Here is a 72,089-nt window from a genome sequence, read left to right as displayed (position 1 = left end):
ATCATGGTTACCGTCTATATACAGCAATAGTTTCTCCGGTAAAGTTTTCAGTTTACGTACGCTAAATAGTTTGAATAGTATGATAACTTTTTGAGAGCGGCAAAGATTATATGCAGCACTCTGTTATTAATTTGTATCGTTGCACTGCTAAAATGTTTCGCAAGCACGTAATATTATTTGGTTTGAAATAAATGTCAAACACGGTACATTCACATTATGCTGGGTGGAATTTGTTACGTAAATTTCAGTCAAAGTGTCTGCAATAAGATCCAGATTTCACCAGTTGCTTTAACGAAATCTAAATATTTTCCCACAATTCGATACTAATATTCACTTCCTTTTACGTTAAATTACTAACAGTCTATCACTTTGGGCCAAAGTTCAGTCTTCCATTGATAATAATCAATTTAAGTCAAATATCGGTTCTTTTCCTATCCTGGCTTTAAGCAATGATATGCTCAAAGTAGCTGATCTACCTATTTCAAGCTTAATAATTTCTAGCAGATCGCAAATCACCAAAATGTAAAAACAATCTTGTATCGCCTATGTACAAGAGCACACGTTAAGTTATGACACGATCAAGCAAGTGCTAGGAGCACATTAACAGTGTATAACTTTATCATCTGAATTCCATGGTGTCCTCAAAGAGTACTCACAATGAGTATTATTTGAAGTCACTTATTCTACTCCATGATCTATAAGTACACTACTTTGTGATGTACTTTTACTTTAATTTGATACAAGTTACTTCATACTGGATTTCATTTCTATTTCTTTTTACATTGTTTCTCTTCAGTATACTTGCTACTATTCAAGTGATGCTGTCGCAATGGGACTTTGTTTTCTTTTTTTATGAAATTTGGATCTTGGTTTTGGGACTTGTATTGGGTTTTGGGTACAATTTTCATATTTTCATCTTTGCGTTCAAAGGAATTGGTGTTACACCTGGGAGTCAAGTAGAGTCTTTGCGATGCAACACTGCCAGTTTATTGTAACAGCCGGTCGGTGTGGTCGAGCGGTTCTTGGCGCCTCAGTGTGGAACCGCGCGACCGCTACGGTCGCAGGTTCGAATCCTGCCTCAGGCATGGATGTGTGTGATGTCATTAGATTAGTTAGGTTTAAGTAGTGTTCTAAGTTCTAGGGGACTGATGACCTCAGTTGTTAACTCCCATAGCGCTCAGAGCCATTTGTACCACTTATTGTAACCCTCGCACCCTTACATTGACCATGCAACACAGAAATTGCTTCGCGATTGAATACTACATGCTCCATGGCGACTTCTCTCCAAGGGACTAACGCGGCTACTGTCTCCGTATGGAACATTCCCTGGGAGGCACGTAGCATACATGTCCACTTCTGTCGTGCTCAGCCAGCACACTGGTCACTTCACCAGCCCTCCCTGGCACAGGCAAGATTAGACAGGTAGGCGCAGCTATTGTAAACTTCAAAGGCTGAGGTAATCTGGTGCCTCCAGTCGCTGAATCCTCGTCATCACACTTGCTGGCAGCTGCAGTGCACTGCGAAACAAGCAGCTGCAGCTTGGTCGTATATGTAGTTCTGAACAATCCCACCCCCATATAGACCCGCCACTTTAAAACATCTACATTACCCAGCCAGAGGGCAGTGATGTTGATGACCAAACACCTCGAATTTCTTACGCAAAATGTAGATTCCTCTCGTTTATACGATAAATAGTTTGGACAAGAGGAGAATACAAGCTTTCGAAATGTGGTGCTACAGAAGAATACTGAAGATTAGATGGGTAGATCACATAACTAATGAGGAGGTATTGAACAGAATTGGGGAGAATAGGAGTTTCTGGCACAACTTGACTAGAAGAAGGGATCGGTTGGTAGGACATGTTCTGAGGCATCAAGGGATCACCAATTTAGTATTGGAGGGCAAGGTGGAGGGTAAAAGTCGTAGAGGGAGACCAAAAGATGAATACACTAAAAAGATTCAGAAGGATGTAGGTTGCAATAGGTACTAGGAGATGAAGAAGCTTGCACAGGATAGAGTAGCATGGAGAGGTGCATCAAACCAGTCTCAGGACTGAAGACCACAACAACAACAATATACGAGTTATGTTCGAAGACAGAAGCAATTGGACAATACACACGTTTTCACGTCGCTAAAGTATCGTTGTTTGTTGTGAAAATCCCGTACAGGACTCAAGAAATCTTTCATCGAGTAGAAATTTTTTTTATCTGTCACGTCATGCATCACAGAACTAGAATATTAAACTCATTTTTGGTTCATGAAGGAGTGCTAATGTGGTGTCACCGCCAGACACCACACTTGCTAGGTGGTAGCATTTAAATCGGCCGCGGTCCGTTAGTATACGTCGGACCCGCGTGTCGCCACTATCAGTGACTGTAGACCGAGCGCCGCCACACGGCAGGTCTAGAGAGACTCCCTAGCACTCGCCCAGTTGTACAGCCGACTTTGCTAGCGATGGTTCACTGTCTACATACGCTCTCATTTGCCGAGATGATAGTTAGCATAGCCTTCAGCTACGTCATTTGCTACGACCTAGCAAGGCGCCGTATTCAGCTACTATGAATGTATTCTGAACAGATAATATTGTGAATCATGTACCTTCAAGAGTGACGTTCATCATTAATGGATTAAAGTTAAGTATCAAACTAATTACGTCCGCTTTCTGAATTCTAATTCCTTGTCATGTTCCAGACCTCACGTCAGTATAGTCCTTCCCTCCTCACGCCAGCCTGCGTGAGCTAAAACGCGTGCATTTCGGCCTCCACTAGTAACACGGTGTTGGCTCTTCTGGCAACACAACAGCTAAGCTCTATCACTGTCACAGGACAACCCTCACCTGCAAGCTCTCTCTTTAGGTAACCAAATGTCTCGCCACATACGAAGTCTCTTAAGGTAACAGCATAGAGAAGTTGTAAATGTAAGTTTTATACTATGTATCACTTTATACGAGCACATCTGATTTCATTACGATGGTTGTCTCTCCCTATATAACTAGACGATTGAAATATCTTTAAAAGATATCGCCGCAACAAAAAAAACGCCAAGTGAAAAATCGTATCTGTGGTGCCCTAGCCATCGGCTACAGCCGGCAGAGGTCATGTCAGTAATATCAAATTGATAGGCTAATTAATTAAATTGATCATGAGAGTCACTTTGCCTTGCGAGCAATTTTTCTTTTCCAGTAATCGGATTACACTTACACGGTAGTTCAAATGGGAATATCTGGAGAGAAGACGATGTTCTTTTGGAGGAACACTACTGAGAACTGAAATTTGAAGCTGATCACAGAAGGATTCTACCGCCAGCAACACACGTTACGCGTAAGGACCGCACTATTAAAAACACGATAACAACGACTATGTTACCATCACCCTACATAAAGACTGGTCTTAGTTCTACATGCACACCCAAGCGTGGCTGACAGTGTAACACTTTTTGGCAGAAACGCTGCCCGCGATTTGGAATCAAGTTTCTCCATTGAACCAGACACTTGCGTTGGCTCCTTTGGAGACATCTTTAACGATTACAGCGACTGGTGAATAACGTTCATGCCACTCTGATATCCCGAAACGAGTAACCTTTCTCGAATCTATCTGCTACAGCAAAACTCCAAAGCGATCCTTATGTTTCTTGTAACTGTTCCTCAGTCTCTGCCCCAGCCTCCCTGCAGCTTCGTCCAGCTGATCATCCCAATTTTAGTCGGAACTGAACGGAAGTCAGAGAGTGCTATATCCACCACCTTCTGCAGGTTGAGCCGGGTTGATGCAACAGAACTGTCTTTTGACCACTCGGTGGAAATCGGAACATATTGTCGTAGCTCCACCAACAAAGCTGGCCACAAAAGGAAGCTACCGCCCGGAACATACTTATATGTAACGACAGCACTATGAAAAACGTGATCACAACGACTATGTTAACATCACCCAGCACGAAAAGCAGTCTTGGTTCTACAGGAACACACAAGAGTCAGTGATAGTGTTCCGCTTTCTGACGGTAATGATGTATGTGATTTGAAATCAAGTCTTTCCATTCAACCTTTGTTGGATGCTATGGAGATGTCTTTTAATGATTACAGCCGCTAGTGAAACATATTCGAAGCGCTTTCATATCTCGAAACGAGTCACTTTTCCGAACCTATCTGCTACAGTAAAAACTCCAACGCGGTTTTAGATAGTCCCTATGCATCTTGTAGCTGCTCTTTAGTCTCTCCCCGCCACCCCTGCAGCTTTGTGCTTGTGATCGTTCCAGTTTAAGTCGGAACTAAACGAAAGTCAAAGAGTGCTATATCTACTACCTTCTGCAAGCCGAGTAAACAGGGTAACCTCAGTTAGTGCCATAGGACTGTGTTTCGACCAATCGATGGAAACAGGAACATGTTGTCATATCTCCGCCAATGGTGTACAATGTGTAAGGTCAGCGCCAAAACGAAGCTTTCTCCTGCAACATGAGGTAGGATAAAAAACAGTATGAACAGTTACCGTGGTGTTCTGTATTGGGAAAATAAGTAAGACTCCACATCATACAGGTACTACAATCCAAAGGAGATCTGTGTCCCTCAGGATGCATTTATGTCTGTCACCCAAGCATTCTGTCATCATTATTTTGTACCAGTCAACAGAGAATAAGAAACTACGAACTATAAAAACTCCACTAACTTCATCTGAAAGAAAACTCGATAAGATTTTTATCACATCTCTCTCCTCTGATATATGAAAACAACTACCGTCTGCATTCCGGCATCGGGCATATGTGGTGATCCTGTTAAATATACAGGTATTGATCCATTGGAACAGGTAGCCATTGATCGAAGTCGCTTACACAGACTAGTGTAAAGTTTCATTGCCTATGCTGTAGGAGTATCGTATGATACAGACTATCAGATGCAAGAGAGGGTCCCAGTTTTGTTGTTTGATACATTTTTTTATGCTGTAACAGGCTTTGTACTTGCCATGCATTATGTTTCTACCTCCACAACTTCGACGTCTGTGTCGGGCTCTAAACTGACATTAACATGTTTCAATCCATTGGCTCTCACAAAAAACTGGACATCGCACAGTGTAAATGATGCTGCTGGTGCTCCCACCACACACACCCTGGATGCTTGAAATAAAGGACAGACACAACATAAGAAAACAGGGAGTTTTGTTGCGTTGTGGAACATTTCCAAACAGCTGTCAGAAGGTGGCTGATGGCCTCTACATTTAAATCATCTTTCACAGTGATGGGATAGCTGATGGCTTGGTGTTCCATTTCTATTGATTCATGATGTTGCTGTCATGTACGCAATCACCGTTTCGGTGCTAGCCATCCCTGGATGGTGTTGCCCCTCCAAGTCTCTTTCTCCATCTCAACCAAGCAATGTCAGTCAATCAACAGCATACTAGTGGACAGATGGGCCGGAAAAGACACCAGCGATGTACAGTAATAATAAGCATCACAGTTGATAGTGTGATAAATTTTAGCTATTTTACCAGCTTTTTACAACACTGATCAGTGACACGGCAGCTTGCTTCCCAATTTCTGTATCATCGCTAAATGGTCTCTCAACTACTTTGCAAGTAGCAATGCAAATATAGATAGATGGCTGTGCAGTGTGCCCATTCATTGTTAATTCTCGAACATATACATCAAAGTATACCAGACAGCGATCTACGGGCTGGGTAAAGTAGATGTTTTAAACTGGTGGATCTATATCAGGGCGGGAATGTTCAGAACTACATATGCTTCCAAGCTGCAGCTGCTTGTTTGACAGTGCATTGCAGCTGCCTGCAAGTGTGATGACGAGGATTCAGCAACTGGAGGTACTGGATTACCTCAGCCTTTGATGTTTACAAAAGCTGCACCTACCTGTCTAATCTTGCCTGTGCCAGGGCGGGCTGGTGAAATGACCAGCGTGCTGGCTGAGCATGACAGAAGTGGACATGTATTCTATGTAAGAGAGGATTCAAATGGTTCAAATGGCTCTAAGCGCTATGGGACTTAACATCTGAGGTCATCAGTCCCCTAGACTTAGAACTACTTAAACCTAACTAACCTAAGGACATCACACACATCCATGCCCAAGGCAGGTTTCGAACCTGCTACTGTAGCAGCAGCGCAGTTCCGGACAGAAGCGCCCAGAATCGCTCAGCCAAGAGAAGATTCAAAATAAAGGGCGTTTGTGCTGAATGTATTGATCATCTCCGAATTCCTACCACTTCAGTCATCCCCAGATGCCCTACATAGCTGAGGGTTGTGCAGTGTGGTATATGTATGCAGCTGCGGTGGAAAGTTTCACTGAACTCTTTTCATCAGCAATGACAGTGTACATCGGGACAGGGGGCGCCCCATGTGGACCTTGGGACAGGAGAATGCGGGCATGTGTGAGTGTCTCCAGCTCTCTCTGATATCTAGTCCTGAAAGCTTATTACTACAGACTGGATATCATGCAGTGGAACCTTCCTCCCTGCTTCCGAATGTAGTGGGAAGAATCAGATTAGGAAGTCTATAGTACTTCTAAACACCCAATCACGACATTAAATTCCCTATCAATTTATTGTTTCTGGTAGTTGTATTGCGTGCATGCATGCATTTGGCGCAGGTAGGCATGGGCGGTGACTGTGGAGTACAAGAGCAGTGACCGACACCAAGTGGTGTCTGCTTCGTGATCACAAGTTTGTGTGGTTGTCAGGACTTTTTTTCATGAGACAAGTTGTGGTGGAGGAGGGTACGTACTAGAGCTCGAATATATTTAGCGCTACGATCTATTTGTAACGGAAATTTCATTACTTGATTTATATAATATTTGCATGTGATACTCAAACATTGGAAATATGTTTTACTATGAAGAAGGGTCATTGTAAGATAGAAGTGACTGTCTTAAGCGATCTGTTTGACTAGTGTAAATTGTTGAACAATTAATTTGACAGGGTAGTGCAAATGGATTATTTCACTCTATTTTTGATATCGAAGTTGCGCCAGCTCTCCCTTTGTCTCCAGCATTAACTAATAGGTACACAGTGTTCTGGGGAGAGATGAAAACCTCCATCTTCGTGTTTGGAGATGTTGGTTCGCACAGACAAGCATGGAGTGACTTCTTGGGAGCGACAGAGAGAGGAAGTGAGTCTGGAATTTGCCGCTCAACAGAATGCTGCCACTTGATGCTTTGTTTGGGGGCCATGAGATCAAAGGTGCCTGATATCTGGTCCATGGTCGGTGATATTTAGTAACGTGATCTGTAATTAGGACATTAGGCTGTTTTGACTTCCGTGGCGGCGCCCCGACCATAGACACACACGCGGGAGAGCCCAAATGGTGACTACTATATCGCCCTGCATTCCATTCCCTAGTAATTACAGTTATTATGTCATGAGGATCAAGGGTGGGGGATGCAGTCACGATGTCTGCCCAAGTGGGGGAACCCTGTCTCCTGCAAAGTGATTAAATAAAGAACATGTATCAATATATTATCGATTTTGATTTGAATTTCGCGTCGTCAGATTCCTCTTCTCCAGCACAGAGTGAGTCGTTTTCCTACAATTTTTTTCTGGGAGGTGAGGAAAGGGACGGGGCGAGGGTAGAGAGGATGGAACGTCGTCTGGTGGTGTCACTGTACATTAGCTCAGTCGATCGCCACATGTCAAGGTGAGCGCACACCGGAAAATTTTCCAGTAAGACGACACCTTCAATCTGTTGCAGTGTAATTATGTAATTAGGACATGTAGTCGCTGGATGTGAGCTTTTCCCACCAAACAAAAGTGAGATCCAGACCCTGCAAATTGAATTTTATAAATGAACTGTATATCCTGTGCTATATAATTGAATTTCTTGTCATGAGATCCTTTCTCTCCAGCACAGACAACAGATTACAGCCTTGGCAGAATCCGTTATCAGTCAGGAATTTGCCTAGAAAGGAAGGCGTATAACTTGTGTCGGTATACTACAGGGGTTTACTGGGTAAACACTGCTTTGTTTGTGGTGGGGTCCAATCATGACCGATGGCACATACGGGCCCGGCGGGACACGGGGAGAAACAGAGAAAGAGCACGTGTTTTTACAGGAATTTCTCTGATGCTTTTGTTTAAGGATTAATGTGATATCCTGTCCGTCAGTCACGGAGCCCGAGCAGTCACTCCTGGACAGGTGTGTGACGTGGACACACTTTGTAGAAACCCCAGTGTGCTGCGTATACAGTGGTGTGAGCCAGCATTGGGTGTGGTCCAGTGGATTGGGAACAGAGGATGGTTTGTGCTTTGTGACTGAAAGACATCAGAATAAAAAGAAAAGCGATTGATGTAATTACAAGGCCTGCATCTTCCCTAACAGCAGAAAACGTTGAGAAAGAGAAATCCAACCACTGCTAACTGCATTTCTTATAAATAAGCAGTATACACTCTCCTTTGTAACTGAATTTCCGATCATGAGGTTCTTTCTCTCCAGGACAGAGCTGCCAGTTTCCATGTAGGGGAGGGGAAGGGGAGAAGGGAGGGGTGGTTGGGTTTAGCAGAGGGGGAGGGGTTGATCAATTTAGTTAAGTAGTCAATCAAACTGATAAGAGAGAAAGGGGGCTATTCGAATAACTCAGGCCTTTAAGAGTACCTGTATCAGTGAGAGGGAGGGAGTGGATTAGAGGTTTCCTGAGTTGTTCGGAGGAGGAGGGGTAGGTGGAGGGATGGGGGAACAATAGGTTAAGGACCTGGCAATCAAAAGGAAGGATCATCCCCAGGGGGTCATTACCTGTCAATCAAAAGAGAACAATAGGTTTGTCCCTTAGGGCATGCTGCCTCTGATGTAGGCAACCCGCACTAATAAACCCGCTGATACTCTCTATGTCCTACTACTAGTGGTACCATTGATTCGCAACTATTTATACTAATTACACATTATGATCTTTGTATGATTATCGATATATTATACAGAGGTATCTGGCATAGTTACACTACTTTGGGTAAATTTAGTGTAAAAGTTGGGGACGTTATGAAATGTTATATGGAAATAACAGTCGCAATTCACTGCCAGTTATTAAGGATTCAGCATCTGTATAGATGGAGCTACTGGAACTTCAAGACGACAAAGGACTATAGGGCATGAAATGCAGTAGTTGTTTAAGTGATGAATTTGGAAGAAGTTTTCAAAAGATAAATATCCATTAACAAAAACGTATGTCAAGAGACTGATCTCTAATTTTGGGACAATTTCTGTGTATGAACCATAGTTTGGTACACTGGTACCTAAATATATAATCGTGCTTTTGATTCAAGTTTCATTTCGGTAATAGTTCCAAATGATAGCTAATCACTTCCCTGATATGCCACACTTATTAATTACGCCTCAAAACACATAGTTTTGACAGTATTTTCACATTATATTGATCCATAAAACAGTAAAAATTTAAAACATACTGAAAGAAACTGGAACTGTTGAATACAGCGAAATCATACAAATCCACTATGGTGGACCAATTTATCTGCTTAAGCCAATAACAGTGCAGCTCGTTCAGTGGAATGTTACGGAGGGGGAATTTCCTGCAGCGCTAACATTTGCAGCTCAGGTCGATGGAAATGACACAAGCAAGTAACAAGGTTTCGTGAAAGTGCATTACAACTATATTCATGGTAACATCTGGTACTTATTTGTAGCTATGAATGTGAAATGAAATTAAATTAATGCCACAGCTCAAGGTCAAGCAGTTCACAATGTAAATGCTAGTATAGTACAACTTAGTGTCAGCTGCTTGTGTAGACTGACAACAACGGTGGCAACCGTCACGAAAACTTTCGAATTGTATCGACGAATTCTGAACAGTACCAGAGGGTACTGCCTTAAGAAAAGTTGGTCAAGCTATATAGTAGGGTAATATTATGCAAATGCAGTGTCCCCTAGAGTGCAATGTAAGAAACTGCAATGTTACTTGACGCAAACATACATGTATGATGTGGGCCCATTGCATGGTTCGCCGCTACAGGAGTCTGGAAGAAAAGGGAATGGTATGTTACACTACTGTCACTTAGATGCGGAGGCAATTCGATTAAAAAAAAAAGAAAAGAAAAGAAAAGAAAAACAGCAGGTAACATGTGGTCAGTAGTGAACAATCAGAATTTTTCGTACCCAAAAACTTCAAAATGGAGGTGTAAGGCATAGAAATATAACTCGTCACACTCCACTTACACTATCCAGGCAACGAAAAAATAATCTACTGAGTGCTATACTAACATCTTAAAAGTTAATAATTATGTTATTGTAATGAATGAAAAATTGTGATGTGTTTTTTTTTTATCTTCTGGTGTATTACCAGTCAGTCGGTGAAATTTTGAAATATTTCATTACATCTAATTTCTCATTTTTCAGATTATACATTAGAAAACCCATATTCTAGAAGTTCACCTTATTTACACTACTTACACTATTTTAAATATACAGTATTTATGATTATTTTAGCCCTGCAATGCCACAAAATTTCAACAGCGAGCATTGCCTCCTTTTAGGAACTATCGTGGAGCCAGTAACTCAAAAAAGACCTTCACAGCCATCAAATAAATAATTTTTTCAAAGTAGAAAACTGGAGTAACCCAATAAAGACTGAAAAAAAGTGGTGAAGATTTGTTAGGAATATAGGAAGCTGTATCTAGTTTCACTTCATGTTCTCAGTCCGATGTTGCCCGTTTAGAAGATAGATGCGATTGTATTAACGTTTCTCCATTTCTAACACCAACTGTAAGAAAATGCCATTTCTTTGTTCGTTGAAAGACGTATCGTTAGCGATGCTGATGGATCTGCAATATTCAGCAATGTATGGGTAACCATCGTGGGTAAGAACGCATTTGAAGTGGAGCCTTGCATAATCCGTAGTTTATAGGCGCTGAATGCTCGCGATTTACATCAAATTCTTCGCAATTTTTCTGTTACAGTGCTTTCACTTCTGTTCAGTTCTATCAAAATTTTAATAGATACGATTTGTGTTCCAATTCTAAATGTTGAAAAAGTTTATTAAGTTTAGCTGTTAATATTTTGGGATACTACTCTCAATGGCCATCTTGTAATTCAACAGAACTTGACTAAGAAAAATTGTCTACGCCTCTGCTCATAATCATACTTACATCGATCAGACATGGATTAAACGAAGAAACAATGGGTTGACATTCCGTCTGCTGTAAACCACAACATTTTTTGACAGTGAAATTCCTGCCGTTAAATTCCGACATCTTGACGTCTAGTGTGAACTGACCTTCAGACGTAATACGAAAGTACCCTGTGGTGTGCCGTCGTCAAGTTAATCACAAATGGAAATTTTAAGATCAATAGAAATGGAAGTCATATTTTTATGAAGCGCTATGGCCAAATGATACAAATATTAAACCGGCGATAGATGCCATTATTTTATTTGCCTGGGGAAAGCACAGGTGCTAGCTGCATGTCAAGTAAAAAGGGGAAGAACATCGGTTTTTTTTTTTTTTTTTTTACATTTCTTCGAGGTTAGCCAAAGATACTGCTTTCTTTTTTGTTTGGTAAAAATAAATTTATGACTCTCAGTTTCCAGTTGTGTACGGTGTCGAGTCTGATTACTGTATTCAGTGAACATATAAGTCATTTATAGTTACTGAAGTAATCAGAAGAACGAGCTTGGTGTTTTATGATACGTTGCGGTTATATAGAGTTATCTTTGTGTTCTTTACTTCGTTGTGGCAGCAATGCTCGTGTAACTCAGTCATCTTTGATCCATTGTGTGGAAAGAGGGGATTGGTGATTGCGGGAGTACTGAAAGAAAAGGTTTCGTAAAGTCGTAACAGGAAACCGACACGAAATGGCTGACGGCAGAAAGTAAGATTGTTATATTTTGATTGTGGCAGCTATATTTGATTTACTTCTTAATTGTTTTTGTGATTGTTTCCTTTAGTTTGTCTGTTTGGAGGAAGTATCACAGTCAAAACTACGTTGTCATCATGTCGTGAGTCATTTGTTTTCTAAACTTCGACAATATTTGTAGATTTACTCGATTTGTCTCGGCAGATTGTTTAAATACGGGCACTGATCAGTTTTGATAATCATCCAGTAGTAGAAATTGAATTCAGTACGTCAATATTTGGTATAATGGAATCTGTTGATGTAACGTCCACTTTAGCCATGAGAGTCACTTTTACTATTTTCGTTTATAAATGGGTCCGCTGCTGATGTAGGCTACTATCTGGTTTTTATAATTATTGTCGCCGCAGATTTTTCTTTCAAAGGCCAAAAACAGTTGGTATTTGCATACGGAGATTATTTCACAATGGGTATTGATTTGCTACATCATTCGGACGTCATGTTAGCACCAGTTTCGTGTGGATGAAGAATGCACAAAATTTTTACTTCCACTAATAGTACTGCTGTGACAATTGAACCAGATATGTTTTTTAAATTCTGGAGTAAAATCATGGGTGACGGGGGAAAAAAATAGCATGAATCATGGTTGCTTCGAAGAAGGCCTTTGATAATACTTTGATAATCAGTGTTATTTAGCCTTCTATTTATTACATATGTTAAACGTAAAGAACGAATTAGAGGCTCGTGTAAATGTTTTTTACTGTTATTAAAGGCTCCATTTTCCCCCTTAATCTTGTTCAATGAAAATTTAAAAAATAGGGATTGGCTTGTGTGTGATATGGCGAGAACATAGTTTTCACTTAGACTCATTACCTTTTTTGTTACCTTCATGTATTTTGGAGTTCTCACAGGGTTTGATAGTGTTGTGATTCTAGTGGTGTCATGGGGAAGTACGTAGTCAGCATTAATCATGGTGTTACCTCTGATGACCTGCTGCATCCAGCATAATTATACTTTGTGTTTTCTGGCAATTACTTATATTTATTAAGCTTTTTTGATGTTGGCTTTGCATAGTCTTGGACGTGGTTTTTAGTTGAACAAATTACAGTAGGGTGCTAGTTTGTAAAATGTTTTCATTTGTGCAGACTGAGATGGTATACATTCTTGGGTCTTTCTTCTCCCCCCCCCCCCCCCCCCCCCCCCCCCACCCTTTCAACTGTCCACTGGAAAGTGATCTTCAACTGTCCACTGGAAAGTGATCTACTCATGTTAATGACCTTGACAGTGAAAAGGATATAGAGGACCTTAGCCATAATACATTGTGTGACAAACTGCGAGATTTAATGTTGTTTGCTGCTTTGGATAATTGGTGTTATTCAATAATTATTTCAGTTATTTTCTGCTTGTTTGGGTGTGGCAAATTTCAACTGTTAAGTTGCCGTGGAGAGCAGATATATACGTATTCACAGCATTAACAGATTGTATGCTGCACTAACAAAGAACCAAACATAACACTCAATAAGCCCATTGGCAATTCAACATACCGTAAACCACACTAAATCATGCAGTAGCTATTAAGAGTAGGCATGTGTGCACTCACATTCATGGCATGGAGGTTTTGTGTTGGTTATGTTTGCAGAGGTGCGCGTTGTTATGTTTAAGAGTGCCCTCTGGTGGTGGATGTGAACATGCTGAGTTTAACATGTGGTATTGGGTTCGAGTTTTGGTCGTAATCGTGCTAACATGGTTTTAAGTAGTTGGTGTGGTAATGTGGCTTTTGGAAACATTTTCCTGAGTTATTAACCTTTTTTGTGTGTTTGGGGTGGGTTTTTTTATAGGTAGGATTAGTTTGGTGTCCGCTGTTTCGAAATAAGTCTAATTTTTTTATTGCTTTTTGTTAGGTATGGATGTGACAGTGAAGTTAAGTGTATCACTACGTTCCAAGAGGGGTGATTATATGTCGTCTGACATACAGTTTCTGCAGATGTTGTGTGTTATTGCTGAATGTTAGATGCATAGATGCAGCATTTGTGGCAACAACATGAGGTTGATGAGCGTTCTGGCAGCTCGGGCTGAGGACATGTATATGTGGCGTGTGTGCGTCTTGTTTGTGGGGGGGAGGGGGTGGACAACCTAGGTGGTATTGTTGGAGGCATTTGTTGGTTAGCGGTTTTTGTTTTGGTTGTAGTGTATATGGGATATTTGCGTTTTTGAGTTTTCGAGGTTTTGGTTCCACTTTTTTGGAGTTGTTGGTTCTGGTTTTGTGGTATAGATAGTTTCAGTTGGGTTATAAAGGCCAAGAGAAATATCATATTCCACTTTTCAGTTGTATAAGTTGATTTTTTGGTATCAATATCTGCGGTGGTGATGGGTATAGCAGAATGTTGGGATTAATATTTTTATATTATTTGTTTTGCGATGGTGTGGTGTTTTTTATTATTGCATATTTAGCTTGCCCCCACCCTAAACCCTGTATTTTCTGCAGTTGTCTTGTTAGTTCCATTTTATTTTTGGAGCGAGACGTTATTGTCATTTTTATTTTTCTTCGCATTTGTTGCCATGTGTATGTTGTGACATCATTGTCGTCGTTTTGTATACATACACTGGAAATAACTATTTCTGCCGTATTGATGACATCATGGGTCAAAGCAGATGGATGGAATTGGACTCTACTGTAATGCCACTTGGTGTGTTGTTTTAGATTTGTATGTGCAATAATTGACAGAAGGTCACATTTGATTTGAGTGCATATTTTGGTTTATTTCAGCTTGCCAGAAAGGAGATACATAGAAGTCAGCCAGTGTGTCCAATCACAAAATAGTCAAATAGTTTAATTCTTACTTCTGGCTAGGTGAAACTGCCTCCTACACTATTTTGTCACTTAAGCGAATGCCATTCTTTGTGATCAACAGCAGCTTGTAATGACCCATGTTGTCTCACGAAATTTCAAAACTTCTGTGGATCTTTGGGCTTAAATTCCTTTAGTAGTAGGGAATATGCACCACTGCCTTTGTCCCTTATGCCCACACAGGATTTGAACCTAACAACATGTGACATTTTGTCATCTTTGTCATGTCCTAATCCTAAGATTTACTGACACTGCCAGGGCAATAGCACCAAAAACAACTGCATCCTCAATGTGCAATCGTCTGTATAAACGTCAATTTAGATCAACAGCTTCTTCTTCCACCATGTTTCATAATATAAAACAAATAGTTCAGTCCAAAATTCAGAACAGTAATAATATAATTCTGTGGTAATAGTATAAGAGAATATTAATTAATAAATAACAATAACAGAAATAAAAACAATTACTCCATAAATAGAAACCTTGAGCTATCAGAAATTTTTAATTTGAATGGACAGCTTTATAAGAAATCAGTCCCATCAAGACTTTCTTGCACCAGGACTACCCCATGTGCTTTATGTAATTGGGCAGTTCCTGACATGTACGCTTGGTGCACTGTTGCATAGGTGTACACCTGTTATGTTAACAGGGGGTTAGGGTACTCACTCACAATGTGGCTCATTATGAGTATCACAAGTCACAGGCACTGTCAGTTCAAGAGGCCCCCTTCTGTAGTGCGGTATCTGTTGAGTTACACCCTTCAGCTTCCTAAAATGATTCTAACATTTACTGGTGAGTTGTCAAAAGTTTAAGGTTCCAAGTGTTCCTAGCTTGACTCTCGTTTCCTGTAAGCATCTCAGTTGAACCCAGTGGGGAGCATTTGGACTCTCTCTTTGTATGGTGGTCTTCTGGTTTGTTGTTTTTTTTTTCCAGCTGGTAAGAGTAAATTATTGTGGAGAGTAATTGATTCATTTTTAGAAACTTGATGTATTGGTGGCTGATGCATCGTACATGTAGGTCTGACTGTGCCCATAATTGCATTCAAATTTAAGTCAGCTCCCCCCCCCCCCCCCCCTCCAATGAAAGCAATGCTCTACAGAGAACTGATTATTTGTTCTCCATGTACTACCTGCTAGCTTCTCTGCCAGGTTTAATCGTGTTAGTACCTTCTTAGCTGTGGTGGAATGGGTAGGGGAAGGTTACCACAGAATGAGTGGAACTCGTGTGTAGGAGGTGGTAAATGACAAATTATGGTCAATGACAGGAGTTGCAAGAAGTATGCTCACAAAGTTAAGAATATTACACTATCCTTTTCCTCATATGTCTGCATTCTGTCTAACTACACCAGGGTATTTTGGTTCATTGACATGCTTGAATGTACCAAGAGGGCCAAAGTGTGGGCTGATCTTTGCTACTGAAGGTAATACATTAGAATGGTGGAATACACACACTTCTGTTTCAGAAGTATTAGGGATGAGTCATGTATTGAAAAATTAAGTGTTTAGTGAGCCTGTTAGGTGTTCTTTACATTCAGAGCAAGTGTCACTTTTAATGTTCAATTGCAATAACATGGAACTATACAGGCCTGCTGCATAAGGACCTACTGAACTGGACCTTGCTTTATCTAGAAATTTACATTTGTTCAAATTTATTATATGCAACATACAACATAGTGCAATTATGTATTTCAATAATATAAGTATTCTGCTTGAACAGAACTGCTGCCCATCAGAAAATGCTTTATAATAATCCATTACTTCCTTGTACTACTTTACACAGAAGAACAACAAAAATTACATGCGGGTAGTTGAAGTGATTTTTCTGAATTCTGTAAACTTGTTTATACCACTTAAGTCTTCGGCTGGCTGGGGTGGCCGAGCAGTTCTAGGCGCTACAAGCTGGAACTGTGCGACCGATACGGTCACAGGTTCGAATCCTGCCTCGGGCATGGGTGTGTGTGATGTCTTTAGGTTAGTTAGGTTTAAGTAGTTCTAAGTTCTAGGGGATTGATGGCCTCAGAAGTTAAGTCCCAGAAAGCTCAGATCTATTTGAACCATTTTGAACTTAAGTCTTCATGTCAATGAGACATTACTCTTTAATTTTGGTTTTGTTGTTTGAATGTTAATTAAATTATGTTCTCGCAGCAGTTTGTGTAAGAAGAGGTGGGGAGTGATTTGGTAGCTGGATGTGAGAAGGAAGGGGGTGCTTGACAATAAACCTGGTGGTAATGAAAGAAGATTGCGGAGTACGAACTGCGTGCAGTTAGCCTCAGAAAAATTTCATCCATAGTCACAGACTTCGTAAGTTATACTGTTACAGTTACAGGACCACCTGTGTCCATGACTGTAGCACAGCGGAGCTCTTCTGTGGGCAGCAGCCACATACTCTCCTCCATCTTCTCAAACCACAGCCCTTAGAACACCAAATTTGAAACACTGGACGATACCCCTGCACCAGGTTCAGTGGTATGGGCCTAGCAAAAGCTTTGTGGATAACAGTTACAGATGAGCAGTGCATTAAGATGGTTGATACTCCATTGTGTTTGGAATGTTGACACACCATCCAGTACCATCTGTGTATCGCTTGGAGTTTGGGTACCCACCCTTGCAAAACCCTCAACCACACAGGTAGAATTTGCACCCTGGGGTACCATCAGTGGTTCCTGTGGATGCAGGTTTGTAGGTTGAGACCTCACTGCAGCATCCCTCCCCCCAACAGTTGTATCCCACACCTCTGTTCCCTGATGCATCGCTAGGTGCCCCACGTTCCTTTTCCCAGCTGTGGGCTCCTCCACCAGGATACCAACTATGACATTGGTTCATCCTCTGAAACATCATCCAGGGTGTTTCAGGCCCTACACACCTTGTCCACCATCCTCACTGACAATGGCAACAGTGTAACACATTATAAAATCTTGTGAGTGTGGGGTCTTATACCTGCAGTTTTGGGGAAGAAGTGTCTGTAAGTTCTGAGCGGATGGTTGGGCCCCTATTGTTTTATTGAGTTGACAGCTATACACAAATGACAGGCAGTCTTAGCCGGACAAACCACATATTTGAGATGGCATAACTCAGTGCTTATCTGTGTTAACTGAGGTGTCATTGCTTTTGAGAACATTAAGCATTCAAATGTAGAGATGTATATTTTGAGATCCTGTAAGGCAGCGTCAGTGACCATAATGGAGAATGCCCTAAATCCGACAGCTACAACATCATAATCACAGTCATCAAGTATAAACACATACAGGATTTTAACAGTAAACCACACCATCATGAACAATACTCCTTTTGCGGCATATGCCACTAGAGTTGGATGCACATCTGTGATGCTTCCATGCTTAGTTAAATGAATCTGTGACAAAATGTGTTTTTCTTCTTAGGACCGTTTCTATTTCTGTTTTGAGCCTATTTGCTACAAGTCCCCGACTGGCCAGCAAGGTGAGAAGTACCATGTGTTTGTGTGTTGAACAATACTACATCTACACTGTGCAAACCACTGATAGGTGCAATACAGAGGGTACGTCCCATTGTACCAATTATTGGTGTTTCTTCTTAATCCACTCATGCATGGAGTGCGGGAAGAATGATTGATTGAATGCTTATGTGTGTGCAGTAACTATTCTGATCCTATTCTTAAAATCCCTATGTGAGCAATATGTAGGAGATCGTAGTATATTCCTAGAATCATCATTTGTAGCTGGTTCTTGAAGCTATGTTAATAGGCTTTCTGAGCATGGTTTACATCTATCTGCAAGAGTCTTCCAGTTCAGTTCCTTCAGTATCTCTGTGACACTCTCCTGTGGATTAAACAAACCTGTGACCATTCATGCTGCCCTTCTCTGTATACATTTAATATCCTCTGCTAGTTCTATTTGTCATGGGTCCCACACACTTCAGCAATATTGTAGCAGCAGTCACATGAGTGATTGCACATCCCCAGTATTCTCCCAATAAACTGAAGTCTACCATCTGCTTTACCCACGACTGAACCTAAGTTATCATTCCATTTCATGTCCCTACAAAGTGTTACCTCCTAGGTCTTTTTATGAGTTGGTAGATTCCAACAGTGACCCCATTGATATTATAGTCTTAGGGTACATTTTTTCATTTTGTGAAGTGCACAATTTTACATTTATGAAGATTTAAAGCAAGTTGCCAATCTTCTGGGGTAATTCATCAAGCCAAGCGAAAGTTTTCCGGGCACAAAAACGTGCAGTAAGAATTATATGTGGTGTGAACTCAAGAACATCCTGCAGAAGCCTGTTTAGGGAACTAGGGATACTAACTACAGCTTCCCAATATATTTATTCCTTAATGGAATTTGTCATTAAAAATATATCACTTTTTCAAACCAACAGCTCAATTCATGGAATCAATACTAGAAATAAGAATAATCTTCACAAGGATTTAAAGTCACTTAGTCTTGTACAAAAAGGTGTGCATTATTCAGGAACACACATTTTCAATAACTTGCCAGCAGCCATAAAAAGCTTAACAACCAATGAAATTCAGTTTAAGAGAAGCCTAAAGGATTTATTGGTGGCCAACTCCTTCTACTCCATTGATGAATTTCTGAGGAAAACCAACTGATTTGTATATAAGTACAACATAACTTCTGCACAATTTCAGTGCAGTAATGTGTTCACTGAAAATTTGTGTGTGTGTGTGTGTGTGTGTGTGTGTGTGTGTGTGTAAGTATAATCTAACTTCTGCACCATTTCAGTGCAGTAATGTGTTCATTGTAAATAAGTATTACAGTAGTTGTATTACATGTTTCTTACCTTATAAATAAATATAAAACTTTTTTATTTTAAATTCAGTGCAATAGTATTTGTAAAATGACTCTTAGTGTTCATTAAAAAATGACGATCATTCCACTTGGGACCTGTGGAATGGTACATTAGCTTATTTGTTTTAGTTTAAATATTTGTCATGTATTGTTGTTTTTCTGACATGTTCCACATCCTGGAGGACCTCCTCACTACGGATCAATTGGAATGAAAGTAAATCTAATCTAATCTAATCTTTGCACCACTTTGAAATCGTGTCAAGATCTGACTGAATATTTATGCAGCTTCTTTTAGACAGTACTTCATTATAGATGACTGCATCATCTGCAAAAGGACTGATGTTACTGCAAGGTCATTAATACACAACCTGAACAGCAAGGGTCCGAACACACTTCCCTGGGGCACACCTGACATTATTTCATCTGATGACAACTCTCCATCCAAGATAACATGCTGTGTGCTCCTTACCAAATAGTCCTCAATCAAGTCACAAATTTTACTTGATGCCCCCATATGATCATACTTTTGAAAATTAGCAATGGTGCGGTGCTGACTCAAATGCTTTTTGTAAATCAAGAAATACTGCTACTACCTGATCGCCTTCATCCAAAGATTTCAGTATGTCGTGTGAGGAAAGTGAGTGTTGAGTTTCATATGATCGAAGTTTTCAGAATCCATGCTGGGTGGCGTTGAGGAGTTCGTTCTGTTAGATACCTCATTATGTTTGAGCTCAGAATATGTTATAAGATTCTACAACAAATTGATGTCAAGGAAGTTGGATGGTAGTTTTGTGGATCACTTTTACTACCCTTCTTGTAGATCGTTGTGACCTGTGCCTTTTTCCAAGAACTGGGCTTGGTTTTTTGTTGGAGGGATCTATGATAGATTATAGTTAGGAGCTAGTGTTGATTTGGGTGGTTGAGCTCGCATTGTCAGCAATGTTAATTTTTTGAGTTCTTAAGTGCTCAGTAATAATGTCCAGAAGTGGAACATAACCCACAGTTTCTGTTTGCTGTGGGGAGAAAGGTTGCTGTGTAGTGTACAACAGACAGTGCTTCCATCTCCACAATAGTATTTTTTTGTGTGTCTGTGCAAAATATCTTGCACATACATTTTACCTTGCAAACCACTCCCCTTATCTGTTGTTTGGTGCTTACAAGAAGGCATTTCAGGCCTACATTGACCTCAGGAGCTAAAATTTTTTTCTGCTACATGTGCTCATATAACCCTGACATATCAAGATGAAATATTGGAAGAGTTAGACTTTCATTTCCATTGTAAGCGTCATATAATGAAATGAATGGGTTATGTTACAAATTGTTCTCGTAAAGGGTCATTCCATTCAAGTGGTCTAGGGGTTACTGCATGACCACATAGGATTTTGATAAAACTTTATTTGGGTCGCTACGGTCGCAGGTTCGAATCCTGCCTTGGGCATGGATGTGTGTGGTGTCCTTAGGTTAGTTAGGTTTAAGTAGTTCTAAGTTCTAGGGGACTTATGACCACAGCAGTTGAGTCCCATAGTGCTCAGAGCCATTTGAACCATTTATTTGGGTGTTCGCACATGTTCCCAGTAAAATTGGTTAAGTAATGCAATTGCCTATTCAATACTTCCAAAGATGTAGTCATTGGTTTGACCCCAAAGCACAGCTTTAAACAGTGCACCCATGAGTGTTCAACGACTTTGAGGCATAATAGTGCCAACAGTATTATCTTGAAAGAAACAAAACTAGGCAGTCATGGATAAATTGAAGCAAAGTTGGCTGAAAAACACACTTGAAAAAAATGTTAAGTTCACCTTTTTATATTGCTGGAAGTAATTGCGGGATAAACCTGAAACTTTGCCTGGAATAACCTGCCAACACAAGTTCTTAGAATATAAAATTTTGTACTGCTAGTGCTTTCCAGTTGTTTACAGATTGAGGGAAAAGTTGAAAATTTTTATAAAAATGACAGTAAATGGGATTTTTATCCAACTTTTATGAAATTCTTCTACATAGTCTTAAACAGTTTTCATGAGAAAGACCAAATTCTAAACCACCTAAAAAACTTTTAGTTTTGCAGTGTGAGTACATATTCCACTGGTATTCAAACATCACATCTTACTGTGTTCTACAGTTGTTTAGAACTCTCCAGAGGAGGTAATACAGAAGTTGTGACAACTAGCAAATGAAATTGAGTCAGAACTCAAAAAATTCAGGAAAGGGGGTGTCATTTGTCATGACTTCTCAAGGTGTTTCAGCCTTGTTTTCTGCTATAACAACTACAGAATCAATCGGTTTACAATCTTCGAATTTCACTGGACATTGAGGTAGTAAAATTGTTGCATACAGTTGCACATTGAATAAATTGCCTTTAAGTTTTACACCATCGCCACGTTGTGTAAATTTTGGTGAAGTTCATAGCAGTCTGCCATATTATTTTGTTTTAGAAAGGATTTGTTGAAGAGAATTTTTAGTATGCCCTTTCATTGTACAATACAGTTGACAAGATAATTTAATTCTGGTTTAAAGTGTAACATATATTGTGTTTCGAATAATGAATGCTAGACTGTGTTCCACCAGAAAGGAGGTCAGACAAAGAGCTAGACGGATGGACAATATTCTGGCTGACCTTGCCAAGAGAGGATCCGTGGATGGAAGAAATAAGTTGAGAACAGAGAGATATGGAGGAAGATTGTTTAGGAGGCAAAGGCCCACCAATGGCTGTAGTGCTGAAGAAGAAGATATATTGGATTTGCCTAGTTTGCAGTTAATGTAGAACATTAGTGTACTGATGAAAAATTCTGTAAATTTGTTGATATGGTCCATGCTGACTTGACCACGTCTGGTTTCTTTTCAAGTAAGAAATGGCCTGAGTAGCCATGCCCAATAGCCATGCAGTAACATCCTCCAGTGGGTTTCTTTACATAAGATCCCAAACATGATGATACACTTTGTTAGAGGCCAAAGCTAGAAGTTCTTTTAGGATCCTAACCTTCTGTTTACTTGAAACTACTTTTGTACAGCTTTCATTTATTTTTTGTAGACTGCCATCAGGAAAACTATTGGGTGGTAAAACAGTGTCACTGTTGGTGCTGGAATAACTGCAGTAAAGTGCTCTTGTGGACCCCAGCACTTCTTGCTTCTTGATGCCAATAAAATGAATTTGCTAGGTGATGCGAGGACATAAGGCTCATTAAAGCGTCCTTGCACTCAGCGGAAGTCTCAAATATTTCCAATCCAACATGCAGAGTATTTTCCTGGCTGTAGGTCCAATCTGTCACGCTGCTGCTCTGAGAGCATTAATGGCATTACATTTTCTTTCATTAGCAAAGAAGAGGGTCTATACAAGGGCAGTGTACTTGAGGACAATATTATGGAAATGGAAGAGGATGTAGATGAAGATGAAATGGGAGATACGATATTGCGTGAAGAGTTTGATAGAGCACTGAAAGACCCGAGTCGAAACAAGGCCCCGGGAGTAGACAACATTCCATTAGAACTACTGATGGCCTTGGGAAAGCCAGTCCTGACAAAACTCTACCATCTGGTGAGCAAGATGTACGAGACAGGCGATATTCCCTCAGACTTCAAGAAGAATATAATAATTCCAATCCCAAAGAAAGCAGGTGTTGACAGATGTGAGAATTACCGAACTATCAGTTTAATAAGTCACAGCTGCAAAATACTAACACGAATTCTTTACAGACGAATGGAAAAACTGGTAGAAGCCGACCTCGGGGAAGATCAGTTTGGATTCCGTAGAAATGTTGGAACACGTGAGGAAATACTGACCTTACGACTTATCTTAGAAGAAAGATTAAGGAAAGGCATACCTACGTTTCTAGCATTTGTAGACTTAGAGAAAGCTTTTGACAATGTTGACTGGAATACTCTTTTTCAAATTCTAAAGGTGACAGGGGTAAAATACAGGGAGCGAAAGGCTATTTACAATTTGTACAGAAACCAGATGGCAATTACAAAGAGTCGAGGGGCATGAAAAGGAAGCAGTGGTTGGGAAGGGAGTGAGACAGGGTTGTAGCCTCTCCCCGATGTTATTCAATCTGTATATTGAGCAAGCAGTAAAGGAAACAAAAGAAAAATTCGGAGTAGGTATTAAAATCCATGGAGAAGAAATAAAATCTTTGAGGTTTGCCAATGACATTGTAATTCTGACAGCAAAGGACTTGGAAGAGCAGTTGAACGGAATGGACAGTGTCTTGAAGGAGGATATAAGATGAACATCAACAAAAGCAAAACGAAGATAGTGGAATGTAGTCGAATTAAGTCGTGTGATGCTGAGGAATTAGATTAGGAAATGAGACACTTAAAGTAGTGAAGGAGTTTTGCTTTTTGGGGAGCAAAATAACTGATGATGGTCGAAGTAGAGAGGATATAAAATGTAGACTGGCAATGGCAAGGAAAGTGTTTCTGAAGAAGAGAAATTTGTTAACGTCGAGTATGGATTTAAGTGTCAGGAAGTCGTTTCTGAAAGTATTTGTATGGAGTGTAGCCATGTATGGAAGTGAAACATGGACAATAAATAGTTTGTACAAGAAGAGAATAGAAGCTTTCGAAATGTGGTGCTACAGAAGAATGTTGAAGATTAGGTGGGTAGATCACGTAACTAATGAGGAGGTATTGAATAGGATTGGGGAGAAGAGAAGTTTGTGGCACAACTTTACTAGAGGAAGGGATCGGTTTGTAGGACATGTCCTGAGGCATCAAGGGATTACAAATTTAGCATTGGAGGGCAGCGTGGAGGGTAAAAATCTTAGAGGGAGACCAAGAGATGAATACGCTAAGCAGATTCAGAAGGATATAGGTTGCAGTAGGTACTGGGAGATGAAGGAGCTTGCACGGGATAGATTGACGTGGAGAGCTGCGTCAAACCAGTCTCAGGACTGAAGACCACAACAACAACAACAACAACAAAAAACAGCAAAGAAGAAATTGAGCAAAATTTCAAGAAGAGAGACTCAAACATGGATATACTCTAACAGGAACTAGAGACAGTCATCACCTTAAGCCAACTGATGAATTAACAATTTAGCCCAACAGAGTTTCAAAGAAGATTGGTGGATTGGAAATATTTGTGAAATGTCTGCCAGGTAGAAAGCTGCATTTGTAAGCTTTATGTACCCAGTGGCCCAGCAAATGCGCTTTATTAGCTATAGGGGAGTGACAAGTGCTGAATTCCAGAACAGCACGTTATTGCCGTTATTCCAGTACTATCATGGGAAAGATCTAGATCCTCATGACATTCTATAGCAAATTAATGAAATCTATAACATAAATTCAATTAGTTTGAATTAAATATAAGCTGAGGCTTCTAAAAGACCTTCTACCTTTGGCTTCTGGCAGTTAAATAAGTGCATCATTATTCTTGGAATTCTATGGAAAGAAACCTTTATCAGGCTTGGGAACCTGTGGGAAAGAAACCCACTCGAGGCTGCTATTGCACTGTTATCGGGAGTGGTCACTATGGCCATGAGGTTGTTGGTTTTCTCATTTTAAAAGAAACAAGCAGTGGTTAAGCTGCTATGGAGCTTAGCAGCACTATTTTGTATCAGTACATTGTTACACAAAATTGCTTAACTTACGAACATAATTATTAACTAGTGCTTCAATAGCACTGTACAATAATGAACATACTCAAAATTCTCTTAACATACAAGGGCTATCCGCAAAGTACGTTACGTTTTGGAATTAAAAATAAATAAAGTATTGGAATTTTTTTTATTAAATACAGATGAAAGCCACACTTAAATACTACTTTTCTACATAGTTGCCATTTAAATTAAGGCACTTCTCGTAACGATGGACGAGCTTGGAAATTCTTTCGTCGTAAAATTCGGCCGCCTGCACCTTCATCCACGTGGTTACCTCTTCTTGAAGGTGTGCGTCGTCATCAAAACGCTGCATAGCCAACCGCTTCTTCATTGCTGGGAGTAAGTGGAAGTCGCTTGGTGCCAGGTCGGGACTGTAAGGCGGATGAGGAAACAACTCCCACTTAAAAGATTCGAGAACTTCTCGAGTGGCATTTGCCGTGTTGGCCCGGGCGTTCTCGTGAATCAGCAAGATCTTTGAGCCCAACTTTTCCCTGCGCTTGTTTTGTATTGCTCTTCTGAGGTTGTGCAGAGTTTGGCAATACCTTTGCGAGTTTATTGTAGTGCCTCTTTCCAGGAAATCCACAAAAATCACATTTTTTCTGTCCCAAAAGAAGAGGTAACCACGTGGTTGAAGGCGCAGGGGGCTGAATTTTACGACGAAGGAATTTCCGAGCTCGTCCATCGCTACGATAAGTGCCTTAATTTAAATGGCAACTATGTAGAAAAGTTGTATTTAAGTGTGGCTTTCATCTGTATATAATTAAAAAAAATTCCAGTACTTTATTTATTTTTAATTCCAAAATGTAATGTACTTTGTGGATAGCCCTTGTATGTTCTTTCCAGAAAAAAAAGTCAGTCAGTCTACTGTGATCTCCACCAAAATTTGCACAGTCGTGTAAAACTTAACGGTAATTTATACAATTTGCTGCAGCTGTCACGCAACAATTTTACGACCTTGTTATCCAGTACTTTCACAATGCACAGTTATTTTGAAGTTTATAACCTGTTTGATTCTATAGTTACTGTAGCAGGCTGAAATGTCCAGATGAGTCATGACAATTAAATCTCCCCTCCTCCCTCGCCCTGAAATTTCTTCTGACTCGGTCTCGCTTTATAGTCGTAGTACTTTCGATAACACCTTCCCCAGAAAGTATTTATCAAATGTAGATCATAGTAAGGAAAAGAAGTTAAATTTGAGTACCAGTGTTGTATTATGGCTGTATTTGCAGTGCACCTCCACCTTTTCATGGTTTTTTTTTTTTTTTTTTTTTTTTTTTTTTTTTTTTTTTTTTTTTTTTTTTTTGAGCCTTGTATGCTCGCATTGCAAAACTCAATACAGTGTTTTAGGTGGTTTAGAATGTGGTCTTTCTAAAGGAAATGGTTTTGAGTTTGGTGAGCAGAAAACTTGTTTTTGATTGGCAAAGAATACCTTTTTGGCATTTTTACAAAAATTGTCAACTTTGCACTCTGTTTGTAAACTGTTGGAAAGCAGTAAAAGTATGATATTTTATATTCTTAGACCTTGTGTTGGTAAGTTATGTGGAACATTTCTGAATTGTGCTGCAATTACTTTGGGAGATATAAAAAGCTAAACCTCAGTTTTTCTCGGTAATCTATGTTTTCATCCAATTTTGCTTCCAGTTATCAACGTGAAAGTTACTGAAGGAATCTCTTTTAATTATTTTGCTTAAGTGAACGCACAAAATTGTAAAAGTTCTAGTTTTGTTTTTATTTGTGTATTTATTTTTTAAAGAAAATGGGTGCACTGTTGATGCTGTGCGTTGGGGTCAAACAAATGACTGTATATCTGCAAGTATTATATTGATGAAAGTACAATCTTATCTGTGCTCACTGGGAACATGTGTGAATGTACATACATAATTTCAAAGAAATCTGTGATGTTCAGCTGAGATTAGACCACTTGTAAAGCAATGGTGCTAAGCTATGTCTGTAAATGCTGGGTGTCTGGGTTAAACATAGTGATATTAAAGGTAATAACTTGATGTAATTGAGATATTGATGGTATGTGTCCACAATAGTAACTAAATGTTTGTATACACATCTAATACATATTGATTTGCCGACAACTAATCTGTATTTCACTTCTCTCGAAGTGTTTCGCAGGTGTAATAATATGCTATTGCGCGAATGCGGTGGCTCGGATCTGGTAGATTGTACTGTGTGTACCAAAAACAATGTTCTACCAGTGTAACGGACTTCGCGGCAGAGTCCCCATGGCTACTGACACACATTTACATGAATAAAGCAGTTCCGTACATGAGGTACTAACTGCTGCAAGCAAGCACTGAAAACAATTTTAGTTACTGTACTTATAGAAGCAAACTACCAATAAATATCTCAATTACATCCTGAGTTATAAAATTTAATAGTATTTCATATTTAACCTAGGGATCCTTTGTAGATGACATAGGAATAGTTAATGATAACCATTGATAACTACTTACCTGTGTTATTGCTATTTTGTGTTTTAGTATGTTTGTGAGTGAAAACAATGATCTTACAGTGCATAAAAATTGTATTCTCAAGAGGTTGTCTTTTCATCCTTGTCTTGTCTGTAAACCATGGAAGAGAAATATGGTTAACACAAAATGTATTAGTGGGACAATGACCCATTTGTATTCCATACCTTCTCAAGAGTGATGGGGTGCCTGTTGATGAAGCTTTTACTTGCAGACGCAGAGATTACTGTGTTGTGTGTGGCTTGCCCAGCATCACAGCTAATAGAGCACAGATATTGACCTATAGCAATTGTGCATTTGGAGTCAGTCTTCTATGTTGATAGCCCTAATTCCTTTTATAAACATTGATTCTCAATATATGCACACACTTGAAGGGGGGGGGGGGGGGAGAGAGATGTATGTTACGACAGGTTTTTTTTTTGCTTTGGGGGGGGGGGGGGAGGTTTGACATCTCACATGGAAGATAAACTGTGTGTGGGGAAGCATAAAAGTTGGTTTACATGCTTCCGAATTGCAGGTAGCATTATTGTGCTGTGCACAGTCAGTTCAGTTTTATTTGTTAATCACAATTATAATTTTGAAGTCAATTTTGTACTTGGTGATGAGTCGCATGTGTGTTTGAGATATATATTTTTACATGTTGTATAAAAAAGGAAACAAGATTGTAATTGTGGAATATGATGGGTCACAAATATGTTCTTTATTTATTAAATCCCATCTCTTAATAGGCATGCCGTGAAGTATTGATATGCAAAATTACTCTTGTAGTTGTGTGTCATTGAATTATGCTAAATTAAGAAATATGGCTATCAGAGAAAACTGAATAGGGATTCATTTTCTGGTGTCAGCATTCATCCTCATATGAGTGCCATTCATTGTTCAAAATAAAAAGTTTAGAAATATATTTTTATCTGATGTGAAAGAATTAGGGTAATTTAATGTGCTTCTTCTTTGTCACTTGTAAATCACATGGAAAATGCTCTGTAAGTGATAATTAACGTTTTATTGTGTCAAAACCCAATAAAAGTATTTTGTTTGCAGTCCTGATGACTTGGCCACTGCAATTCTTCGTAAAAAGGATCGTCCAAACAGGCTAATTGTTGAAGAAGCTGTGAGTGATGACAACTCTGTTGTTGCATTGTCACAGGTTAGTACATGTGTGCCTTGAAGGCATAATCTGAAACAATTTAGTCAATATAAAATTTCAGTATTGCATATTTACCACTTTATCGAGGTTGGGAACATTGTTTCTGTGTCTTACATCCAAGTGTGTATGAATTTGTTGTTGTTGAGTGTGCCAGATTAGAATAGAAGAAAGCTTTTGTGTGTGTGTGTGTGTGTGTGTGTGTGTGTGTGTGTGTGTGTGTGTGTGTGTGTGTGTTTCATTTGTGCAGTATGTTAGAAGATTAATATATGCATTGAAAAAGCATCACCATCACTTAAACTTGAACGCCTTGATCAGTATAGCTAACGCCCCCCAGGGGGTCCACAACTCTTTTGTGGATACGTGCGTAGCGAGCACGGGACCCCGAGCTAATGTGGCCCTCCTTCCTTTCCGGGCTGCATACCTTCCTTTTCCGCATCCTTCCCTATCCCCCACATTCCCCCCCCCCCCCCCCCCCCCCCCCCCCACCTCACCTCTGGCTCTTTCCTTCCCTTTCTCCCCCTCTGGGAGTATGGTTTGTGCCTACGTCTGGAGACGGACACTCGTAAATGTAATGCATTCTTCGCCTTCTCTGCTTGTATGTCTTCACCCTTCCTTTGTCCTTCTCTTTTCCTTACCTCTTCTCTTTACCCTTTTCGCCGCTGCGGCGTTTGAGACCTCTCTTCTTTCCTTTCCCTTTCTTTGTTTTTCCCTTTCTCTTTCTTCCTTCCTGTGCGTTTCTGAAGGCCGACCCACACATTTTCATGCGTAGCCGGCGACGAGGTAACGCGTAATTCCCCGCCCCGGGTAGACAGGTAGGACACGTACGTACCCCCTGGTAACGGCCAGGCCCAGGTAGGGGTGATTACCCGTTCCGAAAGTGCCGACTGGTCCCTCCCTCCGTCCGTTTGTCGGGAGGTGTGATCTGAGGTGTGAACAATCACCTAAGGCGGGAGTGCCCTCAGAGAGGGCCCCCACAAGGGAGGAACGCGCCATCGGAGACGCCGGTAATCATGAGGGATTCTTCCGCAATGGTTTCCTCACCTTCCACTATGTCTGCTCACAAGCGTAAGTTCACTGAGTCTCAGCCACAGACAGTTCTTCCATCGTTGCCACAGTTCCTTGTTGTTCTCGGTCTGATGAAGGTCACGACTTCTCCACGGTCAACCCTTTCATTATTCAGAAAGGTGTTGACGCAATTGCAGGTCCTGCAAAGTCTTGTTCCAGATTACGGAATGGCACCTTGTTAGAAACAGTGAGTGCCCTCCAGGCACAAAAATTGCTGCGTACTTCACTTCTCCGCACCTTCCCTGTCTGGGTGGAACCGCACCGTACCTTAAATTCCTCACGTGGAGTCGTTTATACACGCTCCCTCGACGGATTGTCTGACGACGAAATTCAGCACTACCTGTCTGACCAGGGCGTAACGGCTGTTCATAGAGTTATGAAAAGGGTTGACACGAACATCATTCCAACCCGCACTGTCTTCTTGACATTTGACAAAGTTCAACTCCCATCCAAAATCAAAGCAGGCTATGAGATAATTTCCGTTCGCCCTTACGTCCCAAACCCTACGCGTTGCTATCGGTGTCAGCGGTTCAATCACACCAGCCAGTCCTGTTCCAATCTGGCCAAATGTGTTATGTGTGGCAAGGATGCCCATGAGGGTGCTTGTCCACCTCCATCCCCTCGCTGCATCAACTGTATGGGTGACTACGCTGCTTCCTCTCGAGATTGCCCCATTTTTAAAGACGAATAGCTCATCCAGGAAATCAGAGTGAAGGAAAAGGTGTCGACCTTTGCTGCTCGAAAATTATTCGCCAGTCGACAGCCCACCGTGCCTCAGACAGGAAAATACAGCACTGTCCTTGTTTCTCCTTGGCCGACAAAGGAGGCGGCCACGCAGACTTGCGACCTCACCTTTAGTGCCACGGTCGTCAGATCGGCCAGCGCAAAGATCGCCCGTTCAACCTCACCACTTTCGCCTGCCCACTCTACGGCTCACCCTTCATCGGGTTCTGCTAAATCTCGAGCCCAAAAGTCAGACACCAAGACTTCGAAAAAAGAGCATACTCGTGAAGATTTTGTACGTACCCCAACTTCACAACCATCAGTTCCTCCTTCATCTAAACATCATATTTCCAAGAAGGCTAATAAGAAACCCAGTTCATCTCCTCCTCCGCCAAGGCGTGTCTCATCTACAGCACCACCTGGCGGAAATCGCACTCGGCCGTCTTCTGTGTCGCCGAGGCGCACTGCTGGCGGCTGATCAACCGGCCGATTGCTGGTGGCAGGAGCTGCTCCTGAACAACCTATGGATCATGATCTTCTGCCTTCGGCTGAATGCCATTCCATGCTGTCGGTCGCAAGCTCTGAGCAGTCGTTGAGTTGACGGCAACCTTGGTCACATTCCTCCATTTTCTGTTCACCCTATGTCCATTATCCATTGGAATATCTGCGGCATTCGAGCCAATCGGGATGAATTGTCGATCCTCTTACGATCCTACTCGCCGGTCATCTTCTGTCTTCAGGAAGCAAAGCTGCGTCCCCATGACCGCTTTGTTCTCCCCCATTTTCAGTCCGTCCGATTTGATCTCCCCTCTGTAGAAGGCACTCCAGCCCATGGAGGACTCATGATTCTTCTCCATGATACTCTCCATTATCACCCAATCCACTTAAACACTTCCTTCCAAGCTGTCGCTGTCTGTCTTTCCCTTTCTGGATATACCTTTTCTCTTTGTACCGTATACATTCCATCGTCCACACCAATGGCACGAGCTGATCTCCTTCATCTTCTTGGTGAGCTTCCACCCCCCTATTTGCTGGTTGGGGACTTCAATGCCCACCACCCGCTTTGGGGATCTCCACATCGTTGTCACGTGGCTCACTATTGCTAGACGTCTTCCACCAAGCAGATCTAGTTTGCCTCAACACTGGGTCCCTACATTTTTGTCTGCCTCCACGACAAATTTCTCTCATTTGGACCTTTTGGTCGGTACTGTTCCGCTAGCTCGGCGCTTCGAATGGTTCGCCCTTGATGATACACACTCGAGTGATCACTTTCCATGTGTCCTTAGACTGCATCCTCAACTGCCCTATATGCGCCCGCGACGCTGGAAGTTTGCCCAAGCCGATTGGACACTTTTTTCGTCTCTAGCGACATTCGATGACCGTCACTTTCCTAGCGTCGACGATGAGGTCACACATATTACTGACGTTATTCTTACAGCTGCGGAACGTTCAATACCACGCACCTCCGAATTGCCCCGGTGCCCCCCAGTTCCTTGGTGGAACTCAATACGTGAGCGGCGACATGCTCTTCGCGTTTCCCGGCCACCGTCCTACTTTGGCCATCTGTATCCGCTATAAGCAGTTCTGTGCGCGATGCCGTCGCGTCATCCGTGATAGCAAGAAGGCAAGCTGGAAATTCTTTATTAGCTCATTTAACACCTTCACTCCCTCCTCGGAAGTTTGGAGTCGGATTTGACGGTTATCAGGTGCGCCTAGTTTCTCCCCGGTCTCTGGGCTCACTGTCGCGCGTGATACGTTAGTGGCCCCGTCGCAATTTCTAACTCCTTGGATAACACTTTGCTGAGATTTCGAGCTCTTCAAATTACCCGCCAGTGTTTCTCCCGAAGAAACGTGCAGCGGAAGTGCAACCTCTTGCTTTCTTCTCTCAAAATCGCGAAAGCTATAATACTGTTTTCTCCATGCGGGAACTCCAACATGCACTCTATTCTTCTCGCTTCTCCGCCCCAGGACCGGATGGTATCCACATCCAAATGTTGCTGCATTTATCAACCCATAGTCTGCGTTACCTCCTTCGCATTTATAATCGAATTTGGACCGACAGTACTTTTCCTAGACGATGGCGGGAAGCTATCGTCGTTCCTGTTCCGAAACCTGGAAAGGACATACATCTCCCTTCTAGCTATCGTCCCATTTCTCTCACGAGTAGTGTATGTAAGGTTTTGGAGCGTATGGTGAATTGCCGTTTAGCTTGGTGGCTGGAGTCCCGCAGTCTTTTAACACCAGCCCAATGCGGTTTCCGAAAGCATCGGTCTGCAGTTGACCATCTTGTTTTTCTCTCCACTTATATCATGAACAATTTTCTCCGGAAACGCCAAACAGTAGCAAAATTTTTTGATCTGGAGAGAGCATACGATACCTGTTGGAGGACAGGCATCCTCCGCACACTGGGGCTTTCGAGGTCGGCTGCCCCTTTTTCTTAGCGAATTTATGGCAGAGCGCACATTTAGAGTGTGGGTGAACACTACTCTCTCCTGTACTTTCTCCCAAGAAAACGGGGTACCCCAGGGTCCGTGCTAAGTGTTGTACTGTTTGCTATTGCCATAAATCCAATTATGGATTGTCTCCTTCCTGATGTCTCGGGCTCCCTCTTTGTGGACGATTTTGCGATCTTCTACAGCTCTCAACGGACCAGCCTTCTTGAACGACGTCTTCAACGATGTCTCGTTCGCCTCTACTCTTGGAGCACCGAAACCGGCTTCTGTTTTTCTCCCAGTAAGACCGTTTGTGTTAATTTTTGGCAACGTAAGGAGTTTCTTCCACCCTCCTTACATCTAGGACCTGTCAACCTTCCGTTTTCGGACGTCGCTAAATTCTTGGGTCTTATGTTTGACAGAAAACTGTGCTGGTCCTCCCACGTTTCCTATCTTTCGGCTCGCTGTCTGCGATCGCTGAACACCCTCCGTGTGCTGAATGGTACCTCCTGGGGAGCGGACCGAGTGGTCCTTCTCCGCCTCTATTGCGCCTTAGTGCGCTCGAAATTGGACTATGGAAGCATAGTTTACTCCTCCGCTCGGCCGTCCAGTCTTCGTCGTCTCGACTCTATCCACCACCGTGGATTACGTTTAGTGTCTGGAGCTTTTTACACCAGCCCTGTGGAAAGCCTTTATGCTGAGACTGCTGAACCTCCCATTGAAGTTGTGCGCCCTAATAAAAAAAAAAAAAACTGCTGAATCTCCGCTGTCCAATCGGCGAGCAGTCCTTCTGAGTTGTTATGCTAGCCATATGTCTTCCATGCCTGCTAATCCAGCCCATGACATTTTTTTCGACGCCTCGTTTGATGTAGGGTATGCAGGCCGCCCCTCCTCCCTGCTACCACCGGGAGTCCGCTTCCGTCAACTGCTCCATTCTCTTTCCTTCCGCTTTCCTAAAACCTTCTTGACAACTTGGGGTACAGCACTGCCTTGGTTCCGTCCCCGGATCTGCCTGCTCTGTGACCTTTGTCAATTTCCCAAGGATGGTACCCCTTCACTTGTTTATCATCGGGCATTTTCTGCTCTATGTGCACAAATAAAGGAAGCCACATTTATTTACACCGATGGCTCGAAAACATCGTTAGGTGTAGGGAGTGCCTATATTGTTGGCAACACCCCAAATCAATTTCGGCTTCCCGACCAGTGTTCGGTTTATACTGCGGAGCTTTATGCTGTTCTCCAGGCTGTCCACTACATCCACCGCCATCAGCGGATGCAGTATGTTATCTCCTCAGATGCTCTCAGCTCTCTCCTCAGTTTCCAAGCTCTTACCCTGTGCACCCTCTGGTCCACCGGATTCAGGACTGTCTGCGCTTGCTCCACCTGGAGGGCGTCTCGGTGGCGTTCCTATGGCTCCCGGGACACGTTGGTATCTGTGGAAATGAGGCGGCCGATATTGCGGCCAAGGCTGCAGTCTCTCTTGTTCGACCAGCTATTCAGTTGATTCCCTTCGCCGATCTACGGAGCATTTTAAGTCGCCGTGTTGTTCTTTTATGGCACGCACATTGGTCGACACTTCCCCATAATAAATTGCGGGACGTGAAAGCTCTTCCTTGTGCTTGGACCTCTTCCTCCCGAACGCGTCGTCAGGAGGAGGTAATTTTAACTAGACTCCGGATAGGGCACTGTCTTTTTAGCCATCGACATCTTTTAAGTGGCGATCCTCCCCCACTCTGTCCTCACTGCTCTCAGCTGTGGACGGTAAGACACCTTTTAATTGAGTGCCCCTATTTTACTCCGTTACGTGCCGGCCTACAGCTTTCGCCTGATATATCGTCAATTTTAGCAGATGACACGCGCTCGGCCGATCGCATTCTCGAGTTTATTAGTGCCAGTGAAATGACGTCAGTCATTTGAAGCTTTTAGTTTCTCCAATTTTTTGAGTTTCTTTTCCATAGCTGCTGGTTTCCATTTTCGGTTTTTACTGTTTCCTAAGTCACTGACCGAGCGCTAATGACCATAGCAGTTTTGCGCCTAAAAAGAGAGAGAGAGAGAGAGAGAGAGAGAGAGAGAGAGAGAGAGAGAGAGAGGAGGAGAAGAAGAAGAAGAAGATAGCTAACGCACACACTGCTCTGTATCACAGTGGGGAAGATATTCCATGATCAGGATGTGACTGGCAAGGGGTGAAAAGGTAGTGGCCTAAATTTTCTGTTCACCATTCCTTGTGCTACTGTTCTGTTGTTAATTTGAAACCAGTGCCTTGGAGTAAGAGTATGTGATATTGTTACTGGGTGATCTATTTGTCAGGTGGGTATGTGAAGTATGTTATTAAAAAGTATTAAGTTACATTCCATCACTGGATTTTATCCTTTTTCATAAATGACAGCTTAAAAGCCTTTCACACTACTCAGTTACTTGTATGAAACTTGTGCCATATTGTCTGCCACTCGAGTAAATAAAATCTGTGTGTGAGTGAACTTGTGTATGCTAAAGACAGAGTGGAAAAATTTTTCCATTTCCATGTATAATACACTATTAAGTGATGCTATTGCCTGTACATCCATGGCTAAAGCTAGTCACAGATTGTACACAAATGAGCCACGTCCATTATCAACATACTTTGCTTGGTCAACATGAAAATGTAATTACTGGATAATGTCCTCTATTGCAGCTCTGGCAATCGTTTTAAGATATGTAATAATTCAGATATTATGTGGAGAAGATATATTGGAAATTAACAGATAATGTTTATGGTGTGCTTTGCTCTTTCAGGCCAAAATGGATGAACTGCAACTGTTCAGGGGAGACTCTGTTCTTCTGAAAGGAAAACGGCGAAAAGAAACTGTATGCATTGTTCTGTCAGATGACAGCTGCCCAGATGAAAAAATACGGATGAACCGTGTTGTTAGGAATAATTTGAGAGTCCGATTATCAGATATTGTCTCAGTCCAGTCATGTCCTGATGTTAAATATGGCAAAAGGATACATGTTCTCCCAATTGATGACACAGTTGAAGGCTTAACTGGGTAAGAAAATGATAATTCAAATTTTCATGTTTAATGGCATTGTAGCTTCTAAATTTTGTCAGCTTCTGAAGAAATACACACAGAAATCTGATTTGGTTCATAATGTTTTTGCTTTCAGGGGTCTATTTTTTTGTGTATACTATTGCATGAACTTTGTGCCTTTCAAATACAGTAACTTAGTTTTTCATATGTATATGACTATTTTAGGAATTTGTTTGAGGTATATCTCAAACCATATTTCCTTGAAGCGTACCGACCCATACACAAGGATGATACTTTCATTGTACGAGGCGGCATGAGGGCTGTGGAATTCAAAGTAGTTGAAACTGATCCTTCGCCATATTGCATTGTTGCTCCAGACACAGTCATTCATTGTGAGGGAGATCCAATAAAACGTGAGGTATCAAATTTGTACTATTGTTTAATTTCACCTAATAAGCAATACTTTTCTATGCATATTTATACATTCAAACAATTGCAGACATTTGTAAAACAATTTTTGTGTGCTTAGGAAGAAGAAGAGGCATTGAATGCTGTCGGCTATGATGATATAGGTGGTTGCAGGAAACAGCTTGCACAAATAAAAGAGATGGTTGAATTGCCGTTACGTCACCCGAGTCTCTTCAAAGCCATAGGTGTCAAACCACCTCGAGGCATACTGCTTTATGGGCCTCCTGGTACAGGAAAGACACTAATTGCTCGTGCAGTAGCCAATGAAACAGGAGCATTTTTCTTTCTCATAAATGGTTGGTGACATATTTTGAGCTTATTGCATTAATAAAAATTGCTATATAAATTTTACACTTTTTTCTGTTTTGTGGATATCAACTGTATAAAGTTTTGCTGGTACACCAATGTTTCATGTTTCTTTTTTTTTTATCAAGTGAAATTGTAACTACTACTGATACACACATTTTTTAAAAAGCTGTCCCAGCTTTCTTAATTGTTAGTTTTTTCCTTGGGGAAGAGAAGAACGATAGATTAGGAAAGGTTGGAAAGAAGGGCAGGTTGCTTGGATCACAAATTGTGTGGGTCTCTCTTAATGTTTGGTCTAACTATTTGGATCCTACAATTTGATCTCGGTCATTAACTTTCCAACACAGGTGGATAAAGACAGTAAGACACTGATTGATAATGTTTCCTTTGGTGAAGCTCAAAGCAATAAAGTAACTGTTTACCAAGTAACAAATGCTTTCTCTGATTATGATGCACAGTTAGTTATGATGAATAAGATATTGCCTTACAACACGAATACTCCTTAGTGGAAATCAGTTTAAATGATTGACTCCATGACAAATGTTTTTAAGAATAGTTTACAGGAGATGACCTAGGGTGAAATTTGTATCGAACCAAATGACAACATAAAATTCAATCTGTTCCATGACAAAATTGTCATTATTTTAAAATAGCTCTCCACATAAGCTTATCAGAAACAGCAATGTTAAAAAACTGTGGGTCACTAGAGGGATTAAAGTATCTTGTGAAAGAATAAGGGAAATGTCGTTTGGCTAAAAGAAGTAGGGATCCTGCAGTACTCAAAATTGCTAAAGAGAGAGTTGTTAAAAATCAAGGAACATGCACATAATGTGAGAAATAAGTAATTTCAATAATAGACTTACGCCTATATGTAATGTTGTGAAACAAGAGGAAGACAACCAGCCTCATAAAGACATCACTATTGAACTGAATAGAAGGGTTATAAATAATGAGTAATGAGTAGCAAATGTATTTAATAACCAGTTCTTAAATATAATAGAAAGTGTAGGGACAAACAGTTACAGAAAAATCACGTAAGTGTGTTGAAAAAATTAATTCTAATAAAATCCAATCAAATGAATGTATAACCAATTTCTTCTTCTTCTGAAATTAGGAAAATTGTATGGTATCTGAAAAATAAAAAAAAATAAAAATAAAAGCTCATCTGGTTTTGATGGTGTTTCTAACAAGAGTACTAAAGATTTATTCCCGTATAATAAGCCTGGTCTAATCTGAAATACATAATGCATCACTAACTCAAAGCATTTTTCCAGAGGTACTGCCATTCTTAAATCCCTCTAAAAAGATAACTAGTGACCTGTTTCACTGCTGACACCACTTTTCAAAATTTTTGAGATGATGGTGTATTATAGAATATCTCATCTTATTAATAATATTATGAAAAGGAAAGTTGCCACTCACCATACAACTGAGACGCAGATAGGTACAACAAAAAGACTGTCATTATTATTAACAGTAATATCCTCAGCAAGTCGCAGTTAGTATTTCATTTACTAACAAGGGAACCTCCCCATCGCACCCCCCTCAGATTTAGTTATAATTTGGCGCAGTGGATAGGCCTTGAAAAACTGAACACAGATCAATCGAGAAAACAGGAAGAAGTTGTGTGGACCTATGAAAAAATAAGCAAAATATACAAACTGAGTAGCCCATGAGCAACATGGAGGATGACGTGAACATGGGCGCGACGTGGTCCCGTGGTTAGCGTGAGCAGCTGTGGAGCGAGAGGTCCTTGGTTAAAGTGTTCCCTCGAGTGGAAATTTTACTTACTTTATTTTTGCAAAGTTATGATCTTTCCTTTTGTTAATTGATGTCTCTGTTCACTGTAATAAGTTTAGTGTGTGTGTTGCGACCGCACCGCAAAACTGTGCGATTAGTAGACAAAAGGACGTGCCTCTCCAATGGGAACCGAAAATATTTGAATTCAAGGTCATAGGTCAACCAATTCCTCCACAGGAAAACACGTCTGTTATATTCTATACGACACTAGTGACGGCATGTGCGTCAAATGACAGGAATGTGTTGTTGACCCACCTAACTTGCACACTTGGCGAATGGGTAAAAAGATTCTTCTACCTTGCCCGATTTAGGTTTTCTTGTGGATGTGATAATCACTTCCAAAAAAGTGATGAAAACATAAGAGTGTCACATAAACTGTAACAAATGAATGCAACAGTTTCACAGTCGCACAGTTTTCTCTGTGCTCTGTCAAAACATATGTTTTTAACTTTTTCAAATTTTTCCGTGTGTAGACCGTCAAATCCTGCATATGTCCAAGCAAATCTGAACATGTCCTAGAATTTCGGAGAGCGAAGTTGATTATGTGCGAGTGCCTGAACTTTGATAATTGTCTGAAAATAAAAAATTAAAATTATCACTCGAAGGAAGACTTGAACCAAGGATCTCTCATTCCGCAGCTGCTCACGCTAACCACGGTACGACGACGCTCCTGTGCTCACATCACCCTTAATGTTGTCCATGGACTACTCAGTTTGTATATTTTGCTTATTTTTTCATACTTCCACACAACTTCTTCCTGTTTTCTCGATTGATCTGTGTTCAGTTTTTCAAGGCCTATCCACTATGCCAACTTATAACTAAATCTGAGGGGGGGTGCGATGGGGAGGTTCCCTTGTAAGAATGTTATTTACATGGTTATTCATCAGATATTAAGAGTGTTGGATAATAAAATAGTGTCAGTTGGTATTTTCTGTGACCTATCTAAGGTTTTTTGTGTTAATCACAGTATTCTCAGAGATAGATTGAAGTTTTATGGAATTGTTGGTATAGCCAACCAGTGAATAATGTTATATATAACCAAGATATTGCAGAAAGTTGTACTTAGTAATTCAAGGAGTGTATCTGGGGACAATGCTGAGCACAAAGAAATCACATGTGAGGTCCCCAAAGCTCAGTCTAGTACCTCTTTTATTCTTCAGTGTAAAAGATCTTCTGTCTACTGTACAGTTAGCAGAATTTTTTTTAAGATAACTCTAGAGCATTTTAGTCAATCCAAGCATATATACAGAAACAGAAGGGGCAAACAAAGTTCATAAGTGTCGTTGACTAGTTTTCTTGGAATGGTCTCGCCCTTAGTTTAAAAAAATGCAACATATTCAATTCTGCACATTTAGTAGTACTACACTAATTATATATCAGTGTAACACATGGCAAGGAAATAATAAATAAGGTGGCAACTTCAAAATTTGTAGGTGTCCATATTTATGAGAATTTAAATTGGGAAAAGCACATTTTGGAACTCGTAAAGCAGCTTAGTTCAGCCACATTTGCATTTAGAATCATTGCAAATCTTGGGAATGAGTAAGTTGACATATTTTTATTTAATGTCATATAGAACAATTTTGTGGGGTAACTTATCTTTAAACAAGATAAGCAGGGCAGTAGATAGTGTAGAACTGGTCATGTGATTTTCCACGGCTTAAGTAAGTCAAGAGTCATTTTGGTGCATACATACTAATTTGCTATATGGATTCAGTGCAGTGCAGTGCAGTGCAGTGCAGTAAGGCACATTGGCATGATGATGTGACAAAATGGCAGAAAGGAGTTATCGTCTTTGGCTATGCCCTTGACCAAATCATTAGTAAAGCCAGTATTACGTGATCCACCTGTCATATAAAAGTCTGCATCAACACCCCAAGCACACAAGTCTAAAACTGCCAGCTTCTTTTTGGTAGCTCTAGTACACAATATACCTAACTTGTAAGTCTGCACCAACACCCCAGGGATACACAGTTGTACCTGCAGGCTTGTTTATATAGTTGAATGTGTAATTTAATATTTTTATGAAGCTACTATTTACTCAATAGTGAAATTTTCTGTGTTGTATGTTCATATATATTAAGCACTTACTGTTGTGTTGTGCAGCTAGAAAGAAATTACATTACGGTTATACAGAATTATGAACTAAAGTGTTAGTTCATGCCGTTCAGGTACAAGCAAATGATTTAGTCTATCTTTCACATTATTTGTATGTGGAGGACACAATTATCCATGCAGCACTTGTGTGTCAGTGGCTGCTGTAGTCATTAGAAGGGTAGAATGACAGCTTAATGCCAGGAGTAGGAATTAGGTTGGCTGGGAAGTGTGTGTGAAGGCAGAGACACATACTCCCTCTTAATGAAAGATCCACAGAAATTTAGGAACTTCGTCAGAATGGATTTGTCTTGGTTTGACAAGCTGGTATTGATTTACATTAGGGGTTCTTGCAACTGACACAGTAATGAGGGAACCATCACATACTCTGTTTCCGTAATTTTATTTTGTGCGTGCGTGCGTGCGCGCTCGCGCCTGTCACTCTTCAGCTTGGCACAGTAGTGTGACCTCAATGATGGAAAAGGGCTTTTACAGTCCTCGATATTCGTGGTCAGCACAACCTTTCCAACTCTTGTGGCTATCCTCACAACATTTTGCTTCCTGGCATACTGAAATAACACAAAACATGCAATCAGAACCCATACATGTTGTGATATGTCCACACGTGTATTGTAAAATTATATGCACGTTTGTGTAAATGTATAAAGTCAACATTAAGCATTTGTTGCCATACCATATTATGGTACATTGTATCTTAAGGAATCGGACACCTTTCCTTGTTGTGTTAGATATACAGCTTTTCTCAACGAGAATACAAAAAAGAGAATTTTCATTTGTTTTATTACTGTATTTATAAAAAAAATTACTCGCCGAAAAATGTGTAGGATATCTTGTCTGCTGGCCACAGATGAAAACAGTAACAATCAGAAAGCCCGCCTGATATGCTGCATGTGCGTGTGTGCATCTCCTCTACTGTGCATGCATGGATCCATGACATACAGAAAGGCTCCTATTTCTCCATGGCAGATAAACAATTTGTTAAAATCATAGCTTCACCTTTTCTGCCATTAGGTGGCAGGCTGTCTACACAAGACTTGTTCACTTTAGATATGTTATGTAACACTGGCTTACAAAGTTGCCTAATGTGGTGGTGTACGTCTGTTGTGTCATCCAGCTCTGATGAGTTGCTATGTTTCCTCTCTTCAAATGATACAGTTGTTGAGTGTACAGACAGCATGATGAAGCACTTAACCCTCAGTGCATGGAGGGATCAGAAGGTGGTTCCCCCCCCCCCCCCCCCCTCCTCCCCCGTACTAAGACTTCGACCAACTCATTCCAGTTACTGTGAATATAGACGAGGTCAATTGATTTCACAGTTCTGTCACAGTGTTACGAAAAAAAGGTATGTTCATGACGAGTATACTATTTGTACACTCATGTCTTCAAAGATAACAGCATGTTAAAAGTGCAGCCCATGTGTTTCTGATTGGACAAACACTCTGGCACTCTGTAGCACCTCACCAGACCCACTAATTCATCCAATCTTAATTCCATAGAAATTGTCTGGTACTATTTGGCACAGCAGGTGAAATATGATGTTGTAGCTCTGGAGGGTCTAATCATCAGTGAGTAGTTTCTGTTGGATATGACACAATTGAAGCAGCTCTCTTTTTCTTGTCAAATTATGAATGAGGTCGTTATTGGCATGGTAGTGGTGTTGCACAGTACAAACAGTGTGATGTCTCCTGGGAATGAGTGACTTTTTTTTCTCTCTAATTTGGTCATAATAGTTGAACCCCTGATAATTAGGGATCAGATTTTAATTTCTGAGGAAATTGGTTCTGAGTGAGTGACTTTAGTATGAAAAGAAAAGTTATGACTTTGCCTTGGGTTGTTCTTTGGAGAAACCCACGCAATAATAACTGTTGAAAACTGATATATGAATTAAGCTTGCTAATGAATAAAATCCTTGGCTGCAGTAATTTATTGCTGAATCAGTTATCAGAATTACCTTTTGGAAATTAAAACATGTCTTGCTATGACATTTGTGTGTGGTTGAGAGGATTGCTGTAAATTTCTTCCATAATTATTTCAGATACGGTAGCAAGAGATTTGGGATTCAATCCCAAGTTACTTATTGCTTCTTTCACCTCTGGCAATGACTTATGTATGTCAGAAATGTCAGTGCTTCATCATGGTTTGCAGTTCGTATTAAACCTTAACCATTGCTGCCCCTATGCTATCCCCCTCCAGAACTGACTGGGGAAGTCTGTTCAAAGGTCTGAGGAAGGCGAGGACAAATAATTCCAGGACCATGCCTACTAGGAAAGCACCGACCTCTGGGTTGATTATTGTACTAAATGTGACAGTGATGATGATATAGCCATATCAGCTGTAGAATTTGACATAAGCATCTCGGCTACAACCTTGTCACGTATTTATGTTGAGTCTGCTGTGATACGCAGTTCATTGTCTAATGAGATTAACCTTTTGCTAAGGCATTTGGATTGATACAGTAGTCCATACCTGGCTAACAAGCATACTTCCCTCTGATGACTTCTGTGTTCATAGTTCTTCTAACCCTTGTAATGCTGAGTGTCATGGATTTGCATTGCACCACTTTATCGCTAGTAAATGGAAGTTACCTGTTTCTGTGTGCCAGTGCTTGTGGTAGGTGCAGATTATAGATGAGGCTAACAACACTTCTGACACGTACAGCCACACCTGGACTTCAGACTTGAAAATGTTTTTCTGTGTCCTATCTCACAACTTAATATATTGGAAATTGTTTTGTTACTGGTACAACCTTTGAAGAATATTTGTCGTTTTACCATTCCTGATGCCAAACCTGTACTCTAGTAGTAAGTAAAAGCCCTAGGTGCAAGATAATGTCAAGTGTGCTCCAATCACCTTTGTTTTAGTCTTGTCGTGAGCGCATAGTTTTGCATGGACACAGCCACATATGAAGGAACCAGCCGTGCCATATGGTGGTATAACTACCAACACATCTGTCTGAATGGACTTTGTCATACTGTGGTTTTTGGCAAGCCCAGTTGTAGAAAATTCTGTTTGTAGATTTTGATAAAGAGTTGCATTATGTCTTATGTCCAAAGGGTCATTTTAATCCCCTCCGTATTCTAACTTCTTTGTGTTTTGTATATCTGAATAGTTCTTAAAATATAACCATTAGTTCCACAAACATGTGCTAGCAATCACCAGTATTCCTTTTCCTCTACCTCCCTATGTGATTTTATGACAGAACTTGTTGAAATTGGGAAAAAACTTGACAGAAAAAATTATAACTATACAAGAAGCTGTGAAAGGTGAAAAACTGAATGCTAGCAAGACCAGCAGGAATCTATATTACTAAACATCTACCCTAGAACCCAGTTCCAGGTTGCCTGTATGACTGCTTTCAGAGGCAACACAAATTTGATTTTCAATATTTCATATAATTATTGACTGAATTTATAATGCTGCCATAATCTCCACATGAGGTACACTATGTGATCAAAAGTATCTGGGCGCCTGGCTGAAAAAACTTAAAAGTTTGTGGTGCCCTCCATTGGTAATGCTGGTATTTAGTGTGGTGTTGGTCCACCCTTAGCTTCTACTCTCACAGGCACACATTCAATCAGATGCTGCAGGGTTTCTTGGGGAATGGCAGGTCATTCTTCACAGAGTGCTGAACTGAAGAGGTGTGGATGTTTTTCGGTGAGGCCTGGCACGAAGTCGACATTCTAAACCCTCTCACAGGTATTCTAGAGGATTCAGGTCAGGACTCTGTGCAGGCCAATCCATTACAGGGATGTTATTGTTGTGTAACCAGTCCGCCACAAGCCATGCATTATGAACAGGTGTAGGATCGTGTTGAAAGGTGCAGTCGCCATCCCCAAATTGATCTTCAACCGTGGGAAGCAAGGTGGTTCTTAAAACATCAATGTAGGCCTGTGCTGTGATAGTGCCATGCAAAACAACAGGGGGGATGCAATCCCCCTCTGTGAAAAGCACGAGCACACCATAACACCACCGCCTCCGAATTTTACTGTTGGTACTACACACGCTGGTAGATGACGTTCACTGGGCATTCACCGTACCAACACCCTGCCATTGGATCGCCACATTGTGTACTGTGATTCATCACTCCACACAATGTTTTCCCAACGTTTACGCTCCTTATATCAGGCAAGGTGTCGTTTGGCATTTACTGGTGTGATGTGTAGCTTATGAGCAGCCACATGACCACGAAATCAGTTTTCTCACCTCCTGCCTATCTGTCATAATACTTGCAGTGGATCCTGATGCAGTTTGGAATTCCTGTCTGATGGTCTGTATAGATGTCTGCCTGTTACACATTATAACCCTCTTCAACTGTTGGCGGTTCTGTCAGTCAACAGACGAGGTTGGCCTCTACACTTTTGTGCTGTACGTGTCCCTTCACGTTTCCACTTCACTATCACATCGGAAACAGTGGACCTAGGGATGTTTAGGAGTGTGGAAATATAGCGTACAGACGTATGACACAAGTGACACCCAGTCACCTGACCGCGTTCGAAGTCTGTAAGTTCTGCGGAGCGCCCCACTCTGCTCTCACGATGTCTACTGTGGTCGCTGATATGGAGTACCTGGCAGTAGGTGGCAGCACACTGCACCTAATATGAAAACGTATGTTTTGGCGGTGTCTGGATACTTTTGATCGCATAGTATAACTAGACTTTTTCATCCTGTATTTGGAATGAGAGCACTTGGTAACCTGCAGCAAATTTGACATACACTTTCAGACCTTTATGAAACTTTTTCTTGTGGACATGCCCACAAAATGATAGAAAGGGAAAAGTTTATTGCTTATGACATTCTTGCTGTTTGTGCAGTAAAACTTCAGCATCAGATATGATTATTTTAATATATTACTTCTTTACTACCAACTCTACTCTCACCATGGTTTGAAAGGTGTATGTAAATGCAAAAAGAATATCGTACAACACACAGTTCAGGAGATATAATATCAAAGATTTAGATTTGTGAATGATAAACTTCTGCTTAAAAGGCACGCAGTAAAACTTGAGTATCAGGGCATGGCATTTTAATTTATTTCTTTACTACTAAGTATTCACAACTTGCTTGCAGACAGTCTCTTTACATATATCACTGAATATACCTGCAGAATTATGTCATTGTGTGACACGTAGTTCAGAATATATGATACCATAAACATTGAGGTACATGGAAACCATAATTTCACTGAAAGTGGAACGCAAATTGGGTGGACTATATAGAGTCAGTGTCTCCTAATGAGAGCACGCAGCAACTTCCAGCAAAACTTTAAGCATAATTTCAAACATAACTTTTTCTTGTTTACATGCTTAACATCAGATATTTAACACATAACTTATTTGTAAAGTAATCAGATGTCTGATGCCATTTTATAAGTGGTAATTATATTATTTACAGAATCAGGACTTTACTAGTACGAATATAAGTTCGAAAAACTGAAGAGAAATATGAAAACTAAAATACTTTGTAGTGGTGGTAACTACAGAAACATAATTCAATGAAAATTTATACAGAGATAGAAATAAGCCTGTCATAAGCTGTTGAATATATTTTCAGCAAAATTTTTGTTCCATTTAATGTGAAATCGATTACTGTACCATGAAACTGTTTACAGGGCCTGAGATTATGAGCAAACTTGCTGGGGAATCTGAAAGCAACCTGCGGAAAGCTTTTGAGGAAGCTGACAAGAATGCTCCTGCGATTATCTTTATTGATGAACTTGATGCAATTGCTCCAAAAAGAGAGAAGGTGCGTTAGAATCAGCACATGCTTTTGTGGTTGCTTATAATGTGTGTCTGAATTCTTTTTACATTCTTCTACTAGTGGAACTGTTACGAGAAAAACAATGTCAGTGTCATAACAAAGATAATCTTTGGAAAAAAGACACTATGGAAAAAAGTGATTTATGTGTATATTGCACATTTTTACCTACTCCATACATTATCACAGAGCACATTGTAAATTGTGACTGGATTTGACCATGTGACAATGCTTGTCGTAGATATGTTGATTTACATATGCCCCCTATGTGTTGATTCTTAAGACAGGCATAGTTGAAACCAATCACAATTTAAAATGTGTCTTGGGTATGAAGATACCTTTGGTTGATCTTTACTTCTGTTCTGCATATTGACAATTGGGAGGGACCATTATGCAGCTCTGTGAGACAACTCTTCCTCCTCCTCCACCACGCCCCCCCCCCCCCCTCCCCCCTTTCGTTTGTAGGAGCTGATGGTTTCTTGTAAGTTAATATCAGTGTTACTTAATGCTTTACTTTTAATGTAGCATCCTCCATTCCCTGCAATCTCACATGCCTCAGACAGTCACTTCTGTTGAACATTACTGCATTTCTTTTTGGCTGCATTTACTCCATATTATGTCTACTCCCCTTTCTTCTTCTTCGCCTTCTCTTCAAAAGTGTTTTATGAAAAAATTTATTGAAAATATAAATAATAAATGTTAACAATATTTGCGACAAAATAAAAAGCCCAGTTGTAAAAGCTCCAGAAATGGAAACTTGGAACAGGGCAGGCAGACACATTTAAAAACAAGCCTCTGAAAATTAGGTATTAAGTCATTGTATGTAAAGAGTACATGATTAAACCCTTCTTGTTTTCCTTAGACACACGGAGAAGTTGAGCGCCGCATAGTTTCACAGCTCCTGACCCTCATGGATGGCTTAAAACAGAGTTCACATGTTATTGTAATGGCTGCTACAAACCGACCAAATTCCATAGATGGTGCCCTGAGGCGCTTTGGTCGTTTTGATCGGGAAATAGATATTGGTATTCCTGATGCAACTGGTCGTCTTGAAATATTACGTATTCATACAAAGAATATGAAGCTTGCAGATGATGTAGATTTGGAACAGGTAAGTCAGATTCTTGGTCCTCTTTTACCTTCCTTTTATAAACATACTGCTTGAATCATATTTTTTATTTCCAGATTGCAGCAGAAACACACGGTCATGTTGGTGCTGATTTAGCTTCTCTGTGTTCAGAGGCAGCTTTGCAGCAGATTAGGGAGAAAATGGATCTTATTGATCTAGAGGATGATCAGATAGATGCTGAAGTGCTGAGCTCTCTGGCAGTTACTATGGAGGATTTCAGGGTAAATATGTCACTTTTTTTGTAGTTGGTACTTTGTTACTACAGTCTTCTCATGTGTTAATATTTCTTACATTTGCATCTGTAATGAATTTTAAGATATCTTAAATATTTTAATATGCATATCTTTTACTTGTCATATTCCAGTATGCCATGAGTAAGAGTAGCCCAAGTGCTCTAAGGGAAACAGTTGTTGAGGTGCCGAATGTCACTTGGGAAGACATAGGTGGTTTAGAAAACGTGAAGAGAGAGCTGCAAGAGCTTGTACAGGTTAGTTTTTGAAGACAAAACATTGTTTTTATTTTTGTTATAATAATAAAATTACTGAATGCAGCTTGGTGATAGCTGTTACATTGAAAATTGAAGTTTGTTTTCTCTCGTGTAGTATCCTGTAGAACACCCAGACAAGTTCTTGAAATTTGGTATGCAACCATCAAGAGGGGTGCTTTTCTATGGGCCACCAGGTTGTGGAAAGACACTACTTGCAAAAGCCATAGCAAATGAATGTCAAGCTAATTTTATTTCTGTGAAGGGACCTGAATTGCTAACAATGTGGTTTGGAGAGTCTGAAGCCAATGTTAGAGATGTGTTTGATAAGGTATGTGTTCTGACAGTTAGTAAAATATGTGGTTATTGGGTCTTATTGTGATTGCTAACTTCTGATTTTTGTTTCTTTGTATAGGCAAGAGCTGCAGCACCATGTGTGTTGTTTTTTGATGAACTTGATTCAATTGCAAAATCCAGAGGTGGTAATGTCGGTGATGCTGGTGGAGCTGCTGATAGAGTAATAAATCAGATCTTGACTGAAATGGATGGAATGGGTGCAAAGAAAAATGTATTTATAATTGGTGCCACAAATCGTCCTGACATTATTGATCCTGCTATACTAAGGCCTGGTAGGCTTGACCAGCTCATTTACATTCCTTTGCCAGATGAAAAGTCGAGGGAAGCTATTTTCAGAGCCAACTTACGCAAGTCGCCTGTTGCAAAGGTACGTATTGTAGAAGTGAACAGGCTTGTAAAATTTTTCGGTGTAAATGTCGTAGTGTAGCTATACAGTGTGAATAATTTTGTTTCAGGATGTCGATCTGACTTACATAGCTAAGGTCACCCACGGCTATTCAGGAGCAGACTTAACTGAGATATGTCAGCGAGCCTGTAAATTGGCAATTCGACAAAGTATCGAAGCTGAAGTGAGAAGAGAAAGAGAGCGAGCTAACAATCCAAATCTTGCAATGGATGTAAGTACTTAATTTTCGTATATTCTTCAGTGTGCATACAAAACTCTTCTTTACATTTGTGAGTTTTGTATGCATGTACAGAAACTGTTGTCAGTACAATCAGGATAGAACTCTGTTTTGTGGGCAGAACTGTACATCAGTCACACTACAAAATTATGACCGAAAAGGCGTGCATTTTCTAAGGTTGTACGAAAGTTCATACAATGAAGCCTGGCGAATTGGCTGTCTAATCAGGATCCTAACAAGGGAACCTCCCCATCGCACCCCCCTCAGATTTAGCTGTAAGTTGGCACAGAGGATAGGCCTTGAAAAAGTGAACACAGATCAGTCGAGAAAACAGGAAGAAGTTGTGTGGAACTACGAAAAAAATAAGCAAAATATACAAACTGAGTAATCCATGCGCAAGATAGACAACATCAAGGACAGTGTGAACTCAGAAGCGCCGTGGTCCCGTGGTTAGTGTGAGCAGCTGCGGAACGACAGGTCCTTGGTTCAAGTCTTCCGTGGAGTGAAAAGTTTAATTTCTTCATTTTTGCAAATTTATTATCTGTCCGTTCGTTCATTGACGTCTCTGTTCACTGTAGTAAGTTTAGTGTCTGTGTTTTGTGACCGCACCGCAAAACCGTGCGATTAGTAGATGAAAGGAATTGCCTCTCCAATGGGAACCAAAAACATTTGATCGCAAGGTCATAGGTCAACCGATTCCTCCACAGGAAAACACATCCGATATATTCTATACGACACTGGTGACGGCATGTACGTCACACGACAGGAGTATGTTGTCGGCCCACCTAACTTGTACACTTGGCGAATGGGTAAAAAGATTCTTCTACCTTGCCCGATTTAGGTTTTCGTGTGGATGTGATAGTCACTCCCAACGAAGTGTTTAGGTGTAGCTCCCCATACTACGACGCAGTTACCTCGCAACGGACGGACGGACGGACAGATAATAATTGTCTGAAAATAAAAAATTGAACTTTTTCACTCGAGGGAAGCCTTGAACCAAGAACCTGTCGTTCCGCAGCTGTTCATGCTAGCCACGGGACCACGGCGCTCCTGAGCTCACACTGTCCTTGATGTTGCATATCTTGCACATGAACTACTCAGATTTTATATTTTGCTTATTTTTTTCGTAGTCTCACACAACTTCTTCCTGTTTTCTCGATTGATCTGTGTTCAGTTTTTCAAGGCCTATCCACTGTGCCAACTTATATAACTAAATCTGAGGGGGCTGCGATGGGGAGGTTCCCTTGTAAGCAAATTCTTATGTATGAACTTTTCTATGTATCTTTACCACATCAACCATGGGGAAGGTATACAGGAATTTGTGGATTACCATTTTCAACATTGTTGTTGTTGTTGTTGTTGTTGTTGTTGTTGTTGTCTTCAGTCCTGAGACCGGTTTGATGCAGCCCTCCATGCTACTCTATCCTGCGCAAGCTTCTTCATCTCCCAGTACCTACTGCAACCTACATCCTTCTGAATCTGCTTAGTGTATTCATCTCTTGGTCTCCCTCTATGATTTTTACCCTCCACGCTGCCCTCCAATACTAAATTGGTGATCCCATGATGCCTCAGTTCTAGGGGACGGATGACGTTAGAAGTTAAGTCCCATAGTGCTCAGAGCCATTTGAACCATTTTTTTGATACCTTAGAACATGTCCTACCAACCTATCCCTTCTTCTAGTCAAGTTGTGCCACAAACTCCTCTTCTCCCCAATTCTATTCAATACCTCCTCATTAGTTATGTGATCTACCCATCTAATCTTCAGCATTCTTCTGTAGCCCCACATTTCGAAAGCTTCCATCCTCTTCTTGTCTAAACTATTTATCGTCCATGTTTCACTTCCATACATGGCTACACTCCGTACAAATACTTTCAGAAACGAATTCCTCATACTTAAATCCATGCTCAATGTTAACAAATTTCTCTCCTTCAGAAACGCTTTCCTTGCCATTGCCAGTCTACATTTTATATCCTCTCTACTTTGACCATCATCAGTTATTTTGCTCCCGAAATAGCAAAACTCCTTTACTACTTTAAGTGTCTCATTTCCTGGTCTAATACCCTCAGCGTCACCCGACTTAATTTGACTGCATTCTATTATCCTTGTTTTGCTTTTGTTGATGTTCATCTTATACCCTCCTTTCAAGACACTGTCCATTCCGTTCAACTGCTCTTCCAAGTCCTTTGCTGTCTCTGACAGAATTACAATGTCATCGGCGAACCTCAAAGTTTTTACTTCTTCTCCGGGAATTTTAATACCTACTCCGAATTTTTCTTTTGTTTCCTTTACTGCTTGCTCAATATAAATATTGAATAACATCGGGGATAGGCTACAACCCTGTCTCACTCCTTTTCAACATTTTCAACATTATCTTTCTCTTAAATGAAAATTTTCATAATTCATTATCAAAGTTAAGCTGTATTATTGGGATCACTTACCACACACTACTAAACATTCCACTTATGAATAATGTTGTTACTATGTGTTTGTTTTTCTCTTCAAAATAAAAAAGTCATTCTGATGTGAAAGTTTTTGAAGCGGTCAGTAATGCAATTGTTACATTGCCCAGAGTAGTACCTTGACTCTGTCGTTGCTGCCTTTCTGCCAGTTTTCCCTTGTTTCCAACAGTTCTAGGATCTTCAAGCAGGATTTATTGTCCCATATTAAGTATTTCAGTGGAAGGGATAACAGCAAGTAAAACAAAAATTACAGAATTTTTAAAAATAACATTTGAATTATGGCTTTCCACAGTTCCCACGTATAAACATTGTAAATCTGATGGTAGCAGCTTACTAATATTGTTAATTCATACTTATCTATTGTTGAAAATATGTCTAGATTTTCCCTCAAGTCTGGGGATGATTGTTCATTTCCCATGTGAAGAACTGTTATCCTAGATGTGACAAAAGATCAGTGGAAGGGGTTGGTGGGCTTTGTCCCTAAATAGAAAGATCATACTACTGTGAAAAACTCGTTATCTAATTGTGATGGTAATGAGGAACTGACATACATTTTGTCACTTTGGAGGTGGACAAATGTTAAGACCCTTTGAATATAAATGCAGACGCTAGTCAAGCCTGCAGTTTGTGCTGTGATGTTTGACCACGAATGGTGCCTGTGCAATATCCGTAATACATGTGATTAAATAGTACATGACAGTGTGTATCCTTCTCTTCATCCAGTTCTCGTGGGAAGTATGCACCTCTAGTCAAACTATCACTCTTTGATTCACTCAGTAGTAGTACATGCAGATGTGAAAATTTTGAAGTGTGCAGTTGCTGCCAACTACTGGGCATGAGAATTCTTAGTTGATTATTATATGCTCATTGATAAATCAGTGGTATGTTGGGATAATGAAACAGCAGAGTTTTTGGGGTGGAAACATACATGTGCAGAGAGACGAGCTGAAGGGAAATACATGGAAGCATGCTAATGTGGCAATGATCCAGCAGTCTGTGATTAATAGTGGTCTTGAAGTGGTAAAGAAAAAGAAAAACAGTGAATTTCATTCTTGAATTTTTCAATTTTGAAAGCAAACATTCCACTCCACAAACTAAGATATCGATAGTGGATATGTGAATTAATTGAAAGTGAGCTATAGCTTCCAACGAGACTGACAACTGTTATAACAAAGATCCATGAAAATCTGGCAGTGTTAAGTCCTAGGTTCTTGTTTCAGCTGTAGGATGATGGTGATGTCATCAATCCTGAGATTGCAGAAGTTCTGTCATGTGTATCTTGAAATGCAGGCCTCAGCACTATAAATGCATTGCCTGACTGAAAAAAGTAAAGTACACAGAAGACACGGTAGGATGTCAGTGTATCTTCGTACAGACAATTGGCCGATGCATAGATGATTGGAGTTGCAATTAACTGTGACAATCCAGATTCGTGGGACATTCGGACATGACAGTGGCTCGATGTTGGACTGCGTGATAATGTTAGGGCAAGCATACTTGTCTTCAAGGTTCTAGTTGAACATGTCTGAGCACCAAAAGGGATGACTGCTGTATTGTGCACCAGGTCACTGTAACCCTGTCACATCTGTTTCTGTCACCTAAGAAAAAGTTAGACTCCCGGCAATGTTCTGTTGTCCCACACCTTTGATCAGAGACTAACAGCAGCTGGACTAAGTGATTACCGTCACACGCATAGGCTGCCATTAACATAACACAGATGGCTGCACTTGGGAGTGGTGCCATGACTGCTACCATATTACAACAGGACAGTTCTTGTCTACGCATGACAGTTTTGTCCATGAACTGTGTGTCATGTTGCATTCCCACTAACAGTGAGAGCCCCCGGATCTGTCACCCATAGAAAATGTAACGGACCAACTGGTATATAAACTCTTGTCCTGGTACCAGTACCTGGGATATTAGGATATCAAGGTCCATTTGCAACAGTTTTGGGAGGTTGCCTCAGTAGAGGATACAACACCTTTGATATCCTTCCCAACTGAACCAGTGGATGCATCCAGGCAAGGGTTAGGGGAGTTGGTAATGTCATAGTGATAAGTGGGCTCATACTGTCAAATTCTTTGTAAATTTGACTTGACTTTGTAATCATTGCAGTAACATTACATACTCTCTCAAATTGTGAAGTTTTATTTTGTGCCATCTTCGCCATCTGGGTGTTTTGCTTTTTTTGCCAGGCAGTGTGTTATGAAGGGTTGCAGATCCCCCTTGAATTAGTGAAAAAGAAACTTTCATGCCCGAAGGAAACATAGACATTATCAGATGCTCACAGGCACTGAAACATTAGCATCCACAGTTTGCTGATGTCATGCTGAAGCAGTTTGGCTTCTCTGGTCCAGTAAAGGCTCAGAGTGGCTATTCTCACACTACAGTGAAGTGTGGAGAAAAACTCGCAAATTATAGCAATAGCTTTTTTACTTGTTAGTGTGGAGTTTATTTTATCTAATTGAGTGGATTTAATTTATTGGCATAAAGGTTTCTTTTTATTTCCAAATTCAAGAACAATTAACAGGAGCTGTTACTCCTGTAACCAATGGAGATTCATCTGGATATAATAATTTAATAGAAAAGGCTGATATTGCTTCTGCTGGGTACAGTATTAGACTCCATGATACAAATTTTCAGCCAAGTCTTCATGTAGGCATAAATCCTACTTATGCTTTAAGTACTAGTAGTTTAAATAGTGATGTTACAAAATATACAGATACACAAATGTTGTTTGAAGTTATAGCTGAATGTTCTGTATATTCAGATGGTTTAGAAACTTAGCCTCGAGCAAATGTACCAAATATATGTGATGTGTAATGTCCAATAAATACAATATAATTGAGAGATGTATTTTTACTGTTTACATAAGACAACAAATAGGAACACTCTTAATCATAAATGAATGCACCAATTTTGTGTCATTATTTATAGTGCACTGCCAACTTACAGAAATATGTTAGAGAAGAAAACGGCTTTTGGAGCAAAAATAATACGAAAATCAGTCATAAAATAACATAATTTTTTTGTGTCCCAAATAATACATTGGTAACTGGCTCATGTGTCAACACCTGTTTCAGTCTACACTGTCTAATACATCATCTGGGTTTACTGTTTCATTACATCTGTGTGTGGATTTCATACTAGCATATGAGACAATTGCATTAAGCCACATTATCACATGTATATCACTCCTAGCTTTGCTTTTCAGCCAGAGAACATGTCCTTTGTGCAAAAATGACGTTTCTCTTTTCATTAGTTACTGATTCACTAGGTCAAAACATAAAGTAGGACAGGATTAGGCAAAGATAAGGCAGGAAGGTGACCATGGCCTAATCATAGGAACTATCTTAGCATTCACCTTAACAACTTAGGAAAACTCCAGTCAGGATGGCTAGAGGTATATTGCATTGCATCCTGAACAGAGAAAACAGAAAACTAACAGCAAAAACATTATTTTGCAGAGGCAAACACTGCATAGATTGTACATCAGTTAGCAAATTAGCAAGTACTCAACAATAAATGGGGGACTGGTAACCCTATATGCTAACATATTCACTTACATTTTACAAATACTTCTCAACGAGAAATGACTTTAACTCTCCCCCAAAAGCCATTTCCTTGTCGAACATATTTGCATGTTGGCAGTGCATTAAAATGAATGACACAAAAGTGGCCCTGTTGTTGTTTTTGAGTAAGAGTTGTTCCTGTTTGTTCCACATCATAGCCTGCTGGTTCTTGAAGTATCCATGAGGTGGTTATGGTTACATGCCGCATCCTGAATGTGACAAATCTCTCAGTGCGTCAAGTGAAAAGCAAATAAAGATGCAAGTGCAGGAGTGTTCTCAATCCCCTCCTTTATTTCTGTAATGAATTAGGTTTGATTTTTTTTTTCTGCTGAAGTTCTGGAATAGTGTCATAGCACATCTGTTTTTCTGATTTTATTTTTAAGGGCGTACTTGGATCAAAAAACTTGCAGAGATAGAATTATCTATTAACAGGATCCTGAATTCCATTGGTTTCATCAAAGTACTCACTGTGTGTATTGAAATAACTGTTACAAAAGACAGGTTACTGAATTGAAAGATAAACCTGAACATTTGAAACTTGTAAAATTATGTTCTTGATGATCGTTTCAGCTTTCTTTAGCTGCAACTTAGTTTCCACCTTCCAACTCACATTTGTGTAATCAAGTTCTGAAAATGCATTCCCCCCTACCCCCCACCCCCGAAAGGTGATCTAGTTCCAAACTATTATTCAAAAATTTCATCATTTTTAAAATTTGGTAATTGATTTCTGTGAACCACACTGCGTGAATTGTACTGGTTATGATTTAACACACTTCATCAGAGACACTTCAACCTGGGTGTGAAACAAATGCTTTGAATAAAAATTTGTTGTTTTCCCAACCTATAAACATTGTAATTACTACAGGCTGTCAATAGGAACATGTCACTTGTTCTTAGGATTCAATGTTAAAATGTAACCCACACATCTAGTACATCCTTCACTGCCGGTGTGTTAAACAGTCTCCATTGTTTATGGATTCTCCTGTGAAAGTGATGGTATTCTAATTCTAATGTGATTGCTTCACCCAAAAAATTCTTTAGAGAGGTAGTTTAAGATGTTTGAGATGAAAAGAATTATTCCTGCCAGAGAAATTCAATATTCAATCAAAAATTGCCTATGTGAGTATATTTTATATTGGACTGATTCAGTAGTCTTGCACTAAAGTTTATTTAGTACATTTGTTCTGTAATTGTATTAACTTCGAAATTCCTCTGTATCTTCATCTTTAAATGTCTTATGTTTTACTTGTTAAATAGAATGTTACATATATAATTGACTTGTCGTATGTATAACTTTAAATAAAAATACATTAGCAAGAAGATGCATGATGAACTGAAATGAAGAGAGTAAAACAATCTGCACATAATTGTATACATAACTGAGCAATTTATTGCAAAAGCTATCCAGTCATTTCTCATATTACGTTCATGTTATGCAAATGTTTGTTGCTGCAGATGGATGAAGAAGATCCAGTTCCTGAAATTACACGTGCTCATTTTGAAGAAGCCATGAGATTTGCAAGAAGATCTGTATCAGACAATGATATCCGCAAGTATGAAATGTTTGCACAGACCTTGCAACAGTCCAGAGGATTTGGAACGAATTTCAGGTACGTAAAATATTTCCTGAGCTGCTCATGCTTGTGTAACAATGTACACAATCATTAGTACTTTGGATCTACACGGGACAATTAAAGTTCTGGAGAAAACGATAAACTAACCAAAATATTTGTAAGCAAGTGAAATTTGAAACTTGTCTGTGTGTCTCCTTCTGAAATCTTCTTTGTTATTGGAGCTTAGGAAGACTGAAATTACTGTCTGTCCAAATTTTGCATTGTTTGCAAAAGTTGTTCGATCCCTAGCAAAATCTCATCATTGGTAAAAGGATACTAAATTTGTGTGTAGTTTCTCCTTCCATCAAGGGGAAATTCATAAAGATGAGAACATTTTCTAGTGAAAATAGTATTAGTGAATTTACATTTGTTTAGTTCAAATCTCTGTCCATCTGTCCAGACTTAGCTTTCTAGGGTTTTCATAAATCATTTAAGACAATTACTGTCAGATGGTTCCTTTCAAAAAGGACCGGTAGGCTGTGTCACATACAGATTAATAACAGAGGACAAAAAGATCCTAACCAACAAGGGAGCAGAGACGGACAGGTGTGTCATTTCTCATTGATGACAATCTGTCTCAAACCTGACAGGAATTTTTGCTGTCAGTGCATGCAGGTCCATGTCCTCAAATTCCAAATGAACATTGTAAAGGACACTGTGTACTGTGAATATTTCAGTCGGGTACCTTGTAATAGGCCATTGCTCTCAGCACCACATAAAGCTACACACCTTCAATAGGCCAAAAATTACAGAAACTGCACAGCTGCTCTCTGGAAATGATGATTTGTGATTTTTGTCATTTTCCAAGTGATACAAGGCACTGATGTCCAGTGTGGTGTTAACCCATAGTGCAGTGTCATTCATGCCGGAGGCGAGCCAGTGATGTTCAGAGGTGTTTTTTGTGTGATGTCTTTGGGCTCTGCAGTGAGGTTACTATGAACATAACTGGGATATTTGTGTGAATATTCTCAGTGACAGGGTTGCCCTTTCTCTACATCTTCATGGTGGGTATGCTGTGGACATTCTGATACTTGTAGACAATATTTGTGTTCACAGGTGTGCACAAATGCTCATTTTATGAACATATTGGTACCTTGTCGCAACTGGACAGGCTCACTGAATCGCCAATCTTAATCCCATAGAAAGTGACTATTTGAAACAGCTGGTGAAACATATCAGTCAACATGGCTGCAACTTCTAGATCTTTGTAATGGTATCATCAATGAGTGGCTTCAGCTGGGTAGACATTACAGTATAACCCCCCTTTCACATTCCTGGAATTAACATTTTACCACCACTTACGAAATTTTTTTCGCTCCCATCAAATTTCTTATGTCCACAATCTCAACTCGCACCTAAATTTGCGTTAACATATTTATAATTTCCCTGCAGTTTATGCTTTATGAAAAAATGTTCATGGAGAAAAAACTTGATGTAAAATGACGTTGGCATGAAGTCGGCAGTCAAGTGGTGCTTACAAACATTACGTGGTTAAGTTTCTTTACACTAGGGCACTCCGCTGCTCGGACTTGGAGTGGAGAATGTGTAAAAGTTAAAGCAATTCGTGCAGTATCTCTTGCCGCTGCCAAGCTCCACTCGGTGTGGTGGCTGATGGGAGTAACTAGCTCACCGTTTACATGGTGCTCCCAAAATCGGATTTCAGAGTTCCAAATACCACTTCTGGGTGGTAAAGATTCATTGGAATAAATATATCCTGACCAATCACAACCATTTCCAAACCATCTGTACTCCACATATGCAAATTCGTATCTGTTGTGATCATCGCTACACCTTTGTTGAATCATATTTAGCGTGTTTTGTTGTTTAGCCACTTGTGCTACAAGTTTACATCTTTCTGGTTTAAACACAGCACCAATTATGTACTTTTTCATGCAGGACAAAACGTGTTTCGAGAAATTATTCTTGTTGTCAGATGCAGTATTTACATATTACATATGTATTTTTTGTGATGTTACTTAAACAATGTACGTGATTTTTGTGTGTGTGTGTGTGTGTGTGTGTGTGTTATTTATCTGCATAACTGAGGAGGCACAGTACCTGATAACCTCAAAAAGACGAATACACTGCAAGAGACGCAGAACAACAAACATGGAAGTGCCACAAAAATACTTAACGTAAATATTTCCATTTAACAAGGAGAAAAAATTCTCGAAACACATTGAGCTTAGTGTGAAAAAATACATAACTCGTGCAGTGTTTCATTATTTAACGAATAAATGGCAGCTGCATGCTTGCCAAAAACATCGATTATGACTTACGAAATTGAGTCAGACATTTCTACTTCCCAGACAGTTATCGGCCGTTACATCAGCAGTTTTCATTAGATAATAAACTTTTATCTGATAATAAAGTCTTTGACAAGTATTTTGATGCCTATTGTGCACATGCAGTGCTAAAATGCAAGGGGGAATCCTATACGAAACTTCTACGGCTTAAAACGTTATTTCCCACATTTTACATTTCCCACATTTTACACAATTTTTTTGAAGTCCCTTGAAAGTTGTAAAAGTGAGGTTTCACTCTACCTGAAGAAAGTTATGGAATTTCTTCTGCATCAAATTGACTCTTATAGGCAGAGTTACAAAATACTAGTGTGATGTATCCTGGGTAAGAATTTTTGGTCCAGTGTGATCATGTAGAAGAGTACATGACCTTTCTGCTGCCTTTTCCACTTGTTGCTTGTGGTCAACAGTGTAAGAAATACACTGTTGGTACTAGAGCTGCAAACTCGCCATACATGCCAAGACATATGTGCGTCTTGTGTCTGGGACACATCAGTTCTGAGCAACAGTATCGTGTGCCAGGCAGCCATTGTTGTGACAAGATGAGTTTGGTCAGAGTGAGTTGGCACCATGGTACACCAGATTTCGGTGGGCTGGTAATCACAAGGTCCCAGCAGCTTCACCAGGCAGAACAAGTCAGTTCAGTGCAGAAAGGTGCGCTCCAGTAGCTTTCCATCCACTTACCACGCCATAGGAAGAAAGTAAATGTAATAGAAATGTCAAGAAATACTTCTATCAACACCCAGCTAGCACCCGAGTTGGTGGTGAGCCTTTTTGAGTAAAAAGATTGTTCGTTGTTGAACATATTTAAGAAAAATTCTGGGAAGTAGCACTCATTAGCAAAATACTCAACGACTGAGTTCCTATTATAACAGCGGTACCTGCTCAGTCACAGATATTGCTCTCCTGCAAGACGCTCGGTGACATCTGTCACCGTCACCAACCAAACAGCCCCAACATGATCCTGGGCATTATTTTTCATTGAGATTTCACATATGCAGATGAAAAACAAAATGGTTTGTTTGCCATGTCTAGTGGGAGCAAACGAATAAAAGTGGGCACTGCAGCCTTCACTTAGGCTTTCAAAGGGATGGATTACCTGAAAAGATCAAAGTAATGGTCTACTTTGTGATTTAAAGCCTTACTTTCCACCACCCAAACAGTGTTTCAAATGTTTTTTGACACATCAGCGCACAATATCAGTACCTCTATATGTGGAGGACCTTGTTACTGTTCTGAGTTGAAGAAAGAATATGTATGCCTCCATCCAATTCAAATGACCACAAACTTCACAAACATGGTTACTAATCCTCCATCTATGATAAAGGAGAAGTCATCTGCTTTTTCCTCAATGTAAGACCCAGATGGATGTGCGTGTGAGGTGGTCGAGGACTCCCTGTACCTCTGTTCCCACTACGCCAACATGTAGAAAAAGTCTTGCTCATCTGGCATCCATGCCCGGCAGAGGGTTACCTTCCTCTGAACCTTGTCAACAGATCAATGTTGCCTCTTGGCTCGACATGGGCTCATTGGAGGCAAGAGTTACGGGCTGCAGGATAGCTTCTTGATACACGACCAAATAATCCCCAACCAGAGTTTAAAACTGTGCAAGAACATATACCTCTAATCTTAGTAATCGTCATGCCTGTTTCAAAAATATGGGTTGCTCTGCAATGGCATTAGCTAGTGTATGCTAATATATGGCTGTTTGGGTGTGGCATCTGTGGGTTTTCTTCAGTGTAATGCTGCTCTCTGTCCAGACAGTGCTGACATACCAGAAGATAGCTGACTTGATCCATCAGCTACCTTTCCCTATTTCTTGGGCGATTTCAAAATGCACAGTGCATTGTGGTGGTGTTAGAACAACTAACATAGGTACTCTGACGAAACAAGTAATCACAAAAACTCATTTTAGAGTGGCACTTGAAAAGTATACAGCCGTCAATCCCTCGATTGTAGCCCCAGCTTTCTCCCATAATTCCAGTGGACGGTACATGACTGCTCTCTTTGAGATCAGTCATTCTCCGATTGTCATGACCCTCCCACAGTTACCCAACTGAGCACTCTAGACGACGGAGCCAATTGGCATTCTTTCAACACATGAGAGACAACTACTTCAATACGAAGAGCAGCAGTATTGGCAAGTCCCCTTTCTTCAGCAACATATTGTCAGAAACCAGGCTCGTTTTGGACATAGGAAATCGCTAAGACAATTAAAGATAGCCTGTGGATGCTCCAACAATATAAACTTTGCCTCTTTAGTGGAAAACCTCATTGCCTGTAAAAGGCTCTCAACTTGCACACACTACTTTACAAAACACCAGAAGAAAGAACATAGGGAAACATGTTGCTACTGTAGGAACCCATACCTCTTGTTCACAATTATTGGCCAAGTTTCATTTTATCTGTAGTCAGTGACTAGCAATCAGTATTTCTGGGGTATCCTCGAATTTAGCAATATTGATTCTGAATGTAATATTACCACAGAAAGCTTTGTGGTGTACATTGCTCAAGCATCTGCATCCAATGACTACTACTCAGCTTTCTATCTAGAGTAGAAGATAAGAACCTGTCTTTCACTGCTCAATGTCTGGAACCATATAATGCTACTTTCAGTGAATGGGAGCTCCTCAGTGCTTTGGTCCTTGGTTACAATGGGGTGCTTTATCCTGGTGGAATCTGTGGATTACTGACACCACATACTTGAGACTTCAGTCATATCTGATGGATGGGTGTGTTTCCATCCTAGTGGAGGAAAAGCACAATTGTCCCAGTTTTTAAACTTTGTTTGTGAAATGGATGGCCATAGACCCAGCAACCTCATTAATGTTCTGTGTAAGTTGCTTGACTGTGTGGTGCACTGACAGTTATGTGTGACTCTTGAGATTAGGGGTTCTTTGTACAACATTCAGTGTAGATTTAGAGAGGCCAACTGACTTAAAAAGTTGACTGGAGTCTGCTGTAAGGACACAGCCTTTGCATGTTGCCAACACCTCACTTACTGTTTTCTTGACTTAAGGAAGTACTGCGAAATTTCGTGGCTTTACCTCACTGTGTGAGTGGAATTTTAAAGTCCCCTCCCCTCCAGATTATTTTTTGAGTTTTCTATCTCTCTACGTGGTTCTAGCCAGCGTTGTAATGCTCTTTAGTACTCTCCATATACAGGAGAATGGAGACCCACTGAGCCCATACTGAGTGTGGTCCTTTTTCTGATTGTAATTAGTGGCTTGCAGAGGCTGTGGGGCCTATGGTCTCACTGTCCCTATACGTAGACAACTTTTGTATTTATTACAATTCTTCATCCATGAATGTTGTTGAAAGCCAGCTGCAAAGTGCCATCAGGAAAGCACAGTCCTGGGCTGTCATCAGTTTCAGTTTTCCACTACAAAGATGTGGTATGCACTTCCGTTAACACACAACTGTTCATCTACTGTTTACCACACCTGTTCATCTACATACAGAATTTCACCTTTGTAATGGATGGCTCATTTTGGTAAGAGTCTGATTATTTTTCTTTTTTTTTACTTTCATTTGATGCTTAGTTGACATGGTTACCACATATTTGCCATATTAAAAAGAATTACCAGTTGAAACTGAATGCATTCTGCTTCCTCAGTCATTTCTCCAGGAATGCAGAAAACATAGACCCTCTCTAAGAAGCACTTGTCCTATCCAGACTGCATTACAGGTGTCTTGCTTATGGATCAGTGACTACTTCAGTGTTAAAACTACTGGATCCTGTTCACTACAGTGGGATCCATGTTGCGACTGGTGCCTTTGCCCACTTCCAGGTTTACTTCACGCCCCTCCAGCCCTCTGGTTCAAAACATCAGCCAAATACCTGGTCACACCTTTCTATTGGATCAAAGAAAATTTTAGACATCTCAGCATTTTGGATTTTGTTTCTTTTGGCACTGAGCAAATTTTATGGTTTCAGTTATCTGTTCTGCCTGTTTTGAAGGTCTAAAATGACATCGGTGGCTGTGTCTTCTCACCTTCTGCAGCCCCTGGGTAGCTCATAGTCCATTTAAAATTACTCGATAGTCGACGTCTGTCACTTGGTGCTGCAGTGTTGCCACGCCAGCTGCTGTTCTGTTAAAGATGACATGTAAAGACGGCAGATCACTCAACAAGTGCTGAAATGGTGTTCATGTTATGTGTAGTGATGTTGGAAGCTGCTGCTGTCAGGTATGGCGTGAATGCGAGATGCTCTGTCCGCAGCTGATTTAAAACAACCAATGACTGAACTGGTGCAGGCAATGCATTTTGTAGCCTTGAATTTATGCTCGTGTCCTAACATAACCTCTTCATGTGCAGTGTATCAGAGAAAAGCTTGGACAGCAATCTTCAGCAGAACTGTTAATCGTGCTCACTTTCCTTACAGCGACTACTCAGAAAAAATTCAGTTTCAGCACTAAAAATCTTGCTTGTGCTGTGCAAGCTGACGTGATACCAATTGATGAGCAGTTCTGGTTGGAATTCATTTACAGGTTGTGTGTGACACAAGCATATTCCAAATGTAAAAAGAATGATAGGAAGAAAAATAAGAGCAAATAAAAGATTAAAAATGAAACTACATTGGAACCAATTGAAAATAATAATAAGTCGTTTTGATGAAGATTTAAAAATGAAAAAATTCATCACTCGCCAGGATTTGAACCCACGACCTTGGATTTCTCAAACTTAAGGCTTAGCCCTGTTCTATGGAAGATCAAAAGTTACTAATGTTAAATTTATTGATCTGTACGACCAGTTGCAACGATCATTTGCTGGATTCGGAAGCTTTGTTTCCCATCAGGTTGTACGAAGTTTACCTTCTGCAAGCCAATCTCTGTGATGATAATATTTGAATATGTCAAGTCGAATCACATCTTGTACAAAAGAATCCAGTAGTCTTTGTTTAGTGGTGTGTACGAAATGTGTGTGATTTCGTTGCCATTGTTTTGTGTGTGGTGTTCTGAGTGTGTTTATCGTGTGTGATGAAATGCCAAATAAGAGCTGGATCCAGTATTTGGAATTCAAGCCCAAGAAGAAAAAATGCCAGACAAGGAATTGTAAGTGAACTGACTGTTTGTTGTGGCAGTTTGGCAATGGCAAACAGTTCAGGCACAGCATTGAGTGCTCTGTTTGGAGGAAGACACCTCCAACACATGAAGTGTCAGTTGTCAAGTAATTTAATCAGACAATACACTCTGGTTGTAGTTAATTTTTCAGCAGAATTAGTTGCTATAAGCCCTCCATTATACTTGCACTTGCATTCCTGAACATTTTCAAATCTGGAATGATACTCTAAGCAGCCAGTGTGAAGCCGATGCTCTCCTTGGACATAAGTCATGTAGTGATCCTTGGGAATGATCTTGTAGACCAGTACGTAAAGGAAGCTATGTTGATGGAAACTCAAAAGATAAGGATACCAGGTTCCTACTTACGGTCAACCCTACAGTTTCAGCTTCTGGAGACTTGGAACAAGGAATGGCTCACTGTGGCCAATATGAACCACCTACATATGTCGGCCACAATTACTGTGCAGTATCATATGTGAGCACGACAAGTACCAAACTTTCTATTTGCAACTGCAGTGTGTGCTGTCCACTTGTTCTAAGCCGAGCGGTTCTAGGCGCTTCAGTCTGGAACCGCGCGACCGCTACGGTCGCAGGTTCGCATCCTGCCTCGGGCATGGAGGTGTGTGATGTCCTTAGGTTAGTTAGGTTTAAGTAGTTCTAAGTTCTAGGGGACTGATGACCTCAGATGTTAAGTCCATAGTGCTCAGAGCCATTTGAACCATTTGAACTTGTTATAAATGCAGCACACCATGCCACAAATTACTTCAACAGCTACTTTAGTGTGAATGTCATTTGGATACTCCCTTCTAGCACAAGTTTCTCTGAACTACACAAGGGGGAATTGAGTCCCCAGCATGTACTGTACATTTGCAAACCCTCTGCCCTAAACCTCTGCTAACCTATTTCCCACTGCCTCCTGCCCCGAACAGATCGTCTACTGCCTTATCACAACTCTCTTCCTTCCCAGATTTTAATTCTTCTTATTCTTTTACATCTGTCATTGGCCGGCAGACACGTCGCCATTGTTCTCTTTCCTGATATTTTTCTTGTGGTGTATCTGATTGCATAACGTGTCCTGGGGGCCTCCAGCTGCTTTGTGGATGGGGCAGTTCTCCTTCCTTTACCATTTACCCCTCTCTCATGTCTACCTCTTCTGTCTTTGTTTTCCTGATTCTTAGAAACAATAGAATCCATTGGAATTTGTTTTTTTTTTTTTTTTTTTGCCCTTCCGCTCTTGGGGCTATTTCTGTATTGACACACAAGGGATCAGTCATCTCATAGTTCTGTCTGTTTCACTCCGTCTGTCCCTTCCTTCCTACTTCCCCCACACATCCCTTCATCCCTCTCTCTACACACACACACACACACACACACACACACACACACACACACACACACCTCCCTCTTGTCTTAAATCTCTCTTTGCAACATGTGCTTCACACTATCTTGCTTCCCCATCCTTTGTGAATGTGTACACTCCTGACAGATGATCTGGACCTTGAAAGCCAGTTAGTACTGTCTTACATTACATGTCTGTGTGCCATGTATCAGTCTGCTAAAGCTGAGGGCTTGCTTTTCCTATATATTACATATTATTCCATCAAGAAATTTCCATTATTGTCCTACTTACAATAAAGGTGTCCAGGACTGCATGGTGATCTTCCCTTAGCCTTTCTCTAAGGGAATCTAATATCCTTTGCCATCTATGTACCAGCCATACATGTTTGGTATGGTTGTATCTTCAGGTGAAAGGAATGCTCTGCTGTCATCATGATAGCTCCGTTAGTGGCCTACATCCTTTTTGTGTCCCAACTTTGCTTATTTGTGGTAAACACTGAAGCAGAGAGTGGTTCGTATATTTTCATTTGAAGCTCATCACCATGGTATTTTCAATAAACTATAATCTTTCCTTTAGTTTGAGTAACATAACTTTTCATTACTATTCTCCCATGCCTTAAACAAAACAAGACTTTGACACATTTTAATAGCAGAGATTGTGGAATGCAGCATATAACACACTCTTCAGTTGTTAGTGCCAATTCAGCTGCAGTATGTTACTACATTGGTGTCAGAACAGATACATGTGTTGTCATTGTATGTGAAACGTGAAAAACAAAAGAAGAAGAAGCATTTTATTAGGAGATCATGTAAATCCTCTCAAGGGCGTACATTTTATCAGCAAACATATGGGAACAGGCACTAGAATGAAGAGATTTTTACACTTACAAGGTGTACAACTTGGCTTCCGCCATTAGCCGATAGGTGGCATCAATGGTAAGTAACAGTCAAAAGAAACAGATCACAGACGTTGGGCAGTTAGTTGGACATCAGTCAGCATAACCTCATCAAAACATTACATAACCTCATCAAAACATTAGTCGATTTGTGTCTACACCATAAAGTTGTTCTTGGTTGAAAATGTCAGTTTATGACCCTAATTCTAGTCATTTACGGGAGGTGTTACTGTTTTGTTTCAATATGAAGAAAACAGCTGCGTCTCATCAAATGCTCACAAGTGCGTATGGTAAGGACGCTATTAGTGAAGGAACGTGTCGTGAGTGGTTTCAATGCTTAAAGAACGGTGATTTTAACGTCGTAGACAGCATAGTGGTGGAAGAGAAAATGTTTTCGAAGATGCAGAATTGGAGAGATTGCTGAGTGAAGACTCGCATAGACTCAAGAAGAATTGGCACGATTAATGGGAGCAACACAGCAAGCCATTTCAAAATATCACAAGGCTATGGGCATGATTCAGAAAGAAGGAACTTAGTCCCATGTGAGCTGAAACCAAGACACATTGAACAGTGTTTGTGTGTTTGTGAGCAGTTGCTTCAGAGGCAAAAACAGAAGGGATTCCTGCATCACATTGTGACCGGGGATGAAAAATGGGTTCTTTTACGATAACCGTAAACGCAAAAAATCATGGGGATATCCCACTCATGCTTCCACGTCGACGGCCAAACCGAATATTCGCGGCTCCAAGATCGTGCTCTGCATTTGGTGTCATGTACTAGGAGGTGTTAAAACCAAGTGAAACAATCACAGGTGTTCATTATCAGATGCAATTAATGCATTTGAGCACAGCATTAAAAGACAAAATGGCTGCAATACAGTGAGAGGCATGATAAAGTGATTTTCCAGCATGACAATGCTCAACCCCACATTACAAAAGAGGTCAAAACGTATTTGGAAACGTTAAAATGGGAAGCCCTACCCCACCCACTGTATTCTCCAGACATTACTCCTTCTATCACCAGTTTAGATCAATGGCGCATGGCATGGCTGACCAACACTTCCAATCTCATGAAGAAATCACAAATTCGATCGATTTGGGGATCGCTTTAAAAGATGAACAATTTTTTCGGCACAGAATTCGTACACTGCCCGAAAGATGGGAGAAAATAGTGGCCAGTGATGGGAAATACTTTGAATGATACATATGTGACCAATTTGTTTCATTAAAGCCTCAAATGTTGGGGGGAAAAATGGCAGAAGCAAAGTTGTACACCTTGTATAAATATTGTTAAATTTGTCCTCAACCTGTTTTATGATGTATTTTTAATATTAAAATTGCCGTCATTGTAGAGGGTACAAAAAAGATACTGAGAAGTATCAGTACAAAAGGATGGCAACGAGTTATGTACCACACAAAAGCTTCAAACACTGTCAACCATAAGTGAAATAAATGTATTTGTGTTTTTAGGAACAAAAACTGTTTGTTGAACACAAGGAAAAAAGGATTGGATGAAATCTGGAATATGAGACTGATTTCTTGCACAGACCTCACATACATATTGAGTAAAGATACCTAATAGTTCAGGCACTAGACTGTCATGCTGGCTATCCTCATTTAGGTTTCCTGTGGCTGTGTTCTGTCCTTTAGGTCTATGTTGAAGTGAGATGTCACAATGCTTAAGAAGATCAGAGAGAGAGAATGGCTGGCCAGTGGGAATGTCATGGTATTTATGGGGATGTAACAGTGGTTAGGAGGGCAATGAAAGGCTGCATAGGTGGTGTGGGGAAGATATCAGTAGAGAGAATCTTAAGTGCTTCACTAGAGAAATCTAGCCTTGGCAGAGCAAAGTATTGAGGATGACAGCCAGGTGGAATGTTTGAAATAGTGTGACAACTTGACTTGAAGTTCTGGCTGCTAATTCAAGAAGATAGCAAAAGTATTGACACATTTGTGGCTGGGTGGCGAGGGATGCTTCTGAATTTGAATTTTTTGGAAATGGGAGCAGTAGTAGTCTAGGGTGTAGGGAAGGGAATGTTTGCTATGGAAGGGGGGGGGGGGTAGCTGTAATAGCTTAATTTAATGTTAAAGGTGTAGTGTTGCTGTCTGGGATTATATTGCAGTTGAAATACTATTATTTTTTTTCCACAAAACTCCAGCTCGTCCTTACTGCTGCCCTCTTAAGCTCCTTTCTCCATAGTTATTCAAATTGAACACGCACCAGAGATTCAAACTTATTTGCTTGTTTGTGTGGTTAGTTGCAGGTATTATTAATATATGCATGGTAGGAAAACGGCAGAGAAACTTAAAATTACCAATGGGACGTGAAGTATGCTGCTGCCAGTCAAACTGTGTTGGAGTTAGTTTTTGCATTACATTGGGTTTGTGGCAGTATTAGTGTTCAGTTCTAAACAGGTGTTTTCCTTTGTTTGGTATTAACAATAGCCAATAGTGTCTTTATGTGGTGTTACCTATTAAGTTGTTACCTGTTATAGCTAGATTTTGTGTGTCTGTCAAACCTTTTTGAAAACGTGCTACTGTCATATGAGTAACAAGCATGTTAAATAGGAAGTACTTTAATTGTATTGTTGCGTAATTTTATGTGGAATTGCAGTGGTCGGGCATTTACAGGGTTTTACACAAGATGTTTGAAGTGTTGGGCTGACTTAGTGATTTGGTACATGAAATGATTTTAAAGATAGAGATTCCTCTGTGAACTGTTTTGAAAAGCCATTTTGTTTTTCAGATTCCCAAGTTCTAACCCAGGTAATCCATCACAAGGAGGGAATAGTGGAAGCCAGCCAGGAACTTTCCAAGAAGATGGTGATGATGACCTGTACAGTTAAATGAAGACTGAATAAAAGCAATGAAGTTCAGTTATAATTGTGAAGAAAAATCGATACACAATGTCTGATTGTTCAGTAATAAGGCCAGTTTTCACAGCATACTGTGAAAACGTGTGATATCTGGAAATGTTTGCATTTGTGTACATTGCTTGAGATCATTGTGGTTGCTTCCATAAACTCATGGTTTTAAAACTGTGTGTATGTGTAAGATTCTGTGTATGGAAATGCGAATTGTGCCTAATGTGAACGATAAAATTAAATGCAGAACAACAATAGGTTTCACATTTATTCTTGCAGCATTCTCTGAACTTGGTTTGACACTATCAAACATCTTATATTGCATTAGTGGTTAATGAAGAAGCAGATGTTAATGTAATGCACTATTTTCGAAATTCATGCAAAATATTGATACTACTGATTTTGCTTTGTGGCTGTAATTGTCCTTTTGTAAACTAGTATTTTGAATGTCAAGTGTTTTTCATCATGCCAGTACAATGACTGGTGGTTGTTGTAAATATGTGATGGAAACACTTAAATAATTTATTATTTCTGTGATTTTTTTCCCAGTTTTCGTATTTTAAAATTCATTGCATACTTTTAATTAAGAGTATCCTGTAAGTTTGGAGAATGAATAAACAATGTCACTGTGGTATAGAACTTAGGCAACTGGAACCATTAGCCTTTGTGTTTTCAGTACTTTTTTTTTACTTTTCTAGCAGGGTACTGTCTGTCTGTAGACTGGAACTTTTTAAGTAATTCAGAATAAAGTGTTAAATTCATGAAATCAGTTTTAGTTAAAAACTTGTCGTATTGTTCTTTAATAGGCTATGTTTACTTTCCCTCTCAGATGAAATTACTTGTATTTGATATAATTTCTTGCTTTTAATATTTTTCTTCATTACAATTTGTCCTTTTCCCAGCCTTGGTTAAGTGAGAACACATGCATTGTGATTGCTACGAACATTATCAGCTTTTGTACTCCCCTTTGCCATTTATTTGATGTCATTTTTGACACTGTGGCTGTGTTTATAAAATACTGCAAGCGTTTTTCATCTTAAATTATTTGTTTTAGTTCCGTACTTTCTGGAAAGTGTTAGAGAAACATGTGGTGGATGAAATAAAGTGTGTTTGTGAAACAGGCTTCCAGTTACTCAGTATACTGCACGTTTCTTTTGCCAGTTTTGTAATTATTTGTGTTCATGCCATGTATCATGATCTTGTTTTAATTTGTGAACAGTCATTTGATCTTTGAAATGCTGTTGTGAAGAGTCAAAGTAAGTTATCTATAAAAAAATCACTTTGCATCAAATACTTGCTCATTTTTTGAATGGATTTGTGGTATACTGGGATTTCATGCGAATGACAATTTTTTGTGGTAATATTTGTTGACGAAATGAATTGCATTGACAGTTAACAGAAGCGGTGGTGAAATTTCTCTTTTGATGTTACTGTGTTGGGATCGAAGTGGTACTATCGTAAAATGCTAGTAGCCACAAAAGATTCCTGATGTTATAAAAGACTCATAAATAGTGCTGATACAGTTACGCTGTTATGTGAAAGCAGATATGGATGATTCAAGGCAGATTTTAAAAACCATAGTTTGGTATATGTGGGAAGCTCTATTGGATGGTATTATGGAGATTAATTAGAAGTTAAAAACCAAAATTTGTGTAGGCTGTTGTTCACAGAGTGTTCTACAATTACATAAAACAAGTAGCACTTGATTCTCAGTAAATTCATGCCAGTAACTATAGAGAGAAAGGAAGAAGACTTAAATAGTCTGTCCATACTATGCATGTGTGCAAGACATTGCCCACTTCAGAGAAAGGAAGGAATAAAGGTAACAATTTGCCAAATAATTCAGGTACCAAGTCATCAGTATGAACATGAAAAAGACTTAAGAACATTGTTAGCTTTCATACCAATCTTCATTCAGAGCTGTGAGTACATAAACTATTTGTTCACTCCTTGAAGACACGGGCCACTGTGGGTGATTGGTGCCAGCTCATGCAATAAAGGTCAAATGTATTGAACCAGCTTTCCTTCATTATGAAACTAGTCCAATTTTGTTAGCAGGTGGCACTGAGATTGGCAATCTGATCATGTATACAAAAAGTGAGAATCACAATTGAAGTAAACTAAGCACAATTGCCACAACAATGCTAGTGCAATTGCACTGTCTGCTGGGCTATGGTTGGTTGGCAGTCTGAAAAATGAGTACTGATCCAAAACTGCACACCACCCTGTGGCATTTGTTGTTTTGTATCTCGCACCATGCTGAGTGTGTTCTTGAACACAAATGACAAAAATTAACACACACACACACACACACACACACACACACACACACACACACACACACACACTAGTTACCCAGCCCTGCTTCACACAAGTAGCACTATGTTGAGCACAATAAAGAGTGTGAAATGCAAGGTAAACAAAGGGCACAGGCCTTTATGTATCCTATGTTCTTCTATAGTGTCTCCTACAGATGCAAAGTTACAGAAAAACCAGCCCTTAAACTATTCTGATGCCATACCTGCATTTGAAATAGCTCCATAAATTGCAGGAAAATTTAAAATGCCTTTAAACGTTCTTGGGTTTTTGTACTTGCCAATAACATGAGGAGTTAACATGTGATAACCTGAAGCACTGGAACAATAACTGTCAACCAACACACCTCCCCCCCCCCCCCCTTTTCTTTGCCAAAGTAGAACTATGCAAACAATAAAGTAGACCCATGACCCATTTCATCGGCATTGTAGATCTGTCTAGGTATGGTATTTTAACTAAATTGCAAAAAGTTTTTGTATTTTTCAGCCACATTTTTATGTGATGATTAAACTCCCCATGTACACCAAGCTTCCGAATTCCACGAAGAGTTTTGAATCTGCAGAGCCAACTGCAAGAAGAAAACACATTTAGTTTCTGGTAAGCCCAAATAATCATGGAACTGTTTCCATTTTTCCATTATCATAGGCCCAGTTGAAGATTTTCCTTCAGAACTTTTGGCACAGAACTGCTTGAACAAAATTTTATGCAACTGTTCTAGTTTGGGCTTTTTCAAAGTTTCTCATGATTCAGTGTCTTTTAATGTGA

The 72,089-nt window shown here is 40.2% G+C and overlaps 1 protein-coding gene across 1 annotated transcript; it reads left to right on the top strand.

Moving 5' to 3' along the window:
• Window positions 1-11,639: 11,639 nt before the first annotated feature.
• LOC124615494 (transitional endoplasmic reticulum ATPase TER94) lies at window positions 11,640-70,126 on the top strand. Its single transcript, XM_047143438.1, has 14 exons — window positions 11,640-11,796; window positions 28,530-28,635; window positions 35,628-35,881; window positions 36,089-36,281; window positions 36,393-36,627; window positions 46,161-46,294; window positions 47,169-47,417; window positions 47,492-47,656; window positions 47,800-47,922; window positions 48,038-48,250; window positions 48,335-48,643; window positions 48,732-48,893; window positions 56,388-56,542; window positions 68,891-70,126. Exons 1-14 carry the CDS (start codon window positions 11,780-11,782, stop codon window positions 68,988-68,990), a joined length of 2,415 nt encoding a protein of 804 aa, XP_046999394.1. The 5' UTR covers window positions 11,640-11,779; the 3' UTR covers window positions 68,991-70,126.
• The last annotated feature ends 1,963 nt before the right edge of the window (window positions 70,127-72,089 follow it).

Source organism: Schistocerca americana, chromosome 5, assembly GCF_021461395.2.
Source record: "Schistocerca americana isolate TAMUIC-IGC-003095 chromosome 5, iqSchAmer2.1, whole genome shotgun sequence".
In the NCBI taxonomy this organism is placed as follows: Eukaryota; Metazoa; Arthropoda; class Insecta; order Orthoptera; family Acrididae; genus Schistocerca; species Schistocerca americana.
This window is presented reverse-complemented; position numbering and strand designations above follow the sequence as displayed.

Coding starts and splice junctions, on each gene's coding strand:
- LOC124615494 (XM_047143438.1), top strand. Junction 35,882..36,088: donor ACAGTTGAAGGCTTAACTGG/GTAAGAAAATGA, acceptor TGACTATTTTAG/GAATTTGTTTGAGGTATATC. Junction 47,418..47,491: donor ATGATGTAGATTTGGAACAG/GTAAGTCAGATT, acceptor TTTTATTTCCAG/ATTGCAGCAGAAACACACGG.